A 70,448-nucleotide genomic window follows, 5' to 3' on the forward strand; every position below is an offset into this window, starting at 1 on the left:
AATATATTATTCATTAAAAAAGTAATTGGCAAATAATTACTATGATGGATGGCATCAACGAAGCTAAGTTGCATATAAAAAAGATGATATGCACAAAATGTTACTTAGATACAATTAGTGAATTAGTTTGTTATAAAAAAAAATAACTTGCACATAAAGAAAGACGGACATCAGAAAAGAAAATAAATGCACAAAGACAATATTTGACATAAGAAAGATGATTGTATACAATAGAAATTTTTCTTAGATATCATTTAGCAATTAATTTCTCAATGAGATATTTATTCGCAGTTTTCCTTTTTAAAAAAGCCTTTGAATTAATGTTATAAGTTATTGGAGGAGGCATATTCCAATTCTTTTTATCTTAAAAATGTATTTTTCCAATTATGAGATTTAGCTTTGTGGATACTGAAATTATATACGATGTTAAACATGTAATAATATTTTTGTCATATTGATTACATTATAATTCATTTAAGATAGTAGCCCTACTAAGAAGTATTATTGCCCATTCAATTTTACTTCCAAGACGGTAATGGTCATGTAGCTTAATGACATGTAATTTCTTTTTGTAAGTGGGACGTCCAATCCCATTTGCAATTTCACGTCTTTAACACCTACCCTTTAATTTTTTTTTAAAAAAAAGAGATTTTGGTCATGACCCCGAAAGGAGAAAATTGCTCTGCTACTAAAGTAATTACGTAATAACTAAATTACTAAAAAAAACGCTGTTTGATACGAATGTTACGACTTCTTCTTTTTTTTGGTCAAAAGAGTTCATATCAATTTTATTTACAAATTCTTATAATATAACTAAATTATATATAATTCTTAAAATATAATTAAAAATATATATGTTTTTCTTGCATAAACATGCAATATCAATACTTTTGAATATACAGCTTTGTTTTTATGGAAATGATATGACATCTCTTCTTAATTATTTCTTGATATAATATTAAATGTTAAAATTAAATTAAAGCGAATATAAGGTTTTATAAGACATTAGTTTAAATTAAATAAATTAAAACGCTTTTTATTTCTTCAACTTAAAAAATAATAAACAAGTAATTATAGATATAATAAGTATATCTGTGTTTTTGTCCCTCATTCTTTGAATAGGTTAGTGCCTACATTCATTTAAAATAGAATCTATCTAATAAATTACTCTAGGGTGTAGATTTACTATGGGCTTCATAGGGCTCTGTATTTTTAAAATTTTAACTCTTTCAAGATATATATGTGTGTGTGTGTGTGTATATATATTGTATAGACATTTAGATCATATGCACCAATACAAATAATATACTGTTTATACATGTAAAAAAATGATTTAAATTACTTCAGGCAAAACGAATTTACATTAACATATGTTACTTGATAGGAAATTCTTGCTCTTTTTCATGATTATTCTTATAATAAATATGTTATTTCTAAAAACTAATTCTTTGATTTTAACATGCTTTCCATTGGATTTTGCTTCATTTTAGTATCATCTTGTCTTTGACTAAAAAAAAAAACTATTCAATAACTATTATTCCACCGATTCTTAATGTAAGACCTATTTAACTAATTTGAATAGATTAAAGATGTTAGTTAAATTAGTTAATGTTATATATTTTTACTAAAACATCATAAACATCTTTTTTACTTCTCTCCCTCAATTTCTTATTTGATTATTGTTGGGAGAATATTAATAAGGTTAATTTAGAAAAAACAATAAACATGTTAAATAGGTCTTGCGTATAGTTTTAATATTAACTTTCTAATTAGATTTTGTATTAAGGATTGAAAGAGTATTTCCTTACTAAAATTGTTGAACTCGTGATAAAATTTTTTAGTTATTATTCAAATTATATTGATTTCAAAAATTAAGATCTTATGTACTGGAATTTAAAGAAAAAGCTAGTGCTAACACAATATACACACATAATGTAAATAATAGTTCCATGCAAATTTAATTTTACATTCTATATTAGACTAAAGTTCTGAAATGATACATGTTTAAAATATCTAGCTTCAATTATCTACACAGCTATATAGTCATAGAGGGAAAGGTAATCAGCAAATAATTAACTAGTCTTTAGAAATATCCATTTTATATTACACATAACAAAATTTTCATAATTTTTCTTTCAAAGATAAGGTGCTTTGACCGAGTCAATTGTTATCCTCTTCTGAAACTGTTATTGTTACACATCACCAAAATAAAAAGAAAAAGAAATTGTTATTGTTTACATCAATGAGCTTGCAATTGACTAGTCTGAATTAAATAAGCATTATCATAATATTTCTTTTCCTTTTTTTAGTCACTTTATTTTTCTGTCAAATTTGAAGTATCTTTTCTGATGTCGTTACATTAGTTACAAGTTAATTTATGTCATGAAAGTAATACGATGAATTTAAAAAAATAAAAAAAATCCATGAGCAATGCTAGCTAGCTGCTTTGGTGAATATTATATTTTTGACAGTGATTAATATTATTTATTTTTTGCGTTGCTTTGAAAATTCATGAGGATAAGAGTGAATACGTATGCATGAAAAGAGATAGCTACATAAATTACCGAAGCTACATTATCATTAAGAAACACGAAAGCTCTAATGGACACATCATATATTGATTAAGTAGGAAAAAATTGCTGCTTATATATATATATATATATTTTCGTGGGTTAGCCAAAAAAAAAAAGTTTCGTGAAAATATGTACATAATGATATTATTAATTAGGTTACATTAAGCAAAATTAAACCAACAAAATGACATTTGAAGAATGTTATTTATTTCTTTAGAATCCTTTTGCTCAAAACACTTCACATTTATACTGGGAGAAATATAGCAAGGAAAAAATGATTATAGTGTGACTATGATACATACATATGTATAATTAATATATGTATAGATCCTTAAATATTATTATATTATATTCTTTCATATCAACTTTTGAAATGCATAAATGGGAAAGATTCAATTTATTTTATTTAATCACTTAATCTTAATTCAATATTTATTTAAAGAAAGAAGGGTTCGAATACTTAAGACAGAAATGAAAATATTCCAAAAGCCGAAACAGAATACAAACCCTAAAAGTTGAAGAAACCAAAATTCTTAATTAGCTTTAGGATGGGGAAGGGGTTGAGTAAAAGAAATAGAAATTAAAATTGGAAACATTCAAAACTCTATTTATAAAATAAAGAAAAGAAATAGTCGCACGCATTGCTTTTAAAACGGTCAATATCCATCATTTCTATAATTCGTAAGACTGCCATGGGAACTCTCATTAGTAATTATGTCATATTTTTATTATTTAAACTTTCTTGATTGAACGATTAAGACTTGGATCGACATATTAATTTAGATATAAAATATCTTAAAGTTTAAAATTATTTTAAAGAACCCAATAATCTCTTTTTTTTTTCTGGTGGTGGGATAAAAGTGTCTTCAATTTGTATTTAAAACTTTGAAAATAAATATCTTATCTATCCATTTTTGAAGAACTCGTATTCAAGATTGACTAGCTGATAGATGTGAGAACACACACACAGACATATATTATATTGCGCCGTTTTATTCATATTAAATATTTTCACTGAAGGTATCTTCAAACTTTTATTATATCTGAGTTGTTCTCTGTTTTTTTTTTTTTGCTTATACTACTTTTGGTTCTTAACATAAGACCTCGTTTGACTTTTATTTTGGTCCTAAATATAAAATCCTAATCCGCTTTTTCTATCATATTTATGTATTTTTCTTTCAAGATAGTCCTTCTAACAATAATAGTTTTAGCCAATACACTTGATTAGTAATGATATTTTAGGAAAGACAACACCTATTTATTACAAATAACTAACTTAACTTTTTTTTAATCTCCTCAAATTAGTCAACTAGTTCTTATAAATAGGACCGGAGATAGTATATATAGAATTTAAGTTATAAAATATGTATGTTTAAAAATAACAGTTGACAGAGTGACTCCTTATTCAATAAATGTTTGAGAAATGCAAAATTGATTTTAAATACATCAGTGATAAAATATTTAATATCCACACTGATCTACTTTATAAATATTTTCAAAAAACAAAAAACATAATCTGTTTTTTTTGGGTTTAATATCTGGGAGGAAGCTGGAGTTAAAGTTCAAAAATTATAAAGTCGCATTTGATAATGAGAGCACACGTCGTTAATCAAGTTAGGTTCATATGGGCGGACGTAGCCACATGTTCTTTTGTGATAAGTGAGGCCAATCCGCTCCGCATTTCTTGCGATCTGTCCCGCGCCACTTATAGCCGTCCATTCTTCTTCTTATTATTCTTCTTGTGTTTCTTTTTCTTTTTTTGGTTTTTAAAATTTAATTATTTATTCTAATTATACAAAATAATGAGAAAAAGTAGAACACGATGATAGGTCGTAATGTTCCCATTTTTTAAGTTTGTATAAATGCATGAAACTTGTCTTGATTCATATTAATAATTTAATACGCTCTCCCTCCAATCCTCTCCTTGGTATGAGAAGTTTGTATTTCAATATAACATATTTTATTTAAAGTATTAGTTTTTTCACTTAATTTCTCTAATTTTTTAATTAATTAAAGGGTTAATATAATTTTTATCTCTCAAGTTTGTTTTTATTTTAATTTTAGTTTCTCAAATTTCACATCATAAGTTTTGATCTTTTGGGACAAAATAGTTTATGTTTTATTGAATTATAGAGATTAATATTTTAAATGAAAAGAAACTTGAAGGATCAAAACATGTGATTTAAAACTTGAGAGATCAAAATCAAACTGAGAACAAACTTAAAGGATGAAAAATTAAAAATATAAAAAATTCTAACACATAAGAGGATGACCTAAGACCATATAATAATAATAGTAGTAGTAGTATAAAATAAAAAATTAAGACCAAAGGTCTTTTAATTTCTGAGTACATTCCATGATTATTGGAATGATGAGTATGGGGTGCTCATCACAATTTGAACTAACCAGATTGATTTTAGATGGTCCAAGATTGAATTTAAAATTTTTATATATTTTAATTAATTTTTTATTTTAAACATACAGAATTTAAAATAAATATAATCTTATAATTAACATTTTTTTAAAAATGAACTTATCATTAAAGAAAATTGTATATTAAAAATTTTAAATATAAACTATGCATATCAGATTTTAGATGGTTTAGATTATATTATAGCGATAAGTATCATGGTGCTCGTCCCTACGATGAGCATTAAATGAGGATAGAACAAATTTAATTTACTAAAATTACTTATTACTTGTCGTGAAAAGGTAATTTATACTAAAAAAATATTCCCTATTTGTTTTTATAAGGACGACGAGTATAATAACCTTAAAAACAAACCGAGAACTTTCCAGCATTAAGATCCAAGTTAATTGGTTAATATATTAATAAAATTCAATTATTGTTTCTGACCGGAATATTTTTAAAAAAATTGAATTCATATATTCAAACAGTGACGGAGGACTAAATTACAGGGAGAATTGTGAAGGAAAAAAAATCTTTCGTCGAGAATTTAATTAGTAAATAATACCTAAGTATTTTGTGCAATTTAATTTTTTCTGAGTATAACTTAACTTTTTTTATATTAAATCTTTTTTTTGTGTAACTGAACTTTTTTGTATGTCTTTAATTTTTTTCCTGTGTATAAATTAGTTTTTTGTATCCAAATAATATCTTGTACATCTATCTTTCCATATGAAACTCAACTTCTTTTATATATAACTTTCTTTTTTGTGCAACTCAGATACTACTCTTCTGGTCTTTAATATAAGACTCATTTAACTAATTTGATTAGATTAAAAAAGTTAGGCGAGTTAGTTAATTATAAGAAATGTGACACATTTTTTCTAAAATACCACAATCATCTTTCTTAACACTTCATCTTTTTCTTCTACTTGATTATGGTTGAGGGAGTATTTATTGGGATAATTTAAAAAAAATTGATAAATATGAAAAATAAGTCTTATATTGAAAACCGAAACCAACTCAATAACTGAGTCCTATATTATTTTATTTGCTAACTGAATTTCCAATCGGGGATCCACCCAGTTGTCCCTAAATTACAAATCAAAGCTTGGCCGTGTCCACGATGACTGTGCAGCTTCGTTGCTCATATAAAATCGTCATCTCATAGCGTGGTCCTCTGCTCTCAGCCTCCCCCGCTTTCCCTGTCCCTCTTTGATTACCTTTCTCCTGACTCACTAATCCACCCCTCACAACTCATTACTCTAACTCTCTACTCTCCCTCCCAAACCCCACTTTCTTTCTTATCTCTTTTGATGCATTCCTTTCCCTCCTCCTTCGTATCACTAATCAATCAGCACGCCCCAGTTCCTAGAGTTTCCTTCTCTGTTCTTTTTTATTCCCGTAGAATTCTTGCTTCTTTGTTTCATTCCTCATCCCAGACTTTTTGATTCTGGGTATCGCTGTGCTCGTCTCACGTCTCACCCTCCCTAAGCAGAAAATAATTAGTTCTGGTTTAGTTGTCTTGTTCTCCAAAGATGGATCTTTTTCGACACCCATCAAAGGTTGCTTCGATTGTGTTCATGTCCATGGGGTTTATATCCATTCTGGTTTTGTTGAAAGTGGCTATAATCCCTTGTGTTTTTGATCTCCTTCTATCAACTTTTCCAAGTCTTTTGGTTTCTGCAAAAACCTCCCTTTCCCCTGTTTTCGTGTTCCTCATCGTCAACCTCCTGCTCCTCCTCATCATCAAAACTGTCCCTTTTTACGATCCCCCACCCGCCGATCCTAAGCACACAACGACCGTCTCCGCCGCCGACGATGTCATGACTGAATCTGATTATGTCGTTCCAGACTTGATCCCAGACCACCCACCCGAGCCTGAAAGCCAGAGCAATGACCCCGAGGAAGAAGAAAAAACAGTACTTGACGACCCTGCTTCCTCCTGCCGCAAATCCTGCGCCGACCCACCACCGGAAAAATGTGCCAACGACTATGCGACGCCGGACGCCGATGACACGCTAGATGCCACGTGGAAGGCTATCATGAAGGGGCAGGAGAAGACGAAGGTGCCGCAGCTGAAGAAGAGCGACATTTGCGGTGCGAGGATTGAGAAAGCAGAGCCGTTTCGGGACAATGAAGATGGAGAAGACGACCCAGTGGCTTGGGCTCGCAAAGAAGTGACAAAATCTGAAACTTTCAACGACGCGGCGTCGCTTCGGAGGGACATATCCATGACTTCCGAAGAGGTTAATGTGCGAGCCGAAGCTTTTATTCAAAACTTCCTCAACCAGATGAGACTACAGAGGCTGGAATCGGATCAGCGTTCCCTGGGAATTGGTCAATCGCCGGTGCTTAAACATCGCTTTCACCAACCCCTGAAATATTTGAGCTGAATGAGAATCTTCACTCTTAGCAAGCACGTTAAGGTATAAATTCTCAGTTTAACTTGGCCAAAAATTTAAACTCTATCTCCTTTTAACTTGAAGAAATTTCTCAGCATTCAGTTAGGTAATGTTTAGAACTAGTTCATAGGCTGCTTAGTGCTGCAGCCAGCCATGATTGTGGAGTGGTTTTGCTTTCTGCCATGTGTATTCCCCTTTCCACCAAAGTTTATTTGAAATAAGAACAGCTCACTATTGCCAAGACTAATTTAAAACCGGTAGTTAAACTGGCCGGGAAAAAAAATAAATAAATCACTAACTTGTGGAATCTTTCAATTAAACATTGTTTATCATTTCTGTTGACTTTTTTTAATCCCTTTTTTGAGTTTATGACCTCAGAAATGATGCTGTACTTGTTCATCTAATATGCACTTACTCAAGTTTAAAAGAAACGATACGGTTTTTTTATTATGGTCCGTGACATCTTCTATTCTTGAAGCATTAAGCCACCAACACCTGGACAATTATAGATTAGTTTGTACTAACATTCAATGCACCTAACTTTAATCATGCGGTTCAACATCAACCCCATAAATGATACGCTTTTTTGATTTAAGTTAAATAATCTAAGCTAGAATTAGTGTGTGTGTGTGTGGGTATATATATCTCTAATCTATCTCTCTGTTGACTCCTTTGTTTCTTTCACTTTGGCAGATTGGAATGTACAAAAAATACAATGGAGTATCAGAAATAGTAGTGCAGTTTCTTTTCCTTGTGAAGCTTTTTTTCCTGTAAGATAGTGGGAATAAGTTGGCTTCTCATTAGTCTTTTTGTGGATATGTTTGTTGTAGATGTTGCTTTATTGGCAGCTATTCAGTCTCTAGTATGGTGTGTTTGGTGTTATATATATGGGATGTTGTGGTTTGAATAAAGCAGCAATGGATGGAAGAAGATTGCTTGTAATGTGCAATTAAGCAATCAGAGCTTGTCATGATGTGATTTGGCCATTTGGGGTTCTAAAAATTTGACAGTGGTTTGAGTTCTTGGACAAGTTCATGTGGTTTAGGTGATTAGGACAATAAATTCTTAAATACATGTGATGGAAAAAAATTAATTTTAACAAATTGATGTGACCTTCACACGCATAAAATAAATCCTATAAGTAAATGTAAAGGTAAGTTACACATTTTATTGATTTTTTTCTTAATTTATATATTTCTATTAATTTCTACGACATGTATACAAAATGTGTGTGTTTTTATAAATACGTAATTTTCTCATGACTTTTATTGAAATTAATCATATGTTATTTTTCAGTTATTTTCAGAACATATCATTTTTTCACGTTTAAATGAAGTTCTTCTATTTTTAAATTTTACATAAATTTCACTCTATTTTGATTAAAATTATATGGGTATTTTCCCCTCATTTTCAACATACATATTTATTTTTAAATTTTACTAAAATTACAATTCTTTCATCTTTTAAAAATAGTAAGATATTATTTCAAAATAACCATAAAAAGGTCATGTATACAAGTATTGTATAATTAGCTTTCCATCTTCTAAAATTAAGCATATTTTGGAAACATAGAAAACATGTTATATATTGCTCTTAAACATCTATGACATGCATCGTCTTGTGCACAAGACTGCCTCTTTATTTTCTTAATATGAAATTATGATATGCAAATCCGGTTCTTATTATAAGATACTTTATGAAAATAAATGGTGATCCTTACTATACGTCACTAAATAAGGCGCTATATATATTCATATTCAAAATCACCCTTACGTAAAATTTGATATAATTTTCATTTTTTGCTTTGTAAGATTACAATTCATAGTTTTAAATAAGGGTAAATTTGATTTTTTTATTTTAAACAAAATTAACAATTTAACCATCTCTTCTTAACTTGGGTAAAATAGTTAGGGGTAACTTATAATAAGAATAGGTGTGGTATGAGGTTAACAAGTAGAGGGAGAAAGTAGCGTGGAGGGTGAAGAATGATGTGAGGAAGTAACACAGAGTTGTCTTTTTTAGAGAGAACAGGAGAAGCAGAGGAAGGAGACCAAAGGGGTTAAAGTGAAAGCCCCACACATTTGCTTGAAAGTAACGTGCACTTGACTTGTCCCTTTTAATGCTTCCTTCTCTCTTCTCCTTCTATGTTTAGTTTTACATTATGTTGAAACTTCACTCTCTCTTGCTCATACGTGCTTCTTTGTTGGCCTCACCATCTTGCTCCTCCAATCACCATCATCAAACTAAGCCCCTCTAAATTTATTAATTCAATTTTTTTTTCCTGACGAAACTACTTATCCTTAACATAAAAGCTAATTAACTGATTAAAGTAGATTAAAAAAATTAGTTAAGTTAGTTATTTGTAATAAATATGTGTCGTTCTCTCTAGAGTACTCTTACTAATCATGTACATTAGGTAGAACTACTATTTGACGGAACTTTTAACATGTATAACTACTATAAGAGTTATTTAAAAAAAATATGAATAAATATAAGAGATAAATTATATTGAAATCTTATATTTAAGATTAAATTAAAAATAAAACTAACTCTTATATTAAAAACCGATAATAATATTATTATTAGTTTTAGGTTAAAAAAAGAAAAAAGGCAGAAGCTAAAATGAATCAGCACTCATAATTCATAATGGCGTGTGTAGATTATTGTTCATAGATTTATAGGTATTGCTGTTTCTTCAAGCATAGATAGCAATTATCACCCCACCTAGTAGGAGCGTCGGAAAGCAAGTTTCCACTTTCTAGTGCCATTATGTCTAAGTAATTTTTTTAATAATAAATTATTCATCATTCAATTATAGTAATTAACTTACATTTGTGTTGCTGCGGCCGAACCTTTAAAACAAAACAATAATATTTACATTTATATAAATCAACATTGATTTACTCCCTCCATTCCCGTGGTGAGAATCAATTTTTGGGAGTGCTTGTGTGCTTAATTATAAATCACATTATAAGCTTTTAGAAATGATTAAAATTTTTTTTATATCTCTTATGAATGATTTAAATTACCCATACTCTTCCTTAACAGAGGTGTGTTTACTTAAAGCTAAAAAAATACCATAGCATTCTATACATATAAAAAAAAAGAGGTTAAGATGGTCTGTTTTTATTTATGAGCTGTATTTTTATATATCTATTGTTTTTAACCAATAGGTCATTTGGTTATTTGTAGATGGGGGCTAACATTTAGTTAAGGGTAAAATTAAAAAATACAAATAAAATTTTAAGATATAAAATAAATTTAATCACTGTGTTAATATTTATGTTGAAATATAAATTAGACTATATATTTAATTTTGTTTTGTTTTATCTTCGACCTCACCAAAAAAAAAAAGAAAAAGGTATTCCCGACCAAATAGTAACAAATGCTACCAACTTGTCTTGTTCTTCATCGCAATCATCAACATCATCCTTGGTTTCTGAATTGAATGACTTGGGATACGACGAGTGAACCTTGTAAAAATATGTGGGACCCTTTCTCCGTCAGATTCGTGATGATGAAACCATCAAACCAGACCTTTTGATGTCCCACAAACCACATTCATTCACGGATCTTCCGAACAATGAACGTGCTGTTTAAACTGTTTAAATTTATATTATTGAAATTTTTAATTAATTATCTTTAAAAAATTTTAATTTCATGTTCGTTCATTTTAGAGTTATAAATATATTAACATTACAAGAGAAATTAACTCTCTAAATATGATTTAAATAATCTAAACTAAAAAGGATGTCTCGTGCATTACATAATTTCCTAATTTCCCAATATATAAATGTGACGTTTAAATGAAATGCCCTATAAGAAAAAGCTTCAGGTTTGCATATACCTTCACAAATCATATTATATATATATATATATATATATATATAAATATTCATGTGAATGTTATACTTTTTGTGGGTGGGTGTGCCACAAGAAGTAGGGCCCACGTTACTTAAGATTACGGGGGTCCAAGCGCATATAATTAAATTGCGATCTTAGACTGACAAACGGGTCAAGGGAAAGAGGAAGCTCGTGGAAGTAAAGAAGTGCAATCAAAATAGGGCGATCCGAATCATGTGATTTTCTATTGTTGCTGCGAACGATGAACTTGTAGCTTGTCTGTAGCATATTTAATGTAGCTTTGGATTTCTTTGGTCCTCATTTTTTTCCCCTGGGAGGATCGGATAGAAATTTAAATTTGAATGCAAAGACAACGAGAAGGTTGGAACAGTCATCGTCAAACTGAGCCAATTGAAGAAGAAGAGTGGATGTGAGCAGCAGATAGCTAAGGAGAAGGACCAAAGACAGAGACGGGAATGAGCAATAATTATGGAGAATGGTCCTTTTCCAGTTAACCACTAATGGAATTAACCCATCAAAACCCACCAAAGACAGAGACGGAAATGAGCAATAATTATGGAGAATGGTCCTCTTTCCTCGGAGGTATTTAAATAGAAATTAAATCATGGTTTTAAAAATACTGTTACGGTATATAAAGTAAATATATGGATGAGTTTGTTTTATTTTACAGAACTTTTCGGTGTTCTCAAAGGCCCCCTACCTTCCTCTACTTTTGATGGCTCTGTCTCTCTCTCTGTATATAGAGTCAATACAATTTTTAATCCTCAAACATTAATATTATTTTGATTTTAGTCTTTAAAATTTGAAACCAAAAGTTTAAAAGATTGAAAACACTCTCGAAAACAAAAAATCTTTTAATGAACGAAAATGAAATCAAATTTTAAAAATTAAAACCATTAGTTTTAAATTTCAAAGATGGAACGCAGTCAAATTTTAGAACTACAAATGGTATTAACTCATATACAAACATATTATGACCTAATCAACACTGAAATTAGGTATCAGAAATTGAGAATTATTTCACTCAAGTTGGTTACTTGGTTTCTTCATTTGGTTGAAGCAACAATAGTTCAAGAAATATAAAAGCTGAAACAGCATTCAAATTACCCTTGAAAAGAGAGGTGAAAACATCTCAAGCAAATGGTACTCCCACTAGTTTCTTTATAAAATACTACTTCCAGTTCTAATTATAAGAGTTAGTTGACTAATTTGAGGAGATTAAAAAAGTAAGTTGAGTTAGTTATTTGTCCTAAATAGGTGTTGTCTTTCCTAAAATATCTTTACTAATCAAGTTTATTAACTAGAACTATCATTATTAGAAGGGTTACTTTGGAAAAAAAATATAAATATGAGAGACAAAAATGAATTGGGGTATTATATTTAGGACCAAAATAAAAATCAAACAGGATTTTATATTAAAAACCGGAGGTAGTGTATAATCAATGATCTAATCATCCAATAGTCAATTTGATCTAACAATAGTAATCACTGCTTCAAAAAGCCCAACCAACTAAAAATTTTAGTCGTTGAATTTTACTCTTCCATCTTTCTTTCCCTTCCGTCTGTCATTTAGTTTTCTGCTAATTCTATCGTGTTTACTTCATCTTATTAAAAGGACTGCTTAACAAAAATGGTCGTTTTGAACCATGGCTACTGCAAAACTCATGAATATGTGATTTATCTTGTAAGATTTAGTTTACCCATAATCTTGGTTGATCAGCTTTTGGCATTTACTGATTCTCGGACCTCACGTTTCCCAATTCCTTTTTGAGGCTTTGTGATCATTAGGGCTGTGCAAAAACCCGGTGGTCCGGTATGGTCCGGTCCAATCCAAGCAAACCCGGTCTAGTCTGGTCCAGAAAAAATTAGCTCAAAACAAGACTGGACCAGACTGGACCGGACTAGTCTCATCGGGCTGGACTGGACTAAGGACTGGCCCCTCAGACTAGTTAATCTAATCCAGTCTAACCTGATTGTTTTTAAATTATTATTTATATAATTTTAATTTGGTTTAATTTTTTTATATAAGTTTTTTGTCTATTCAAATAATCAATATTTATTTATTAACTTCCTAAGTAATGAGCATGCGTATATATTTTCTACAATATAAGATCTATATTAATGAGGATTAATTAATAAAACCTAACATTATTGGGAAATTGAAAGAGAATGATTAAATTTGATAAACTTTGAATTAAAATATGTACAAAATTTTATATAGTAAGTTACAATCTTGTCTCCTATTGAAAGAAAAATTTTTTTAAAAAAATTAAATTTAGGTCTTAGACTGCTTGGACTGGTCCAGGAAGTCCAGAGGACCAAGTCCAGTCCAACCCGACCTTGGGTTGGTACTAGATTGGACCAGACCTTAGGCTGTCTTTTTCAGCCTGAGGTCATTATTGGACCAGACTTCGGGTTGATAACAAACCCGGTCCAGTCTGGTCTATGCACACCCCTAGTGATCATGGCCTTTCACTAATTCCCCCCCCCCCAAAGAAAAGGGTCAAAAATTGGAATTGGATGTGCTTGAAACGCCTGAAATATTGCAAGAGAACATCAAGTTATTATAAAGTACTATTCTTATCTAGACAAACAACAAACACTTGGAGCTACAATGCAAATCAAACCATTTCATGGACCATAACTGTATCTCTCAAAAATAAGCCCCAAAATAATATAGAAATGTGTGTTTGATGTTTCCTATTTTATATTCTGACGTCTCACTTGCCCTTGGGCATGTTCATCCAAATCCAGTCATCAAACCTGTAAGAACATCCAATATTGTCAAATTCCTTTTTTTTTATTAAGATATAAGAAATGCAGATAAGCTGCAAATAATCTTATGAACTAAAGATTAATCCAAGGAGAAATTATATCAGACTACTCAGTTCATTTCGACAGTTTGAATATCAGTGCATTTGGGCCGCATTTAGGGTATCCAGATCAGATGAAAAGTCAGAATTTGCTCAAAATAATGTCATTTCGCCGTCCAAGATTGGGAGGATTCTTAGGCCTTCTCTTTTAAAAACGGTCAGATTTAAGGGTCGTCTAAAGATTCAAGGGTGAACAGAAGTAAGCACTGTCCAAACATACACTGTTATTCACCCAATGCCCTCTGCAACTATAATATGGCGACATCTACACCAAGGGCTAAGCTGAACAGTCTGTAAGCTTGCAGTGTTGACACAACTCCTGCAACCATAGATATCTGACTCAGTAATTCAGAAAAGCAAAAATTGGGACAGTAACTGTAGTCTTGAGGCAGTCAAATAGAAGTGAATGACATGAGAGCAATTCTATCTTGTTCTTCATTATGAATAAAACAAGGATCAGTAAGGATGAAACAAGAAAGAATCTGCTCATGTAACAAACAGCCTCAATACTCGATATCAAAAAACTTCGACAACTCGTTTAAATGAGCTGAGAAGGAAAATATAAGCGAGATGATAAAGGACGATGTATGATGTTAGGTATCATTGTCTTACAGTCAAATGTTGTCCAGCTAGGAGGAGGTACGGTTGCAGAGTCCTTCTTATCGCCATGGACGCCAAACATGCTGAAAAAGTCAGCATTGCCACTGTTTACAGGGGACTTATCAAAATCAACTGATGGGCACTGCCTCCTTACCGGAGGGGTGGTGCTTTTTGGAATGTCAAGAGAACCCTGAATTAAAAAGTGAAGCTTTAATAATGTATTCGGGTTTTCCACGAAGTGCAGTAAATACTGGTGGAAGACAAGCAAAAGTTGTCTGGGCGCCCATAATAGAAAGAAAACCATTATCTTACACAAAAAGGGAGGGGAAAAAATAAAATAAAGAAATCATAACAATGAAGCGGTGACCTGATACTTGAAATTATGTCTAATCACAAATTAGACATCTCTGGGTAGAGAAACTTTAATAGGTTGTAGTGTTGTACTGACATATAGCTAGAATGGCTAGAAACTTCTCATTAGATGGCACTCCACACTTCAAAATAAAGCCAATAGATCCAAAAACAAATCCTTCCAAAGTGAAAAAGAAAAGAAATACAGAAAGATTCCAAGAAATAACGAAATAGTCCACAGGCTTCCCATGGACACCATGCAACAAAAAGGCACTTACTAAACAATTGTACAAGCTACCTACAGGTTCATTATATAAAGGGATAATTAATCCATAGCTCCTTATAGTTTCAACTAATTTTGAATCAGGTCCTTATAGTTTTTTTTCTTTTTATCGGGTCCTTATACTTTCACCTGTTTTTAATTAGGTCTTTGTATTTATTTTTCTTTTTATCAAGTCCTTATAAATTCGCCTTATTTTTAATTACGTCCATGAATTTTTTATTCTTTATTTTATAAATTCTAATAGTACTATTATATAAACATAAAATAGTACTCCTCCGGTCCTTATTATAAGACCCAATTTGACTTTTTATTTGGTCCTAATTATAAGACCCAATCCATTTTGTCTCTTATATTTATGCATTTTTTTTCAAGATAATCCTTCTAATAATGATAGTTTTAGCCAATATACTTAATTAGCAAGGATATTTTAGGAATGACAACACTTATTTATTATAAATAACCAACTTAACTTACTTCTTTAATTTCCTCAAATAAGTCAATTGGGTCTTATAATTAGGACCGGAGGAGTATATATTATTTAATATTAGTTTATAAACAATAATATTCTAAAGATATTGAATTATTATAATGATTTTAATTTTTTCAGAAAAAAATTAATTGTTCTAAAAAGTTTTCCTGAATTAATTAATTCTATTACTTTTTTATTACATAATTATTAATTTAATTTAATTATTAATATTTTATATTTCAGTATTAATCTATTTAATTAAGCTTATATTTAATTAATAAATAAAAATTAAAACCACATGGACCTGATTAAAAATTTAATGAAATTATAAGGACTCAATTAAAAGAAAAATAAATACAAGGACCTAATTAAAAAAAGTAAAAGTATAAGGACCTGATAAAAAGAAAAAAAACTATAAGGACCTAATTCAAAATTCGTTAAAACTATAAGGACTTGCAGATTAATTAACCCTTATATAAATAGCACATCCCCTCAACATGTATTTGTGCAGTTAAAAACCAAAGAGGTCATTTGTTATCAAGGATTGAGTAGACTTTATGAAAAATTGTTACCCCACGATGTCTTGTCAGTGGAGGCAGGATCTGTTCCATGTGTCTTGTAAGAATGCTTTCCTCAAGAGAAAGTCTCCTAGTGGCCCTTGAAAAGCCACCCTTGGGACCAGCTGGAGGCACATTCAGATCCAGGTTACACACTATTTCACCTGCTTTTGAAGCTGGATTTACTCCATCAATTTTAGCCCACCTTTTCTCCACATACCTAAAAGATCCTAACCAATTTGAGAACAGAAGAAAATCAAAAGGTAGATGAAAATTTAATCTTGTGGTTTCAAGTAATATCTTTGTTGAAAAAATATATTAAAAGCTTACTTGGAACGAATAAACTTCTCCAGTCCAAAGCCGATTCTATCAAAATTTGGTGGCAGTTCTGCCTCCCAATACTCATTCGACTTCTCATTACCCATGACTGCGTGAAACATGCAAATTAAGAAAACATGCTCAGTCACCACTGTGTGAATAACCAAGGTGTCATGTAAATCTAGTAGGGAACTAGTATGAGAAAAATAAACAACTAAGTTGCTGTTGTTTTACGAGTAATCAATGAACATGATCTTATAGAAAAGGCAGAGCTGCATACCAATCTACATACATATGAACTTGACCCAACCACATGTACATTTTAGCACTGATACTATTTGAAAGACTTACATCCAGTGTTCTAATGAAAATATATTCTAAACCATAAATTCGACATAAAAGAAAGAAAGAAGCAGTGCATATAGTTCCTTACATTGCATGAAAGAGACTTGCTCTGGCAACCATGTATCCAAAGTTGTAGACCGTACCTAGTCGTAAAATCAGAAGGCTCAGTCATAATCAATGTGCATGCAGACAGAAAAGGAAACATGCATGAGAAGAATCATGGGAAATGGCAATAAATAAATTTTCAAAACACATACTTTTCTTTCTTCTTTTGAAGTGCTGGCAGCAGCATGGATTATTATAAATATAACTCTAAGAAACCAGTAAATGCCAAAGGTAGATTCTGAAGTGTCTTGTAAGTCTGAACTTTGGCAACAAGCCGACTAAGGAAAACAGACAATTAAATTTAAAGATAACATGGCAAGTTAACCGAAAGTGATAAAACCTTTGATATATGCACTCCAAGACTTCGGTGAATTCCTGAACATTGCATGCATATGAAAATTCCCAGATTCACACTTGCCCATCGTGGTGCCCTGAAAATGAAGATACATGTTCCATAAACCATGAATAAACTTCACTATGTTCTATTCACCTGTATATAAAATAAAAACTGAGCTTCACAAGTAAAGAAGCCCACTAATATGGTTAAATGATTAAAAAAAAGTGATTATGCACAAAAAAAGGGACAAGTGAACTCATCATCCTGCATCTATTGGCACAAGCTAAAGACCAACATTTTGGATGGACCTGACTTTAAACGAAAATTTAAAATCATTTATGGTTTTATTTGGTACAAAATTCTATTGGGTACCATTCCAGCAAGAAATGTGCTTGTTCATTTGCTTCACAAGGCACATCTCCTCATATTGTACTATCTTTTGGATCCTAAGTTAATCATCCATATTGAAACAGCAATTGCTATAGTAAATTTTCTCATGATATTAGCTCTTTAAAGATAACAACAGATGGGAACATCTGAAAGTAAATAAACTGTGGTAGAGCCAAAAATCTGATTAGAACGACTACGAAGTAGCCAGATCTGCAATAAACACACATTTATTACCTACACTCAAATATGAGTAATGGAACCAGAAGGTCTAGTTCAAAAAGAGCAAAAAGCGTACATATGGTGGGACGAAAAAATGTCCATGAGGATGAAACGTAAGAATTTAGATATACAACAATAATAACAAGTTTTATCCCACTAGGTGGGATTGGCTACATGAATTGCACAACATTGTTGTACTCTATCAATAGTAAGAGTTTAGATATATAAAAGAAAAATAACTGGAAATGATCTAGTGCATTAGAAATGTTGTGAATATGAACACAAATGATTTCCTTAACAAAAAATGAGTTTGGATTGTCATACTTGTTTCGGCAGTCAGCACATTTCTTGTTTTCAGGCAGCTTAAGGAGGCCCTCTAAGATCTGCATATGGTAAGAAACAAGGAGAACAAAATATTTCAAAATGGAAGTTACCAAACCTACAATGAAAATGAAGTTATGTTGATGCCCAATCAACCACAAATACCAGCCTAACAAAAAATTCCAAATTCTAACTAATGTCTTGAATGCTATTCACCAGCAACATAATTGACGAGACTCCACAAATTTCTAACTTAAAGCAGCAACACTGAGAAAGATAATCATGTTTCTTGAAGGGAAAAAATCTGTTCTAATCAGACTATATGTTAATATTATCAACTAATAATCCCCTGGCCTTAAAATAAAGGTTAAAATTACTATTTTAGTCCCTATAATTTATTTCAAGTTTTGATTGGTTCATGCTTAATGCTCGCTGCCCCCACAGGGCACACCTTAGAATCAATTAATAGCAGCATCACTAAAAGTCTGCCTTAAATTAAGTTCGCATTTTTAATTGATATTCCCATCTCACAAAACTGGGGCCACATTAGTAATCAAATCTCCTTGGCAGCAAGTAAAATCACAGACTACATTGCATATTATGAAACAAATAGGAGCAACCCATTCAAGCACCAACCTAAACCTTACTAGAATAATGATATAGCAAATTTATTTTCCGGTTTATTTCCCATTTTCTTCCACGGCAGCTACGTCGTGATTAATAATATATATACTCATCGCAAGTGCATAATATTAACTCCCACATTCAAACTAAAAGCACTAGATATTAATTAACAGGACATTAGCTTCATGAATATGGTGCCCTGCTTTGGGGATAGATATCTCTTTCTCTACAAGACATCTAATCCTAAGTATTCAAAACAAAAGTCATCAGAATGCCGTGATGGATTTGATTGAAAACAAAACCCAAACCCAGGTTCAGCTGTTCAATGGCAGAACAATGGAAGGAAAATTTTAAAATTCAAGAGGGGGGGGGAGAGGGACCTTGGTGAACTTGTCATTGAGCTCCTTAGAGACGGTGGCTTTGTGGTTCATGTTTGGCAATCCTTCACTGCTTCTGAGAAACACAGAACTCCGCAGCGAAGGAGAAGGCGAAAGCAAAAGGATATGAATGAAGAGAAAGAACAGGGTTTTCTGAGAGAGAAAGAGAGAGGCGCTCAACAAATTGAAAGGAGAACCGGAGGAGAAGAAGAGGAAACGGTTGGGAAATGGAAGCGAAAGAGAAGGGATTAAATGAGCGATGGGCGGGACCTCCAACAAACATTTGGACATATCACATATCTCCCAAAAACACAAATCATGGCTTCCTCAATCGTTCACGTTTACACTTCAACTTGGTTGTCAAAAGTATTCCAAATTTCAGCTTTACAAGCCAAAAGGAAACGACAAATCTGACAATCCGAATTTCCAATTATATATCATACCTTCAGCAGGCCAAATCCGGCATTAAGTGGACTACACTCCATCGTTGCCGTTTTAATTTTGTTTGCCTGATTAGAACCATTTTTATCAGTCTCTTTGGTTTTTTGCAAACCTGACACAGAAAGTTCCGTTAAATAAATTTCCCCAAAGCTTATATATAAACTGTAATTGCATCAAATACTTGTACTAATACGTATTGCAATCGTTTGGGTATTTTATCTTAATGAAGTTAATTCTATACGCTAAATATTCTCTCTAAAAATAAAGGTAATTAATCTTATAATATTTTAAAAAATGTTACTTAGCATCGAGAATAAGTTATACATTTTACACACACACTTAAGCAAAGGTTGATAAGATTAAATTATATTATTAATATAATACATGGACCTTTAATCAGATGAAAGCTGCAAAGCTTCATCATTTCTCAAAAGTCCAGGTGCCAATAACGATGTGATCTGGATCATTAGTATATAACCTTTTAAGACTAACGACAGGCTTCTTTGCGCCAGCACTGGATTTCATGCCGTTTACCCTCTTTCTTCTGGCATGTCCACACGAGGCAGTGAATGAAAGCTAAATTTCTACGTAAAAGCATCCGGAATAAAAAGTAAAAATTTATTATATTTGGAAAAAAAATTATAATAAAATCTAAAAAATCCCAATAATAACTTAAATAGTCTATAATGACAAGTTTTAGAGTAAAAAATAACAACTTATAAGACTTATTTTATAATTTTTTTTAAGAATCTCATTATAATTCTCCTTTAAAAAAACTCACTTAGAAAGTAATTAATATAAAAAAAAATTACTTATCACTTAGAATTAGGTAAACCTATGCCTGTAAGATTGAGAAATATCATGAGAGGAGATAATATTTTTCAATCATATTTATAAGAATTAACTCAATCCCAACTAATAAACAATCCCACATACTAAACATGTTTTAATAAATTTTTTTAATCTCAATCCCAATTCTCATCTCTTATTTTCAACACTTACTTTATACAAACCGGACCTAAAGTTCTAACATTCACTAATTCTTTTTTTAGGTAGAACTTAAAGTCACACGCACAAAAGGTGTTAATATTGTACGTATCAATGAGGCTTGTTAATTTATCATCATTCCCTGCCACAATTATTTTTAAAAAAAAAAAATTTTACAGCAGACAAACTGGATTTCATTGTTACAATCCGCGAAAAAAGGATGTGCTCAAAAAAGGAGTTGTATAAATTTCTATGTTCGTATCATATGGTGAGTATTTAAAATGAAGGGTAATGAACATCAGACTAGCAAGTGACAAAACTGACAGCTATAGATAGAAGACCTTATGCTCTCCCGTGAGTTATTATTCAACTATGGCACTCAATTTTCTCTCTCTCTCTCTCTCTCTCTTTTTTTTTTTGGGACTAGGGTAAACCACATTTACATAAAATCATAATCATCCAGAGCACTATATGGATCAGAAACCAAATCCTCATCAGGTTTGTCAAGAAGCAGCTGCTTTTTCTTCGCTCCTGTTAACACAGTTTAACATTAGCCATGAGATTTCTGTTTTTTCCCCTTTTCCGAGAGAGAAGATAAATATAGCAGTCATAGATAGTAAACCTATCCAAAGTGCCTTACCTGTCTTCTTTTTACCAGTATTTGCTTCTTTTTCTGCTTTTATCTTCTCATTTGCAATAGCAGTGATAGATGAGGCAATCTCTTTTGCTTCTGATCCTTTTAAAGAAGTCATTGATAATCTCATCACTCTCTTTAATAGATTCATGTAATGATCGTTTTTCTGCGTTCAATGGAAAAAATTAAAATTAGGCTTGTTAGCAAACACAAATGAATAGATAAAATTAGGATGTCCTTTAAAAAACTACTTAACCGGTAAACGAATATCTTGTTTACCTCAAAAGGACGAAGCTTGTGTGAGATAAGCTCTGCATATTCTAAAAACTCACTCTCAGATTTGGGAATAAAATTATCGAGGTTCTTTTCATCACTTCTACTGCCAAATAATTCTTTAGTTGTCTTGTAATCTGCCTCTTCAACCAGCCTGCCATCAATAATCAATAAATTAAATAGTAAGATGCCAGAGGCTTCTTCTTGTTGCTATAGTATTATCTAATCTTCTGTTTGCAACCTTGAATGACTTCTCCTGTCTATGGTAATGGTATGACCCACTCCTACCCTAATTGCTCTTATCCTTCCAACAACTTAAGCTATTCCTGCAGTGACTTTTATAATGTTACCAAAAATAGAGGATCTTTTTCAAGCTACTTCGATGCTGAGAGATTCTACCATCCTTATAATTTCGCTTAAAATGTGAATTCGCCAAATTATTCTCCTTCTTCAACGTCTTGTTACCTCCCTTTTTATTTTAAGACATTAATATTACCTCCCTAAGTTTTTGACCTTTTCTTTCACAATTATCACGTGCTATGATGCCAAGCGATGGAAACCAAGTAATCAAATGTAAGAATGACACAAATGACTTTTCCACTGTACAATCTAAGCAGAAGAAGAATACACTAACAAGAAAAAAAAAACCAGAAAACACAGCTTCGGTTTTTGAGACCAAAGACTCCCACACATCACGCACTAGTTGCTTGTCTCTCACCGACCCCATCACCCACAATATATTCCTTGACCCCTTACTCTGTCTCATAGAGAGAGGCACAAATACACACCCCTCACAGCCCAACCATTTTGGCCCATCAGTTATGGGCCTATCATATAAATGAGATTGCCATCAGTGCCTCTCACCAGTATCTATAATGATCTATGTTATTTGTTCCCAAAACAGAATATGAATAAAAGAACTAGAAAGGTACAAATAATTGATGGAATCTTCGATACCTTTGTTGACGAAGTTTTTCAGCCAATGGATCCAATGGCTCTTCCTTTTCTATTGCAACTTTCTTCCCCTTCTTGTTAATAACTTTCTCAGAAGATATTTGTGGAGCCTTTTCAGTAGGTTTTACTGAAGGTGGTGGAGGTGCCTGACATGATTGAGCGAAGCAAGGAAAGAACTATCAATGCAACTGACCCACTCAAAGTATCAATATTTGTACAAATAGTCGATTCCATTTGGAACATAAATCCATGAAGATTATTTATAAATTTTATTTCCCAAAAAAATATCAAGCAAACTTAATCAAGCTTCACGTACAATTATAAATCACCTTTGTTTTATTCCACTTCTTAAAGGATGGTATCTTTGTCGCATTATCAGAGTTCAAGTAGGCCAATCGTTTTAATAATGAAGGAAGAACATCATGATACTACTGGCCCAAGGAAGCTATTTGCTTTTTAGCCCCATGGTTATTAACAGCTAAAGCAATGATGTATAAAATAGCACATTCAAAATATTGTCATTTCAACAATTTGCAAACAAATAAATACTGCTAAAACAATTACAATAGCACAGGCATCATGATACTAAGCAAGTACACGAATGAGCCAGAAGAGAAATATGAGTTAAGTATAAAAATATTTAAAAAAAACAAAAAACCATTATGCCACTTCCATGACAGTAATATTTTGTGATCGATCATGCCGAAGCAGGTTCATCTTCATCCTCCCATGATTCCTTCACAACATTTTCATCCACGTCTTCATCATCCCATTTACTTTTTGGTTGCTCTTTCAAATTAAGAGGCGGAATATGCTCATCCTCTAGAACAAATATGCAGGCCTTTGTCAAATTAGCAAGAAAGCAAAACCAACAGAAGAACAGGATATACTTCAAATATAAAGCGTAAAAAAATTCTACCTATAATAGTTTGATCTTTTCCTAGTGGAAAGTTACTAAATATCAATATCCTAACGCTTTTATGTTCTAAAGAGTCAAAATCAAAGATAATATGTTAAAAGAGAAGGTAAAGCATTGAACATAGTTCTTGAGCACCCAAAAACAGAACAAAGAAAGACAAAAATGCTAACAGAAATGGACTGTTCCTCCACATTCTCAATTGAACTTCAAAAAAAAGATCATTAATGAAAAGATAATTGAAGAGAACTAGGGGAAAAAAATTAATAGAATGTGACGTAGAATCATTACCCCATTCCTCCATCTCGTAGTTATTTTGCCAATAGAAGAGGATAACAGAATATTATAAATTAACTGCAACATGGAAAAAATAAAATACTCAAATAACAGAACCAACGAATTTACAGAGATAATACAAAATGGAACATCTCATCAACCGCTCACAAACACACATAGGGTTTCCAGTATCATCTAACATATTTAATTTTCTTTATCTTTCTTTCCTTCTTGTCATCTTCTACACGTCCCAATGTAAAGTCACTTTCAAAAAAGTCCAAAGAAAAGATAGAATATGTAGTAATGATGTTTTGGCTTCTGAGTTAACCGTCTTCATTCCTTAAAGAAGTCGGTACTTTTTTTTATTATTATCTTTTGTCACCATAATATATAGACAACTGACTATTTGATCCCACAAAATAATGCCTCTGAAAAAATAAGACTCATATCGCAATTCAAGCCTTAAGCTAGGAAACGTAATTGCAGTGAAAAGCAGCCTAATTTAGTGGCACATGCAACAAAGACGAAAGAAATAATCCAAGATTACTGAGATGCACAGCCAGAAAATAACTAGCGCAACATAATCAATCAATATACTACAATCAACTAACCGCCAAAATCCTTTGATTATATCTTCAGAAATCGCACCCTGTCTGTAATTGACACAGTTAAAGATCTGAGCTCCAATATAGGAACAATGAGGAGCTGGCGTCCGCAGGAAGAAGGGGAAGGCGCCAGTGTCGAGAGTCAAAGTACAAGAAAACAGATTTTACCGGGTTCGCAAGACAACCTAGGCATTGAAAAGGAAAAAAAAAATCGTTTCAGAAATCAAACACCGCGAAGCATAGACCCCAAGATTCTCCATAACGAAAATAATCTACGAATTTGACAAGAGCCCAAATTATCACCACACCAATTTAGTCTACCAGCTGCCAGCACTGACACAAGGGAATGGTCCAGAAACTATCCCAAGATACTCTGTGGAGCGTTTACGCCAAAGCCCAAGAACCTTTGAAAGATTATTAGAGAGAAGGAAGTACCTGAAGATTACGCCGACGACGAACTTGAAAAGAAGGCAAGGTTTGGCCGTGATTAGTGATTACTCAATAGGGCGTTTCTGCCTTAATGGGTTGAAACTAGGAAACTAATAACGAGAAAGGCTTCTCACCTGTGCTTCCGCTGCCTAGCTTATTTATTAAAGGAAAATTAAGAGCTGTCGTCGGTAAATTCAGAAAAAATTGCAAAAAAAAAAAAAAATCACCAAAAAAATAAAAAAAAAAAAAAACACAATTATAAGTAATAATAAATATATTTTATATAAATTAAGACAAAATTTTTCTTACATACTTATATCATATTTTATAAATCACGATTGACAAGTTTATTAGGAGAAAAACTTTCATGGTAATTTTGATTATCATTATTAATAAAATAGTAATTGTAATAAGTAACAACCCAATAAATAAAGAAAAAATTTTGACCAAGAAAAAAAATAAAGAAAAAATAGGAGTGGATTTAAATTATAATAGAGGAAAAAATAATAAAAAATTCATAATAATAGAAATTATTTTATCTTATACGAAATAAATCTCCTTTACCTTGTGGGGAAAAATCAATAATTGAACTTAAGTTAAATTTTATATAAATTTTAAATTCAATTTTTGTTATCGCTTTAAACGTATTTAATTCCTAAATTAATTCCTAAATCAAGCATGCATAATCCTATATCATTCTTTCAATTCTTACACATCTTCCCTATAACAGCCTTACCGTTGACATCAACATACTTCAGCATATTGTGTGTGTGTGTGTGTTAATTTTTTTCTAGAATATTGAATGGGTTTTAAATAATTAGATTTTTACTGTGCTCATTCTTTTCGAAAGCTAACAACTCAAATTTAATACCAAAACTAATCACTTTATTTCATGAAGCAACATGCATCATGTTTAACCCCCATAAAAATTTAATAATAATAAATTTAGATGTATAGAGATTATGATTTAATTATTTTTCTTAGTCATAATATCATATACAAGTGGCTACACTAACTCACTAAGTGATCAGCTTACAACAAATTTTGGTCAAGGACTTGTATTAAGAAGCGTTAGTGTTGGCAATAAAAAACCACCTTGGCAAGTAGGACAATCGAAGCATCATAACACACATACAAGTTCATTCTTACTGGCATCATCACTAAATTGTTACTTCATGCAGTAACTGGGAATAAACAGCACAACATTGGAAACTACACAACACCATGCAAAGTCAAGTGAATCTACTAAAACAACCAAAGCCATCCCACTCCCAAGATAGCATAAGAAACACTGATCAACTGTTACATGCATAGAACAAAAAACCCAACCAAACTAGCTCATAGTCCAGCTCAGTTTAGGCGTTAAACCGCTCAAAGTTAAAGCAGTATCGAACCGACCAAATTGGTGTTAACCAATAAAAATCAGTACAGTTTAAATGATCATGTTGCTATTAGTCTTATTTTTTCTCATTTAGCTCTTAATATCTCAATCACTACATATTTAAATGAATTTTAGTGATAATTTTGATATCAATAATTATTAATTTTTGTTATTAATAAATTGTAAAGATCAAAATTTTTAATGTTGTTATACTTTGTTGTTATTACAATTCAACTATTATTATATTATCTTGTATTTTGTTATTAGTGATTATTAATGTTGTTGCATTTTGTTATTTTTAATTAAATTATTTTATTTTAATATGACTGCCTAACCTTTTAACCACTATTTCAACCAGTTTAGTATCCTATCTGATTTTTTGTTTCTTGGTTACATGTAAGAAACACTGTCAGTTAACAGCCTCAGGATTTTTTGGATATCGTTTCAGCAACCAAAAATCATGGTGGTCATCTAGAATCACTTGGGACATTAGTAGGAAACATCATGACGAAATTAAGATGTACAAGATTGCAAGGAAAGATACGTCGAGAGGGACGTTGCTACTCAGACCACGAAGGTACATTCTCAAGTGAGCCAAGTCAATAAGGGCAGAAGAAAAGGGAAAAAAAAAAAAAACACATTAGGACCCTCTGATTGAGAACTACATGCCTTTATAAAAAAGATGATCCTGGCCTCAAGCTCTAAGATAGTGTATATATTGTTTTAGATAGAAAAGATAGAGCCAAGAAGCTCAAAGAGCTACTAAAAAGAGCTTGGTCAAACAATTTAGAAACTCTGGGCCAGACAAGGTCATCAAGTTTAAAGAAGAAATAAAAAGGTAGAATAAGATTCTGTGCAATGTAAAACGAGTGAAGGAAGGACAATGAGCCCAAAAAGGGGGGTAAGAGTCATTGGAAGTCATGCTAAGATAAAAGAGCAAACATATCCCATAATTCAACTAAGTCAAAGATGACAACTTCATAGGGTTCAAGAACTCCTTGGGTACAAATGAAATCTATAAGGCAAACCCTTTGAAGAGGAACAAACCTGTAACACTAGAACAAATAGAAAGGTTGATCTTGTCCATCATCTCCAAGACTTCATTGTACAAATGGACCAAGCCCAACCATCTATCAAGTACAAGTGCAGGTTGCCCCTTGCAACCTGAAAGATGGGGCATGGATTTGGCTCAACAACCTCCCCAAAACTCACTGGTAAGCTTAGTTCACAAAAATAATCCAGTCCCTGGAAGAATTTTCTCTCCAAGGGCTGCATCAAAAGAGAACATGGAACTCGGGATAGTTGCACAAAACATTCCAGTGAAAGATTGCACATCATTAGAAACCTGCACGAGGGAACACTCTTCAGTACCATGACTACAAGATTGAAGACAAGAAAATTGAAACTCACACTGGTGAAGAAGCAACTTGAAACCATTTCTAAACTTACCAAAAAGGTATTGCAACATACTTAAGAAAAAAACTGCATCAAGGAAGAAGAAGAAGAGAAGAAGCCTATTGACCATGAGAGGAATAACAAGTGACTTTGGCAGTCAGTTCAACATAGGCTAGAAGGGGAAATCAACTTAAGAAACTATGAGTACTGTAATACCCGGTTCAACTACTATACTTATTTAACAATCTCCCTGGTAGTGAAGTATTGATGAATGTAGAAAAAGAAAGATCTTGGGAGAAGTCCCACCAATTAGAACATCAAAGGGAAGATCATCAGCAATGCAGATACTGACATTATCATTGGGGTGTCAGCAATGACATATAATATTGCAGAGGCCTCAACGATAACATACAAGACTTAATGCAGACAGAGCTGTTTTCTCATTCAAAATGACATAAAAAAGAGAAACATTTCGTGGACACTGCAGAGGATAAGAGGAGGAAGCTGCTCAAGGAGGGCTATAGGAACAACCCCAGAATCTAGTAAAGCACCAAACTTGACCACACTAGTTGAATTTGTTAATGTTATATCAGCTCAACATCACAAAAAACCAATGGACGCAGGGAAGTTCTCAAGCAAGGAGATGGCAAGTAATGATAGCACTTGAACCCCTTCCTAGCATCAATCGGAAGCGATCCTGTTCTACAAAGAATAATACTTTCAAAGTGCAAGAGTCATGGTAACAAATACACATCCAATCTTAGAAACTAGATGACGTACAAAAGAGAGTATGCCATGAACTAAACAGGTCCCCTTCATCTATATGCTTCTTTTCTGCCCGAGAAAGGGGCAGAGGGAAAAATATATTCTTAAATATATGCAGATGAAAAAATAAAGAATAAGAAGCCTGGCAAAACCTCCTCAGTTGTCCCTTCAGCTCCACACACAGGAAAAGTTTCAGAAATTGGAACGATATAATTGGAAAGTTTCTTAACAGATCATCATTGGAGCAGTAGTCCAGGCTCATGCATATCAATGAAAATCTACAAACCCGTTGCATCTGACATTTTAGCTCAGCAGCAGAAATGATGTGGACTACCAACCTATGAAAATTGTTTGGGACAAAATACCAGTGCTACTTATCATCGATGCGTGCACAATAAATTTGATATTAAAAAAAATGCAGAAAATAGCTTTTCAATATGCAAACTGAAATTTTAAGATGCGCGCGTCGAGATAGACGAAGGCAGCTTCACTATACGGACACTCATCTCCACCATCATTGTAGTCTCATGTTTTTATTGTCGCAAATATTCCAACAAAACAACAAATTGGGGGGGGGGGGGGGGGGGAACAGTTATCATGAGATGCTTGTTGCACACTAGGGCATCTGAGTTAGCAAATAGGATAGTGGAGAAACAGAGTCAAAAGATAACAGATACGAATGCTTACTGCCAAGAGAGTAAGGAGATAATATAGGATATTTCAGGGGCATCTTTTTTTGTGATGATTGAGATTGTGTACAAAGCATGCGGTCTCAATTTCAAGATGCATGCGTTGCGCTTGGCGTTAGGATTTTTGGAAAACGCAGGAGGCGAAGGGCCGGAGGGATGTCTTGTTGGCATTAGGGTTTTTCGAAAAGCGGAGGCGGCAAAGGGACCAGAAAGGAGATAAAAAAGCAAAAAAGCGAAATATTGCGGTGAGCATGAACACGCGACCTTCAATTTCTTGACGCTCTCCCAACTGAGCTATCCCCGCAAGTTGTCAACGCCCTTTTCTTTAGTATTCTTACAGTATAAATGAGGAGGAGGCACATCAACTCTCCATAATCTTCCTTCATTTTTTTAACTTCAATATTTTCTATTTTTTGTGATAAAAAAATCAAATAAAGACAAGTAAGCCACTATCAATGTAAGATCTAATGACAAAACTATGCATGTATAACATGGTTTTAAAAGAAAACAGTATTGTTGAAACTATGCATCTCACTCACTCTTTAGAAAAATAGAATGGAAAAAAATAATGTTGTTAAGACGCAGTTTATATCATTGTATTATTGTTGCTTGATCCCTCTCTCCTACTTATTATTGTACAATAGGGATAATTTAAGAAAAGTATGATAAATATGTAAAATAGTCTTATATTTAGAACCAAATCAATTCTTCAATAAAGTCCTGTATTAAGAACTGGAGGGATATTTTATAAAATTATTATAATAAATAAATAAATTTAAATGTTAAAACTTGACCTGCACGATTCATAACTGTAGTATAGAAAAAAATAAAAAAAAGGTTTTATTATAAAATATTGGATTAATGTGTAATTTTGACCTTGGTCTTATTTTTGAATGCAATTTTACCCCTTATTTTTTAGCAGTGCCATTTTGATCTTCATCTTTTTTTTTTTGGGGTGCAATTTTGACCCTTTTGCACCTAAAGATTAGGAACAATATTGCATCTAAAAAAAAGATGAAAGGTAAAATTGCATTTGAAAAATAAGATCAGGGATAAAATTGCACCATTAAAAGATCAAGGGCAAAATTGTAGCTTAGAAGTAAGATCATGGTCAAAATTACATCTTAACTTTTTAATATTATAATTGTACTTTTACAAAAAAAATAAATTTGAACTGTCTTTTATTTTTTTTATTTGAGCATGAAGATGAGATTATAAAAAGAAAATGCAAAAAAAAAGAGGACAGAATGTGATTCTAATCCATTTCTTGTATATTAAGAATGATTTTTTATACCAAAAAAATCATTTTATGCCCGACCTAGCATTTGGTTTTTTCTGAAAGTGCTTTTTAAAAACACTTTTATGTAAATCAAGATAAAATTCTTTTTAAATAATTATTTCATAATTATAATAAATACTTTTAAAATCATAATTTGGTTTTCAGCCAAACACTTCACTAATCTTCATTAAAACTGTAATCTAATCAGTTAATGTATTTATTATCATACTCAAATGCTTTTGAAAATAAGATCGCAGTGCTTTTTTTTTTATAATAGTTAACAAAGACAGATTGACCAGAGAATATATTGAGAGAAAAGTATGGAGGCAATTGATTTTATTAACTTTGGTTTCTTCTAATGTCTTAATAGTATTCTCCGTCGCTGGTAAATAATAATAATAATAATAATAATAATAATAATAATATTCTCCGCCTCCCTTTAGATTTGATTGATTTCCAAGAAACCACATGCCTACCCCTTGCACCTTCCAGCCATCCATGGATGGTTGAATTGTAACCTTTATTTTAAAAAAATATTATGTTGATATTGGATCCAACAACCGAAACTGTTGCTTTAGTAAATTTTTCAGGTTTTTAGCTTCCTTATCTATTAATAACTGTAATTATCCTCTACTCAGTATTCAGTTGATTCATCTTGTGAAATTAGCCAAATTAGACTCCAAATACTATTTTGAAATTTTAAATCTTGTGAAATGACAATAGTGTCTTTACTCTTGACAAACTTTTATATAGCTATTGATTACTTTAATTTATTATTGACTACTTTTATTTTAAAGTTCTAGTGACTACTTATTTATAGTTATTGACTACACAATAATAGTAAATAACTAAACAAAAATTAGTCACTAAATCTCTAACAATACTTAAGGCATTTTTTGAATTTTTGAAACAAAAATAGTTAATAGTGAAACTATAGTACTCAATAGCTAAATAAGATTAGTCACCAAAATTTTAAAAATGAAAGTGGTCAATCGCAATATTAGAGTAGTCAGTAGCTAAACAAAAGTAGTCATTAGAGTTTTAAAAACAAACGTAGTTAATAGCTAAAAAAGAGTAGTTAATACATAAGAAAGAGTAGTTATTGGAGCTTCGATAACTGATCACCGGAGTTCTGGTGACATGTGTAGGAGTTCCGGTGGCTGGCCACAGAAAGGGTCGCCGGCGTCGGAGCTCTGGCAGCTGGAAGTGCTGAGATGACAATATTTAAAAAAATAGTAAAAAACAATAAAGGGTGTTTGTTTAATTTTACAAAATTTAAAAATTTCAAAATAGTACCTGGGGTCTGTTTGAGGGTATTTTATTATCTTTTTTCTTTTTTTTTTTATACAAGAGTTATATCAATTCTAATCATAAGGCATGATGCAAACCTCTTCTTTTAAAAATAACATATATTTATATATTAACCCAATTGATTAATTGGAAAGATTAAAGAAACTAAATAAGTTAGTTTAAAGTATTTATTTTATCATCCTCCTCCAAACTAATTTGCTAAACTTATAAACTAATATATAATCTAATTATACATATAAATATTTTTACATAAGAAAGAGTAGTTATTGGAGCTCCGATAACTGGTCACCGGAGTTCCGGTGACATGTGTAGGAGCTCCGGTGGCTGGCCACAGAAAGGGTCGCCGGCGTCGGAGCTCTGGCAGTCGGAAGTGCTGAGATGACAATATTTTAAAAAATAGTATTTCAAAATAGTACCTGGGGTCTGTTTGAGGGTATTTTAATTATCTTTTTCTCTTTTTTTTTTAATACAAGAGTTATATCAATTCTAATCATAAGGCATGATGCAAACCTCTTCTTTTAAAAATAACATATATTTATATATTAAACCCAATTGATTAATTTGGAAAGATTAAAGAAACTAAATAAGTTAGTTTAAAGTATTATATTTATCATCCTCCTCCCAACTAATTTGCTAAACTTATAAACTATATATAATAATCTATTATACATATAAATATTTTAGAAGGTTATTAACATATGCTATAATTAAGTAATTTATTTAGTTTTTTTAATCTCTCAAATTAGTTAATCAAGTCTATATTAAAGACCAGAAATAGTATCAAATATTAAAAAGGTCAAGTAATATTTCTCAAAGAACGAAGTATTACATAGGATCTAAACAATTTAAAAAATAATATATATTTTTGATCTATATTATTTTTTGAAATCTATACCCTGTTGGACGCTTTGGCCATGTAAGTACCCGGATTTTAGTTGGAGTCCATGTCGAGATAACTGCCTCTCAATTAAACACAACAATGTTTAAATTTTAACCTAATCAAACAGTCATATAACAATAAATGAATACGACAAAGTTAATTATCATGTTAATTTTGATTGATTTATTTATTTATTTGTGCCTTTGTGCGGCTTCCACATGTGCACTTGATCATCACAGCAATCTGAATAAGTAACAGAGGACCAGGGACCCGCGACTCGGTAAGCCAAATCATGACGCGCTTTCACTGTGGAATAGTATTTCTTCAACGTGGATTCAGAGTGCAAAAGCTATATATATTCTTCACGTCAGACCAAAAGTGTGCCTTTCTTTATTGTGATGGTAAGCTTGGCGCCGTGAAACGGTCACAACCAAACAAGAAAGGGGCGAATTTCCTTTTTCTTCCATTGCCATTTCAGTGGAATCGTTCCGAAGGCTAATTTCCCCCGCGCGTCGTTCTCCCCATATTATCAATCTCCCCTTCTCGGTTTTAACATGTAGCTGTGACTTACTGTAACCTTTATAATACACATGCATGCACACCAAGACTGAAATGTTATATAATCCATATATAAACGGAGAAGAAAAATAGTGATCCAAGTAAAGGAAAAAAAACTTTTAAATATCATGCAAAATTAAAATACTTGATACTCCTCCGGTCCTAAATGTATAAGGGTCTTACATTTAGGACTAGAGGAGTATATTCGCATCAGGAGAGAATCCAAATCGATAAAAGGGAGGATATTACAAACCTTTAACATCAATTTTAAAAAACAACTTCGTCTTTCCTTCAGTCCTTTCGCACGATGGTTCAAAAACATCACATGATGAGCAGTTGGCACATCCTTCTGGGAACTTTCCCATTATGCTCTTGGATTTGGAATATTGATCTGACTCCTACACGTAAAGTGGATTGTGGCGTCTATTCACTTATATAGAGTTATCTATAAGAGGTATTCTTCCTCCCCAAGAAAATAACAATTTGTTGCTTTCCATGGATGGTTGCTTCATTTATGGTTCTGGGCTAGTCCCATATTCTCAACTATGTAAGATTATAATATTCGTTTGCATGCATGGTGGGTAGCCTATATATAATCTTAGGGTTAAGGAATCAAATGTTTGTATCACAAATAAGCTTCATGTACGTTCCGCAGCCACTATTGATTGAAAATTCGTCAATAAGATGACCTTTTTTTTTTCAGTGGAATTATTTATGAATGAAGTTTATTGATTAACGAGTCAATTTCTTGGGTCGTTCTCTTATTCGGGTCTTCCAGAAAGTCAGAGTCTAATTTTCACAAAATGATATAAATTTTTTTCCTGATAAGGTATTACACATTTAAAATGAAGTGGATTTTGATATCTAAAAGTAATCTTTCTTTGGTAATTTTATTTTTTTCCCAAAAAAAAATTAAATTTTATCATTGAATTACGTGCATTGTTTATCTCATAGTATCATCTTGACAGAAGCAGAATACGCTAAAAAGAGATACTAACTCCGGTTTTTAATATAATACATAATTGACTAATTTGAGGAGATTAAAAAGGTTAAAAAATTACTTAATTATATCATATGTTACTTTATTTTTCTCAAATATTTATATGTATCACTAAAATATATTGGAGTACTATATCAATTTATAAATTAGACAAATTAGTTTGAAGAAAAAATAATAAATATAAATACTTTAAAGTAATTTTTTTTAGTTTTTTTAATCTCTTCAAATTAGTCAAGTGAGTTTTACATTAAAGATCAGAGGACGTAGTAATAATAACAACTGTGACAGTGAGCCCAAAAAGAGGAACAAGAGGCTCTGGAAGACATGCTGAGATAAAAGAGCAAACACATCCCCCAAGTCAAAGATGCAAGCTTCATAGTGTTCAAGAACTCCTTGGTTATACAAATGAAATCTAGAAGAGGCAAAGCCTTTGAGAAGAATAAATAGAAAGGTATGTTGTTCATTATCTCCAAAACTTCAATCTATGAATAACGGGCCTATCCCAACTATCTCTATTAAGTAGAAGTGCACGTTACATCCTGAAAGATGGGGCAAGGATATGACTCAATGGCCTCCCCAAGGCTCACCTGATGCTCGGTTCACAAAAAGCATTCAGTCCCTGGAAGAATTTTCTCTCCAAGGGCTGCATCAAAATCAAAAGAGAAGATGGAACTCAAGATAGTACTGTTGGAGTTTCAGTGTATGAGTATGTAAAAAAAAATCACATATTACTTAAAATTGAGAAAACCTCAGTGTTAACTAAGATGTGAGCTTGAGCTAATAAAATAATTGAGAAGAGAAGTCTTTAAAAATGATCATTAGAGATGACTGTTAAAACATTTATGTGTCTTAATTAGTCAGTTTTATTCTTTAACCACATTCAATGGCGTTAAAATGTTTTAATTCATCTTAATTAATTGTTTAAAAACTGTCCTTTTAATTATCATTAAAACCATTTTTAATCACCATTATGGTAGCCCAAGAGTCACACATTATTTGCCTATAAAAGTGCAATACATGACGCATGGTCAGAGTGTGTCGAGTTCTATCCCTGAGCTCTCCTCTTCTCTCTCTTTTCTTAAGTTTTAAATTTTTGTTATTTTGTTACCTTACTCTATGTGGGAGGGGTTCGTTTAATCTTAGGGAGTATTGTCTTTTATTATAATCTGTCTGGCAGAATAATTCTTAAAGATAATATTCTTGGACATGACCCAAACCATATTTTTATTAATTTTGCAGGTGTTGCCAACAAGTTACATAAAACATTTCAATGAAAGATTATGCATCGTTAGAAAACTGGACAAGGGAACAATCATCAGTCCCATGACTTCAAAATTATAGTCAAAAAAATTGAAACTCAACCCAGCGAAGAAGAAACTTGAAATCAATTCTAAACTTACAAGGCAACACAATTAAGCAGAAAATTGCATCAAGGAAGAAGAAGAAAGGACGCCTATTATTGACCAAGAGAGAAATAACAATGACTTTGGCAGTCAGTTCAACATAAGCTACTATACTTATTTAACAGTCTCCCTTGTGGAATTATTGATGAATGTAGAGAAGGGAAGATTTCGGAGGAAGTCCCACCAATTAGAACGTGAGGGGAAAAGTCATCAGCAACGCAGATTCTGACATTATCATGGCATAGAATATTGCAGAGGCCTCAGAGATGACATAGAAGACTTAGTGCAGACAGAGAAACACCCATACTTTGCAGTGTCCAATAAGGTCCCGCTTGTTATGGATTGGACAGCGCAGAGGACAAGAGGAGGAAGTTTCCTAAGGAGGGGCATAGGAACAACCCCAAGATCCAATAAAGCACCAGATTTGACCACACACACTAGTTGAATTTATTAATGTTATATCAGCTCAACATCACATTACACCAATGGGAGCAAGCAAGGAGATGACTATGGACGATATCACTTGAGCCCCTCCCTAGCATCAATCGGAAGTGATCCTTTTCTTCAAAGAATAATACACTTAAAGTACAAGAGTTATGGTAACAAATACACATCCAATCTTAGAAACTAGATGATCCACGGGGGGACAAAAAACAAAAAAAAAGAGTATGCCAGGAACTAAACAGATTCCCTTCATCTGTATGCTTCTTTTCTGCCCGAGAAGGGGGCAGAGAGAAAAAGAGGTTCTCAAATATATGCAGATGAATAAATAAACAATAAGAAGCCTGGCAAAACCTACTCAGGTGTCCCTTCAGCTCCACACACATCAGGAAGAAGTTTCAGAAATTGGAACAATATAATTGGAAAGTTTCATAATAGATCATCATTGGAGCAGTAGTACAGGCTCATACGTATCAGTGAAAATCTACAAGCCCGTTGCTTAGCGGCAGAAATGATACCGGAGTTATGGACTACCAAGCTATGATAATTGTTTAGTGCAAAAGACCAGTACTAATTATCATTGACGGGTTCACTATAGAGAGGCTCATCTCCGCCATTCATTGAAGTCTCATGCTTTCATTGGAGCCAATATTCCAGCAACAAACAACCACAGTTGTTGAATCATAAGATGCTTGTTGCATAGTGGGGCATCAAAGTTCGAAAATGGGATATTGGAAAAACAGAGTCAAAGGGATCAGTAAAAGGGGTGGGGTTCGACAAAAAGTTCAAGACGTGCGGTGAGCGTGGATCGAACACGCGACCTTCAGATCTTCAGTCTGACGCTCTCCCAACTGAGCTATCCCCGCAGGCTGCTAGGCGTGGAGCGTTTTATTTAATTACCAAAATATGCATGGTTTAGAGGACCACCATAAATTTCTTGTTTGCATTTTTTGCTATTTCAGATATATCAAAAATCGTTTAACGCTTCATCTAATCTTCTTAAAAACTTCTCATTCTTGTATTCTATTTCTTTCTTAGAAAAATAACTATCATTCATAAATCATGCGCCGTCTTAGATAAATTCATATCATCAAATGAAAGAATAAAACAAAATAAGTTGAACCAAAGATAGATATATTATCTTCAAAAACATCGCAATTTAGTAAATTCGAAAGCTAAGGTGGTGGGTGAAGCACCCAATATGAAGGACATTTCCTTTTGAGAGTAGCCTTAGCAAGCTAATCAGCAACTAAGCTTGCCACGAGGACTACTCAAGGATTCCTAAATCTTGGAAATTTACTTTTTTATTTTTGAGTAAATAATATACCATATTCATCAACTTGTGGTGATAGCTCAGTTGGGAGAGCGTCGGAATGAAAATCATGTGTCTGATCCACGTTCACTGCAATTACTTTTTATTTTTGAGTGGGAAAATGTCAATTAAATTTAAGCTTAGTCGAGAGAGAATCAGGCTGAAGTTATGAAGATTGTGTGTTCGATCCACGTTTACCACAATTACTTTTCATTTTGTAGTGAGAAAACCTTAATTAAACAGGCTCACACTTTTAACTAATTATTAATCAAGTCCAAAATATTAATTAGGAATTTCTAAATGTAGTAAATTTACCTTAATACTCCTAAATGTTTACTGCCTCTTTTCCTTTCTCTTCAATAAGAAATCTCCATACCATCTTGTATCTTATTCTCAAATATGTTAGTTAAATTAAATTTCATTAAATAAAAATTGCAATAACTGCTTAAAAGTTTTTCAGGTGATTTGAAAAAGAAATTGATAGATAATATGACTAGGAAAGGTCTCAGTGGTGACGAGTGGAGTCTTGGATTTACAAACCAAAAATAATACCTTGCACTTCACGCATGCCCGGCAACAATTCGTTAAAGTTCAATGCTTGGAAGAGAATCAAGTAAAGAGGACTAATTAGGAATTTCCAAATCTTGAAAATTTACTTTAATACCTCTAAATGTTTACTAGATCCTTTCCTCTCGTTCTCCTCAATCAGAAATCTCTACACCATGCTGTACCTTATTGACAAATATGTTAATTAAATTAAATTTCACTAAATAAAAACTGCAAGCACTACCTAAAAGTTTTGCAGATAGCTTGAGAAAGAAATTGCCAGATAATGTGACTCTAAAAGATCTTTATGGCTAGGAGTGGAGTGTTAGATTGATAACCATAAAGGATACCTTACATTTCATGTATGGTCAGTAATAATTTGTTAAAGATCATTGTTTGGAAGAGAATGATAGTGCTGGTGCGGAATTTGCCTCCCTTGTGACAACAATTCCAATGGCCGGAACAAACGTCCAAACTAATACTTGTGAGGGATATGGAAATAGAAATGGAATTCATTTTCATGAAGAAGTTTGTTTGGTATGATGGAATTGGAAAATCTTCCAATTCCATTTCCATCAAATTTGATACAATTGAAATCCAGCCTATACACTAAAGATTTCAATTCCATGTGCACCAACTTCACTTTTACCCTTTTCTCCTACCTTGCTACTTAACTATAGTCGTTTTAGTCATGATTTGTGAAATTGTAGCCACAAAATTGTAGCGATTAAAACTGCTATTAGAGCAAGAAAATAACTACTCTTTTTTTTGTTTATGAAAATATGTATATTTTATTAAATAAATGCAAAGTTCAAGAATCAAAATACCAAAAAGGCCAAAGCCCAAACAATACCCTAAGTAGACTCAGAAATGGCTGGCAAAATATTAGCCAACCAAGGTGTGTGTCACTTCAACTTGCATCGCTTTTGGCTTGCTCTGCCACAGGCTAGCCTACTTTTTTTTTTAAAAAAAAAAACTTTTTCATGAAATTCCCGATATATTATATAATATAGTTGGAAAATTTTGACCCTCAAATTCCATGTGGACATTGTCTCATTCATATCATTACATATGTAATTAAGCACTTTGTATGTGTGTGTAGTTATATAAAGAGTATTGTCCATCTTTTATTTTTCATCTATTTTTTGTTACTATACACACCTTTATAAGACTAAATAAACAGGTAATGCTTATATATACACACACATATAAAATATCTACTTAATTAAGTTGGATAAAAAAACTGGTTAAATTAATTATTTATAAAAAAATATGTGTTAGTTTTTCTAAAATATCTTTTTAAATTATAAATTAATCCTCACATTATTTTATCACAAGCCACTACTCAAGTTCAAGACTCTAAGTCTAATTTCAATATTTTAAACTAAGCCCAACCCATACAAATAATAATAGCTTTTTACAACAACAAAAAAAAATTAGATGGGTTGGCAGGCTCAGGTTGGCAAAATGCGAGCCTGTACTTTAGCCTACACCACTTTCAATCCGCATTGTCACGGGCTGGCCCGTATATGCACTGCCAGTCCGCTTTACCAGCTAGCCCAAAAGACACCCCTAACACAAATCCTAGGTCAAAGCCAAACAGACCCCCACATTGCTGCCATTGTCGCTGCTAGACAAAAAGGAGAACCATCGAAAACTCTAGAAAAAAGGAGAACCATCGAAAACTATGTCTAGAATAAGGGATGGGGGTTCAAAGAACCATCCTAACAATCCCATCCCTTTTAACAAACCATATGCTATCTTGAGAGCAGATTCACCACCACGCAATTGCCATCACATCAGAAAAACCACTACTAGCAACAATGACACTGTCTTTCTCTAATGAGACTCCAACCGCTACTGCCAAAGCTTCCCTGACCTAGAGCCACTAAATCCGAGCAAAGAACCAATCTTCCATTAACAACCAAACCAGATTAGAATAGATAGATCTGAAAAACCTACCAAATTAGGGCCTTCATGAAGAGATAATGAACCTCAAATCTGAACCTTCTTCCCAAAATGCCACTGCACAAATCCAGATGACAAATGCCAAGAAAGAAGAAAAGATAACCCAAACCTATAAAATTGAGAAGCCCCTAATCAGACAACCTCCTTTTGGCCTGCACCTAAGAGAGAGGTGCGGGAAAACTCAAACGCACTTACATAGACGAGGAGTGAAGAAAAGCTCTCATATTTTATTTCGTATTCCATAAATCATGATTAAAAAACTATTTATAAACTATTCTAAATGGATCCATTATTTATTTATTGCTTGATCGTCGAAGTATGTATATTTTCTTGTCCCCATATCAGGACTTTAGTAGATAATCTACAATTACCTCTATAATCACCGTATGCAATCTGCGATGCATGTTCTGATGCATCTGTCAGAGTAATATTTTTTATTTATATACTATATTCATACATATTTATGAGATATTATGAAAGTACCAAAAAAAAAAAACTCAACATGCTATATGTAGTATATGTTTTTATAATCGTAGACTCATGTACTAGCAACAATAATGCGAATTTCACCATATATACAAATATAAGCATGAATTCTATTTACAGTTTTGGAATTAATCAAAACTCTGAGTTCGAATTTAACACAGCCTATTTGAATAGAAAATTAAAGCCGGGTTTGGATTGATTATCTGGTTCCTTTACAGCCCGATCCACAACGACATCTTCCTTATTGGGGAGCACTGGTCGGGGCGGCGGCGCTGCTGATTTAGCTCCTATCGTAATCCCCACCGTAACCACCGCCAAAGCCATCACTGCAACTTTCATGGTCCCCCAACTACTGGTCTTCACTATTCCCCAACCCGCAGAATCCCTCCAATGGCTACCTTCTCTGCCGACGACGACGTCGTTTCCTGGTTCTTTCACCTGTTTTGGCACCTGAATGGAAAGAACCCCATCGGAAAACTTGGCTCGGATCTCATTCAGATTTGAGTCTTCAGAAAGTTTGATGGTTTTGCGAAAACGGGTCCATTTAGTAGTCGTGCCACCTAATGGTCGTTCTCCATGGATTACCAGCATCCCTTTGCTCTGGTTGATTTGAACCTTTACGTGTTCAGTTTTGAAACCTGCAAAATTTTGATTTTAATTTGATCTCAAAAAAAAAAAAAATGAAGAGTAAAACAAGAATATGGGAAGAGAAAGAATACCTTTGAGATCGATATCAAGGGTTTCAAATTTGTTCCATTTGCATTGAGGTTCAAAAACCTCGTAGAAGCGATTATGGCGAAGTTCAAGAGCCATGATGGTTTGGATATATTGCATATATAATAAATAGTGTGTTATATGGAGCTTCTCTGTGTTTTGTAATTTTATTTGGTTGATTGGAGTAGTTAAAGAAAAGGAGCTATGCTTGTTGTGGATCTCCTTTTTTGGGATTTGCTTTTTAATGAAAATACAGTGATGTGAGTTCATGATGAAGTTTCATGCCTCTCTATCTCTCATGGGTTTGCTTGCCAATTTGGAAGAGAATAATTCCTTCTCGGTTTGTGGAGGCATGAAGGAATTATTGAATTGCCTTTGCTCAAGTTATCCCCCTCCCATTTGTTTTCACATTCGGTAATTCCATCTTGTGTCGCTTCTTCCTCTCTCTTCTTCACATTCATATTATCACTTCTTGTACTTGGGGATATTAAAAAAATGAGTTAAATTAGGTATTTAAAATAAACATGTATTGACTCTCTGAACTACCATATTTAATCATGTATATTGATACTATTTTTTAGCAGGAACCATTTACAATCAATAGGAATATTTTGAAAAAAAAATTATAAATTAAAAAGAAAATATGGATTAAAATATTACCATATCTGGTTCTAAATATAAGACCTAGTTTATAATACAAATTACGTTACAAACTAGATTTTATATTTACGACTTGAGGTAGTATATTTGAATTCAAATCTAGCTATCCAACTAACTCTTATATAAATGGTTTGGATGTAGTATTACACTGGACTAGGTGACAGTCTTACTTGAAAATATAATCCCCATTTTCTGTTAGATTGTCCCCATCTCTATCGCCTGTATTGTCCTCCCTTTGCTACGTTTCTGCCACTACTTTTCACAAATTACTACAACTTCCAGTTTTAAATATAAGAATTAACTTATAGTGTAATTTATACCACATATATACTAGTTTTTATACTTAGAGCTAGGGGTAGCGGCGAGTGTTTAAGATTCTTAACAAATGTTTAGCATTCTTTAACCAAAATCTAAAGGTTTAATCACGTTAGATTGTACGTGTCATTGAAATGATTGTATGGAAGTTTCTTTGAAAAAGAAAATTGGCTACATGTCCTCTCCTCTTCTAAATAAACATCTTAGAATTTAAAAGGAATCAATCACTTGAGCGCTCGAGTAAGAAGCAACCAACCTCTAACAAATGTGAAGACTAAAGAAGAAGGAAAGACAATGAAGTACGAAGGAGTTATTATCGGGTTTGGGTCCATTAATTATCGGGGTTCGTTTTTAGTCCGATCCACAGTGTTGGCCCGTTGCATTCGTCAATTCTTCAACGACGTCGTTTTCTGGCTGTTTAGGATAAAAATTTTTTTCATATATTTACTTGATATATTATAAAATCACTTTTAGTTTACTATATAATATGCATGCTGAAGTTGATATGAGCTGACTGTAATCCTTCAGAAAATTGCAGTCGTTGATTTTATGACTTTAATGTATCACTATAGCAAAATCAAATGTCCCCCCTCCCCCAAATGTAGTTTTGACATATCTGCATTTTTTTAATTTTTCCAAATTGTACATGGAGCTAAAGAAATGCATAATTTAACCAACAGGTATAATTGGTTGCAGAAAAGGGACTTTGACGGTTTAAGTATGAAGTTCAAGTATATATGAATACATAAAACAACTTTAAAAGAGTTACCCTCTACCCTAAATATATATTATTCTAGCTTTTATGTTTTTTTGGTGAAAGAATTCTAGCTTGTTTTAAAGGGAATATATACATCAATGGAAGAAACACGGAGAAAGAAGAAATACTGGTTGGTGTGCATCATCTTATATCAAGAACTTTAACTTCTTCATTATTATTTTTGTAATAAAATAATTGAAATATTAAAATGAGACGTTCATTACATCTATACAGGGACGTGATCCTTTGCAGCATCATGTGGACGTCTATAAACCTCAGCCAGTCGTGCAATGGCGACGACCAAAACCACCGCCGTGACAACCACCGCGACTTTAAAAAACCTTCCCTTATCAATCTTCACTCCCCAAATACTATACTTCTTCTTCTGTGCTTCTTCTGAGTCATCGTCATTTTCCGGAGGAGGTGGAAGAAGCTGATGAGTAGGAAGCTTTGTGGGCATTAAAATGGAAAGAAAGCCTTTGGATAACTTAGCTCTTATGTCTTTGTAATTGCAGTCTTTGGGAAGTGTGGTTTCTTTGCGGAAACGAATCCACTTAGTCGCACTCACAGGCCTTTCTCCCGATACTATCAACATCCCCTTTTCGTTGGCTTGAACTTTAAGCTGCTCCCTCTTGAATCCTGCAATTTCAATTCATTAAGTCCCATACCAGATTTGCGGACAGAAATACATACATACATACATACATATATATATATATATACAGAACTTTAGATTAAGTTATTTATATCTATTGGATCAAGTTCATAAGTAAATTTACACATAGGCAATTTGATCTAAGTTTTGTTGCAAATAAAATACCTTTAAGTTCAATCTCAAGAATCTCAGTTCCTTCATCTGATGTCTTCCATTTGCAGTAAGGTTCAAAAAACTCATAGACTCGCTTGCTGGGAGCTTCTGAAGCCTTATTTGTTTCCATGATGGTGAGATGTTAGTAACGGCTTCTGATCTTTGATGATGAAGAAATGAAGAACATAATAGGAACGGTTGGTGTGAATCTGTCATTATATAGAAGTAATACATTATTGTCGTGTGAATTTTGTGAAGAGAATTGGAACGAGGGTGCCTTTGCTTTGCCTCTTAATTGGTGCAGAATAATTTGTGTGATAGGTTAACTAAGCCCACCTGCATAAGTTATCCCTTTTTTAGTGCTTTTCTCTGTTTCACTTTAATTTCTTATCAAACTAGATTGACCTTTTCCTCCCAAGATGAAGATGAGGCATCATAATATCACTTTTAAAATTTTATTAAAAAAAATCACTTTTAAATTATTTTGGTATATTTATGTAAGCTTTTAAAATAATTTGAAGTATGGCATTTTTTGCTGATATCTCGTCACAAGTCATAGCAACTGTGACTCTTTAATATTTTAAAAACTACTATTGCTCATCGTTAATGAGGCTATCTGGAATTTCTTCTTCCTTTCTATGCTTTGCCTTTATTAAGATGTTTGAGAGTTCAGGTTCAAGCAACCCCCCCCAACACGCATGTATATATAATGCCTTTTGGTCTTTAATATAAGAGCTGAATAACTAATTTGTAAATATAAAAAATTAGTTAAGTTAGTTATTTATAATAAATAATTATTGTCTTTCCTAAAATAACCTTGTTAATCATATGTATTAGAATAAAACTCTTTTAACATTTGTAATAACTATGATGACTATTTTGAAAAAATAAATAAATACGAAAAACAAAGTAAATTAGGATATTTTATTTAGGACCATATTGAATATTGAATTAGCTCTTATATTTAGGACTTGAGGAAGTCTATAAAATGCTGGCACAGCCGCACAGTTGCTTATCACATAACGCACATTCTTTTATTGATTAGAAACAATAGAGAAAACTAAATTATTATTCTTTTGCAGCAATAGATATTATTCTCCCCCCCCCCACCCCCACCCCCACCCCCACCCCCAATTTGCAATAAAAATGAAACTTTCTCCTTTTGCTTTACATGTCATATGTTCTACACACAATGTGTGTTTATTACGGCATTTGAAGTCCGCACGCTAGGATTTTGATCTCTCTTACATCCTTTTTCTTTCTGTTCTTCTCCTCGTCTCATCTCATCTTTACCTTTGGATTAAAAACTGAATAGTTGAAATTTAATATCTTATAAAATTATATTATAATATTATATAAATCTTGTTTCTCATATTTATTCATTTTTTTCAGAGTAGCCCCCATAGTAATTACACATATTAAAAGATTTTTATTATAATACACACGATTAATAAGAATATTTTAAGAAAAATAATACTAATTTATTATAAATAACTAATATAAGTAATTTTCTTAATATTTATAAATTAGTTATATAGTTGTCTTAAGAACCGAAGGTAATATATATATATATATATATATATGGCTATTATAGCTTATAGCCAGCTCGTATATTTCTTTGCCCTGTAATCTGGTTGTGTGTTCTGTTTGATCATGATGTAGACTCTAGTTAGCTTAAAGACCAATACAGTTTCTTTTCCCTCAAAAAAGGACAATGTATCGTTTCTGGCTTGATGGCCTAAAGAAAATGGGTTGGGCCTAATTTTACTAGCATGCTTCCTTTGGGCCTTAATGGATAAGCAATCTCAATCTTACCATCTAAATTTCTGCTCTTATTAAAGGTATTTTTTTCCTCTAACTAGCCAGAACATACTAAGAATAAATAGTAAATCAAATTGTGTCCTGTTAGAATTCCCTTTTGTTTTGTATTGGGCTTAAGTTATTGTTATTGGGCTTATTCTCAAAGCCCATTTTCTGTATCTATTATAGGGTCTATATAGGTAGACCGTGTGGCTTGTAAAGTTTTTGGAATGTGTAAGAGTTTTTAGATGAATAAAACAGATGTTTTGTTCTCTCAATTTTCCTGGGCTTTGTTTAACATGGTATCATGAGCAAGGTTCTCCAACCCAAGAACATTAGCTCTAGAAGGAGTTTCAGGGTCTAAGGCATACGAGTGGTTCGACCATATTGGCAGAGTTGAACGCTCTGCAAAATTTCAGAAACCATTCCCTTTTGTCTCGTTGTAGAGGACATGACGGAAAGTAAGCCGAGTGAATCGCCAGCTGCCAATTTGAGCTTCACCCACCCACTGTATCTTCATCCGTCAGATACATAGGGTGCAGCTATTATCCCTCAAATACTCACCGGCAGTGAGAATTACAATGTCTGGAGCTAGGCTATGCAAATCGCGCTCAGAGGGAAGCAAAAATTGGGATTTATCGACGGCACCTGTCTCAAAGAATCGCAAGAACTAGAATTTCAGGATTAATGGGAGCGATGTAATGCGGTAGTGCTCTCATGGATCTTGAATTCACTCTCTAGGGAGCTTGCCAATGGAGTCGTTTTTTACCACAGTGCTCATCTTGTTTGGACTAACCTTAAAGAACGGTATGATAAGATTACCGGATCAAGAATCTTCTCCATCTACCGCGAAATCAATTCACTACATCAAGGAGGTATGTCAGTCTCAGTTTATTACTCCAAATTAAAAGAACTATAGGAAGAGCAATCAGCGTTGATGGCGGCACCGTCCTGTACTTGTTGCAAGTGTGGGTCTTCATAAAAACAGAGTGATATCAATCAGCAATAAAAATTGCTTCAATTCCTTATGGGGCTGAATGATTCGTACGTGGGAGCCAGAAGTCAGATTCTTTTGATGAGTCCCTTACTCACAATCAATCAAGCATTTGCTATGGTTGCTAAAGATGAACCACAAAGGAGTATAGTGCAGTCATCCAGAAATTCCCCAGTAGAAGGAATTGCCATGGCGGCTAGAGGAAGAGGCCGAGGCAGGGGGAGGGGAAGAGGTCCCCCTTCGGAGTGTGGCCACTGTCACAAGAAGGGCCATACGAGAGAGAACTGTTTCCAACTAATTGGATATCCTTCGGATCTCAAGGGCTCAAAAGGAAAGGGAAATTAGGAAGGCACTGCGAAATAGACAAGCCCAGAGTCTGAAATTGAGTCCCATACGGCTAATACCATCACACCTTCCTTCACCAAAGACCAGTATGAGAAGCTCCTTGAACTCCTAAAGAAAGATGTGAAAGAAACCATTCATGCTCTTACCGGTACAGGTTTGGCTAATTCCCCCTCTTATACACATCCACACACTAACTGGGTAGTAGATTAGGGTGCCACCACCCATTTAGTAAGCGATCTGTCTTTGTTAGATGGTTATGAGATATGCATTGGATTCATTAAAATAGTCAAACTACCTAATGGTGATAGGGTTTTTGTAACTCATGTGGGATCAGTAACTTTTTCAAACGGGATTAAATTGACTAATGTGTTGTATGCTTCTAGGTTAAAATTCAATCTAATTTCTGTATCTAGGCTCACCAAGGAACATAACTGTGTTGTAGCCTTCTTTCCTAATATCTGTATCATGTAGGGCCTTCAGGTTGGCAAATTGAGGGCGACTGGTAGATTAGTAGATGGACTTTACATATTGTAGACTACGAATCAGGAATTTGTTAGTTTTGTTGATGATGTAGGAAAGAATCTTAAGAACATTGATGTTTCCTTGTTGCATAAAAGACTTGGTCATGCCCCTGTATCTGTTCTAAGGCATTTGAATATTGTTTCTGATAAACAAATCAATAGCAATAAAGTTTGTGAAGTTTGCATACCATCCAAGCAAACAAAGTTACCCTTTTCTTCTAGTCGCATTAAAACTCTTGCTTGCTTTGAATTGCTTTACTTAGACATATGGGGGCCTTATCGAACCCCAACACATAATAGGTATCAATATTTCTTGACTGTTGTTGATGATTTTTCTAGAAGTACCTGGATTTTTCTGATGAGATATAAATCTGAGGCTGTGTTGCATGTTCAAGAATTTATAGCATATGTTTTGAACCAGTTCTCTGTTCATGTTAAAAGGATTCGTACAGACAATGGTTTAGAATTTTCACAGCATGATTTGCAGCAATTTCTCAAAAATAGAGGAATTATACATGAAAAATCTTGTGCCTAAACTCCAGAACAAAATGGTATAGTAGAACGAAAGCACAGAACTCTAATGCAAATTTCTAGGAGCTTAATGATACAATCTAATATGCCGATCAAATATTGGGGAGAATGTGTAAGAATGGCCACTTACTTGGTTAATAGAATTCCTTCCAAGATATTGTCTTATAAAACTCCTTATGAAATAGTTTATCACAAGCTCCCTGATTATGATCTCATTAGAACTTTCGGTTGTTTAGCTTATGCTTCTGATTTAACTGTCACTGATAAACTCAAGCCTAGGTCAGTGCCTTGTGTTTTCCTTGGTTACCCTAACAATCAAAAGGGCTTTGTCTTGCTTGACATTTTCAACAAATGGCTTTTTACAAGTAGACATGTTAAGTTCATAGAAGATAAATTTTCTTTTCATGAAGCTATAGGCACTGATCCAGGGGGAGTGTTTAAGTGTACAGATCTGTTTCTGTTTGAACCTGAGATAAATGAGGAACATATAACAAGAAGTGGTGTGTTTGAGGAATAGTCAATTGATCCTGATGCCTTTGAAGGTGATACTATTAACCAGGACATAATTGAGCAGGGTCAACTTAGGATTGTTAGAGAAAGAAGGCCACCTATTTGGGCCAAGGATTATGTTTGTAGTGTGTTGACAGGAGATAATACTACAGGACAGAATCAATCCGGTAGAAAATTATACCCCCCATTGAGAAATATATGTCTTACAAGCATGTTTCTGCTTCTCATCTTTATTTTTTATGTGCCATTGATTCTAATATTGAACCTACTACCTATGATGATGCCGTGAAGAATGCTATTTGGGTTAAGGCCATGAAAGATGAGATGAATGCTTTAGAAGATAATAAAACTTGGGTTGTAGTGCCACTTTCCAAAGGAAAAAAACCTATTGGATGTAAATGGGTATATAAAATTAAGTATAGAGCTGATGGAAGCATAGATAAATATAAGGCAAGACTTGTAGCTAAAGGATTCAACCAAAGAGAGGGAATTGACTACCATGAGACCTTTCTCTTGTGGTAAAAATGATAACAGCAAGAATTGTGCTTAAACTAGCTACTGTAAATAATTGGAGTTTGTTTCAAATGGATGTTCATAATGCATTCTTGCAGGGAGACTTGGATGAGGAAGTTTATATGTCAATTCCACAGGGTTTTGAGCATAAGGAGGAGAACATGGTTTGTAAATTGAAAAAATCTTTGTATGGACCTAAACAGGCTTCAAGGCAGTAGAACTTTAAGTTAACTACTGCTTCAAAGCTTGGTGGCTTTATTCAAAGCAAACATGATTACTCTCTGTTTATTAAGAGATTAGAGATTGATACAGAGTTTGTTCTAATTCTAGTTTATGTTGATGATTTACTTGTGACTGGCAATTCTGATGACAGAATAAGGGAAGTAAAAGACTATTTACATAAGCAGTTTAAGATTAAGGACCTTGGGGAAATAAAATATTTTTTAGGGATAGAAATCGCTAGGTCCCAAAAAGGAATTATTTTGTCACAAAGAAAGTATGTACTGGATCTAATTGCTGATGTAGGGTTAAGTAGATGCAAGCCACTGTCAGTCCCAATGGGACAGAATCTCAAGTTGCGAGCCAATGAGAAGGGAAAAGATGCCGAGAAGGATTTATTGAGGGAACCTGAGCGTTACAGGAGATTAATATATCTAACAATAACTAGGCCTGACATTAGTTTTTCTGTGCAGGTTCTCAGCCAGTTTATGCAGACTCCACCCAAAGCACATACGGCGGCAGCGTTGGGGGTAGTGAAATACCTGAAACAGAATCCTGGTTTGGGCATTCTGCTTAGCTACAATGAAGATCTGGTGATAGTTGTTTTTGTGATTCTAACTGGGGAGCCTGTGCCACTACAAGGAGATCAGTGACGGGATATTTGCTAAAAATGGGAGATTCTCTGATTACTTGGAAGATTAAGAAGCAGTCTACAATATCAAGGTCTTCAGCAGAGGCTGAGTATAGAGCTCTTGGAGCTGCTGTGTTCGAGATTGTTTGGGTCAAAGGACTTCTTGGAGATTTAAAGGTGTGCCATCCTCAGCCAGTAAGAGTCTTCTGTGACAATAAAGCTACTATACATATAGCATCAAATCTAGTATTTCGTGAGAGGACTAAGCACATCGAGATAGATTGTCACTTCGCTCGAGAGAAGTTGCAGAATGGATTAATCAGCTTGTATCATGTAAGGACTGCCAGTCAAGAGGCAGATATTTTGACTAAGGCAGTAGGACAAGAAAGTTAGTGAAGAATGTTGAGCAAGTTAGGAACTATAAATATATACAGTTCCAAACTTGAGGGGGAGTGTTAGAATTCCCTTTTGTTCTATATTGGGCTTATTTTCAAAGCTCATTTTCTATATCTGTTATAGGGTCTATATATGTAGACCTTGTGGCTTGTAAAGTTTTTGGAATGTGTATGAGTTTTCAGATGAATACAACAGATTTTTTGTTCTCTCAATTTTCCTGGGCTTCGTTTAACATGTCCCTAATATGATCTCCACGAATAATGTAACTTTGTTTTTTTTTTTTTTGACCGGAAATAATGTAACTTTGTTTCGGTGTTTACAGAAGTTGAGTTATTTACAATCAAGCAATCAACTGGTCGCATAGTTTGTGGCTGAAATAGACATACTGTTCATGCAAGCAAAAGCCTTGTTTTTGGTTGGCCCTTACATTTTTGCCACTTTAACAAAACAAGAAGTCTTTTAACTCATCGCAAGGGACAAAAAAAAAGTTTCGTTGTTTTGCGAGGGGAAAAAAAAAACACATTGAAGTTTTATTCTCTTAAGGCCAATGCTGCCAATTGGCTACCTTACAGAACTGGTCAGAAATTGTTTGTAAAGCTTGATTTTTTTGACCAGCAGTTTGTAAAGCTTGATGTTGATGGTTTTCATGTAGTCTCACTTTATTAATGGATTTGATCCTCACTTTTCATATGGCAATTAGGCATATTTGACTGTCATGATTCTGTAAAATACTTTTCAATCGTACATATTTTAATAGCATGAAGTCGTATGGATTATTTTGTTGTTCTATCCTCCACACCAAGGTTCATAATCTAGCAAGATTCTTTTATTGTTTTGGAATCTTAATTGGGCTTATAAATTTGTTTTATGTTGTCACAGTTTGCTTTGTAATTGTCTACTGTTATTATTGTTGTCACGAGTAGTGAATTAATATTTGATTTTTTTTTTATACAAAAAAGTGCTTGCTACCTTATCACACTTGGAACAATATTAACTTTAATAGAAAAATACCAATGTGCAACCAATAAGCTATTGGTTGAGGTAGTAGTGATCTTATTCCCATAAGAAAGAGAATATAAGCTTAAATCTCAGGAAGTGTGCTTATTGGGAGGACTGTTCTTTAACTGCTCCCACCTAGGAAAAAATTAGTCTCAAGAAAAAATATACCAATACGTAATCCAATAAGAGAAAGTGACATAGGAATAGATGGAAGTGGTTTCGTTAGTCATTTATAACGATAAGCACCAAAATATGTATCGTCTAGATCTAATATGAATTGTTTATATTTTTAAAATTTTTTTTAATGTGTACCTACTTAAAAATAAAAATTTATGTTTGTTTTTAATTTAGATGAAATCATGAAAATTTCAAATTTAGACCATTAAAATTATATTCAAATAGTGAAAATCTCACCATAATAATAACTTATTATAAGCCTAAATCCTAAATTCTAAACTGCAATGATCGTTGCTTTGAAAGGGGTTCCGAAATAGATGGACCCTTGGGAGGAACCTATCCAGCTCATATTTTACTCTTTCATCTTGTTCATCGAGCAAGTGTTATGTACAGTAAAGAGCCAGGATCCCTTGCTTGGAGAGCTCTATCTCGGAAACATGGCGGAAAAACTGGAGTTCTTGCTTGCCACCGTTGTTTCTTGCATCAAAAAAATATGAAAAATACTATTATGCCCTTTGATCCCTTACCTGATGTAAGTTAAAAAAAAAAATCATATTATCTCTGATTTTTAATGTAAGAGTTAGTCAATTAACTCGGAGATATTAAAAAAATTAGTAAAATTAGTTATTTATCACAAATATATATTGATATTCCTAAACTATGTTTTTCAATCATGTATAGTAGATGGTCGAATTTATCTGGGAATCTCTTAAAATCAATAGGAATATTTAAAAAAAAAAAAGAGACAACGTGAATTAAAATCTTATATATAGGATCAAATCCAACTCTTCTAGTAGCTTTTATACTAATGATGGAAGATATTATTCATTAGCTTTGAAAAACAAAAAATCCTAATCCTAACTTCCGTCAAGTCTGTTTATTTATAGTTCCAATTTAAAGTTGGCAGGCAACTGAAACTAGATACAGAATCCTACATTTGGTTATTGCCCATTCGCTTAGTGAGATTTTTTTCAAATTATTTGTCAACTTTTACTTATTATCTTAGAGAGAAAGGTCAAGTTACGTTCCTAACATTGTGCCGCATATCACTAAAGGATTTTTAATTAGGCTATAAGTAAGATTCTGCATAAATATCTGCTTTGATTTCCATGATTCCATCTTATATGATATTTATATAAAATACGGTCCAAAACTATAATTAAGAAAAATGTAAAATAAAGTCATTAAGTTGATGACAAAGTTTAAATACTCAATCAATGAGAAAACACTCCCTCAATTATAAATATAAAACCTAGTTGTGAGATTTATTTTAGTGTTAATGTATATGAGGCCTCACATTTAATAGTAATACCCTCATTAAAAGATTAGTATTTTAGAGAAGGTGATACATAATTTTTTTTTTCACATAATAATGACAAATAATTTAAATTAGCTAGTTTTTAAATTTTCATAAATTATTTAATTAAGTCATCTATATATATGTATAAAGATAAGATATAAAAGGAAGTAAAGTAAGACTATTTATAATAATTTTTTTTAATGAGAAGCTTTAGGAATTGAGGGGCTTATTTTATTACTGACACGGTCAAAAGAATATACTTTTTGATTGGCCATATATGCAATATATATTCGCAGAAATATAAAATAAAAATGTCTGGTATAAAATATATTGCCGATGCCATAAACATCGGAAAGGAATGGTTACCATCAAAAGTGGTCCCTAAGCTTTCCGTTAATTTGGCTATGGCGCTTTCTGTCGGTGGCCTCTTGCTTCCCCTCCAAAAATGTGAAACTAATTAATGGATTTATGAGCTTTAAATTTTATCGTTTAAAATTGTACTTAGAGTATATATTAGTACGATTTCACACTATCTTTCAAAATTATTCTAACTAACTGGCCTAAAAATTTATTATAGGCTAAAATATACACTTGGTCCTTTAATTTTGCATAAGATTTCAATTTGGTCCTTTAACTTAAAAATATATATTTTTAATCCTTTCGCTCTTATTTTTTTTAAAAATGATGAGATTAATATCTTAAATATTAATAAAATATTTTTAAATACTAATATATTAAGTTTAATTTTCAAAACATCTATGATCATTACAAAAAAATATCATTGAAGCCTAATAATTTTAAGATTAAATGATCAAATGTATGCTTTTTAAAGTTAAGGAACTAAATTAGAACTTTCTACAAAGTTAAATGGCTAAATATATACCTTAGTCTTTATTGTATCTAGGCACATTTAAAATCATTTTAAGAACAAAGGATATTAGAATTATATAAATATTCTTATTCTTGAAATATATACCTTACGGAAATAAATAATGTTTTTGTAATTTACTGAAGATGTGCATTGCTTATAATGCCGTTGTTTTAGATAGTTATGCTCAGCCCAAAAAATAAAAGTTTTAAATAGTAAATTAATTTATAAATTTTTATTAATATTTAAAAAACTGATACACTTGTTTTAATGTTAAATTTTGTGTAATTTAAAAATATTTTAAATCTCTATACCTTTTTAAAAAAGTAGTAATAATTTTTTAATTTTAAATGTCTACTAGTATATGTTTGTGCAGGGAAGAGAAGAGACACTACGGCAGTCGTTATTATTGTTATGGTAATAAATTAATAATAATAATATAAAAAGTGGAGCTAATGATGTTGATTCCTAAAGTAATGCGACCTCGTCTGGCGATGAATCTGCCTTCTTACTCGTGCTCGATGCCATCATTTAATTAATTTATTTATTCTTATTTAATTAAACTATGGAGAATCAGATGGAACCTATTGAGATAATAATTTAAGAATCAATCGGTATCAGCTCAGTTATAATTCAAATAATATAATTTAATTAAAACATACAAAAAATATTCATAAATAATATTAAAAAATCTAAACAAAAAAATAATCCTAAAGTTAATAGAACATCAACGATATGTAACTTAACAAAACAGAATTATCGGCAAAAACAAAACACAAATATAATTTTCTGCTATTTTTCTAAAACTCAAAATTCATTTCAGATTTAAAAATATAATTAAAAAAGAAATATAAAATTTTCATTGAAAACTTTTAATTAGACTAGCTATGGATTGGTTCACAGTTTGCACCAGTTGAGTTTTAATACTATGCACTTCACTAATACAATTCAATTCAAAATAAATCACATTATTTGAGACTTCATTAATACAAACTTTCTTTTTTTTGGTGAACTAATACAAACTTTTACATATTTTCTTCAAATATTTCGATTTTTTTTGCCCAGATACAAATATGTCGATTTATTGTCTTTAAGAGACATTTTAATTTTGAAAAAAAGGAAGCATAAAACCTATTTTTAACAATTTAATTTTCTTTGAAAAATTTTAACAGTTTAATGTACCAGAAAGAAAAAGAAAAAAAGAAGAAGAAAACTTCTCAAATCAGGTTCGTTAATATTATTCGGAGGAAAAAAGGATTTTCATCAACCCAAAAAAAATAATTGAAAAGTAAAAATACCTTCAAGCTATATTTTGCAACCTATTTTGTAATTGTATTAATTAATTATAATTAATTAAGCATGGAAAAAACTTGAAACTTTATATAGGCAGGCAGAGGCTGTGTATTCAGTGTGGCGGAAATGAGTCAAAATCCTTGAGAAGAGAAACTTAAAGGAGGCAATTCTCTTTACCAAACCACCACCACCACCACCACCGGTGCCACCGTTTCATCTCTTTATTCTTTTCTCCAATTTCTCCGATTTTCTCTCCTTCTCCTTTCCTCAAGTCAAAATTTTCTCTGCTCAATTCCACTACTGGGGGAATTTTCCCCTCCAGCTTTGTTACCCTTTCATTTCCCCAGCTGGTCACTATTTATCTGTATGTGTGTTTGTGTCTCTGAACTTTCCTTTCCGAGATCGTAGATCTTGGTGTCGGTGGTGGTCGATCGGAGTTCATGTCTCCGTCGAATGGTTTGCAGAACGGAGGGGTGGGAGGTGGTGGACTCAATTATATAGAGCATCGGGTTTCCAAATTGGACACTCTCGCCGGTGTGGCCATCAAGTATGGTGTTGAGGTACTATTGTTCATTTCCAAATTTATTGGGCACTTTTCTTGTGATTTTGAAGAGTCTTGTAAATTTCCGGGGTTTTTATTGACGTGTGTATGGGTAATTGCTCCACCAAAATATGCAATTAGTGAAGTGTTTTGTTATTTTCAGTCGCTGACGACAAAGATAAAGATTCCATGCGCATTTTGCTAAATTGTTTAAAGTTGATCTGGATTTTTGGAAGGATGCTGTTTAATTGGTGTTTTCATTGCTAAGCTGATACAATGAAACACTTGAATCTTCGTCCAGAAGAAGGAAAAATAATCTGAAACGATTCAACTAGCAATTTCTCATTAATTATGCAGATGTGAGTGCAAGGTTTTTTAACAAGTTGAAGACGAAGATAAAAATGAGATTTTTCGCACTTCGTAAAATTTCTTAAAATGGTCTAATTTTTCCGTTTTACCGGAAGGATGATGGTTAATTTATACTTTTATGACTAAGCTGCGGTGAAAGAGTCGCTTGAAACAATTCAATTAGCGACTTGTCTTTATTCTTCTGTTTTCGCTTCTCTGGTACGTTGGGCTATCAGCGGAATTAAAGTGTTTGGAGTACTGGATAATAAGGAAGGGAACAAAAGAGGAGTTATTGTGGAAGGAAAAGTGACGAAAAGAGTCTATTCTTTAAATTCACTCCCAAATATCTTGTTCTTTGAAATGGTTAAATTTTTATGCTTTGCACTAGATGAATGAGTTATTGATTGCTAAAGTAATAACGTACCCTAGTTGATGAAAATTTCTTGCCATGATTTAGGTAGCTGACATTAAAAAGATGAATGGGTTAGCCACAGATCTTCAAATGTTTGCAATGAAGGCACTGAGGATTCCACTACCAGGGCGACATCCGCCATCATCCAGTCAGCCTAATGGATCTTCCAAATCGAGGTATAGATATGCTTTCGTTTCTTAGTTCTAGCAATAATTAAAATCTTCCCGTCTTGAAAGCTTTTGCATTGCCCGCTTCCCATTATATATTTAACGTAGAATTTTTCTTATTGCTAATTCACCAACATGCTAAGTGGTCAAACAATCCACTTCTTTTAGAGTTTGAAGGCATATCCTGTTTCTTTTTATTTGATTGTGTTTAGTTTCTTCCCCATGAGTTTTGAAGAGAAATTATAAAGATAAAATTTTCAGTTCTGGAGCTAATTTATCATATGATTCATCATTGGCTTCGCAACAGAACAAAGATTTCCCTTTGATGGACCATGCAAGTGCTTGAACTATTTCTTAGCGGGCAAAATTTGATATTGCTGGAGCACTAGTCATTGTTTCCTCTGTTTCTTTCTTTGTTCTCTTTTTTCTGGTCTTCTCCTCAAGGATACTGTTGCTATAGCTTTCATCATCGTCTGCATTTTTATGGATTGTCTTTTCACAGAAAACATTTTGTCCCCGCTTATATCTGCTGATAATCCTGACTGTGTTTCTACCCTTTTTGAAATTTGTAACGTTACCACTTGGGAACTTCTTAGCCTTTCTGTCGGTTTGCATTCTTATCTGGACTGCATATAGTTATTGCCTATTGGTTTTATTCTGGAGTCTATTGCATGCTCCAATGCTTTAACATGTTGTCACTTTGTCATTTAATTGAATACCGCCATGCTTAATTTTTTGTTGAATTGTATGAATTTAATATGCTTGTTCGGAAATTTTCTTCCTTTTTGTTTTTGAATAAATGAACTCAATTAATTTCACGTGGACATACATTGCTTAAAGTTTACTTTATTTCTTTATCACATAACTTCACTTACCAGTTTACTGAATTTGAAAACTTTAAGGAATTTAAAAATTCATTTTTACTAATTTTGCAGGGATAATAGCCCAGACAGGCGACCTCCTCGTATAGGTCAATCTGGCATGCAGGAACCTTTGCAGTCTTTAAGACTGAAAGCTCCCCGGCAGAGCACGTCACCAGCAATGACTACCTTACAGGAATACTATGGGCTCAAATCTTTAAATCCCAGGGGTACATCTGAAGGAACGGAAATGGCAGTATATTCATCTGCTGGTTCAAATTATTTCAGAGAGGAATGGCTTCCCAAAGCCTCACCAATGTCAGATGTGCCACCCGATTTACTAACAGGGAACAGTGCAGTACCTGAGTATGTGCCTCTTGTAGAAACTTGGAATGGAGGAGGTGACAAGTCAGAAGAGAAATCTGTCCGCAGGCGACAGAAATCTGAAGTTGATAGTGGAGCTGGTACCCCAGAAAAGCTATTGAAAGAAGAAAACACTGGTGGGGCCAGTGGTTTCTCTCCTTCAACAGGGAAACGTTTGGCCATGAGGCCAAAATCAGCTAGCAGAACTCTGCTACATTCTGATTCTGAGTCAGGACCTTTGGATTCAATTCCTGTAGGCCTCGGAGAATCTATAATGATTGATGGACTTTCTACTGTGCATAAATCTTCAAGTACATCAAGCCTCAAAGAGCAGGAGAAGAATAGCTCAGCAACAGTCTGGCCAACTGGATGGAGTTTGAAACCAGACTTGCAAGCTCTTTCAACTGCTGCTATCGCCAAACCCATATTTGATGGCTTACCTATCCCAATAACCGGTCGTAGGAGCAAAACTGCCCTTGATTAGGGTAATTCATTCCCATTCTTTGAGCCAATTTATTTTTTGACACTGTATGAACATGAGGCCAAAAAGAAAAAAAAAGAAAAGAAAAAGAAAAACCAAGATGTGCATTTCTTTCGGTTGAGCAAACTTGTGGAAAGAAAAGGAAATCAAAATACTGGGTTAGGATATTTATTTCAGGCATAGAATAACAAGAGATGGATGTTCTCCCTGGAAAGGAAAAGGATGGTGGCGGAGGTGCAGCTGGGGAAACACTTCCGTGATAAAGGGCTGCAACTAGTTTCTGGCAAGTGTACCAATAATATGACTGCAGTCCTTCCTTTATTCGTAGTTCGGTTAGATATCAAAGTGGAAAATGAATTTTTAAATAGATGGAATCAAGTTAAATGTCATTTTGTCCAGTTCATCATTCATTCTTATCCGAATATGTATCTATCATGATTTATTGTTGAGACCCTTTATATTTGCAACCATGTGGCCTCGGTTTCCATTTTTCTTTTTATGATTGCTACTAGGGAATCTGGTCTATGTATTTCACTATTCAGATTGCAATCTATTTTTAAAGCGGGGGAGTTCATCTGCCATTCTGCCTTATAAGGCAGTGCCCTATATAGGTGCCCATTTTGGTAATTTCCTTGAGATGCGTGCTCTTTTAATTGAAGGCATTGCGTTACCTGGAACGGGATTTGATTTTACTTTATACTATTGTATTCTTATGCACTTCTCTTTTCCCCACAAAACCTAGAATAGAAAATGGAGAATCATCAGTTTTAATTTGATAATTAGAGCAAATTTGATTTCTTTTTCATATTTATGAAAATGGATGTATATAATGTATTCAAATAAAGATAGTGATAGATGAGATGGGAAAAAAATACAACGAAAGAAATGTTGATTTTACACAGTTGCAGTTTGTTGTCTTTTGTTGCATACCTGCTTATCTCTTAAATCAACTCAAATAGTAGATTAGAAGTTTCCAGGGTGTTTGGCGGATTTCAGTAACATTGGATTTGATTTGTCACCTAACATGTGTCATGGTAGTTTCATTGCTATTGTACTACTTGCCTTACCCACCACTAATACTGCCAAATGATTATTTATTGGTCGGGTGATCTTTATTTGAAGCTTTTTATCTTCCATTAATATGCAGACGTTTACACATGGGAATGTTATTGACATGTAACTATCAAATGGCACTAAGCATTAATTTCATTCAGCCTTTTGAAACTATTTTGTTTACTGCTGCATATACAGTGAATGCATAAAATTTTAATATAAACAATATTACACACACGCGCGCGCATATATGACGCGTTATTCACTTGGGCACGAGCCTTTTGTAAAAGAAAACAATTCCTAATGGGAATGAATCCCCTGGTTGCTGGTGTTCTCAGATTTCTTTCTTTTCTTTTCTTTTTGGCTTTTTCAGTAGAGGTGTTTTCAGCTTTCAATACAACATTTGGAGGACGGTTCAGCTTTTAGTTATTATTTTTATTTAATGGTTCCATTTAATTATGTTTTTTCTTTCAACAAAAAAAAACTCAGCTTGTATTCATGTTGCGCGATCTAGTTGTCTTTTATCCATGTATTTAAGATTTGGAATTTGATTTATCACATGATTGAATTCGTGAAGACGTTATAGAAATGCATTGATAAATAGAGAAGGATTGAAAGAATCATAGGTGGCACAATAAATCCTTGTCACTGATAATTAAAGGTCGCCATTTTCTTTTTTTAAAAGCATTTAGCATTTATATTATATTATACTTGTTTTCTGAAGGGTTAAGCAACACAAATGAACCCTTCATCTTGAAGGTTTTGAGATCTCACAGTTTTTAAAATTTTTAATCCTCAATTTGTTTCTTTTTTATATGCTCAAGGAAGCAAAAATAAATGAGCATAGATAATCGTTTAATTTTAATTTTTCTATCAGAAAAACCGTTCCATTTGGTCTTCATCATGTTTTGTAATTTGCTTCCTTCCCAAATGATCAAATGCCTGGTTGGGATCCCTATCCAACGGGTGGAATGTGACATAAGAGGTCCAATTGTATAATGAACCACCAAACAATGCATTGTGTAAGTTCCTTTGACTACGAATCGACGGCATATCAAAGAAGTGCTTGCAGAAGTATTTCTGAACTGAATTCTAGGCATGCTCACTTCAAAAATTAGTCTACATTGAATCTATGACAAAACCAGCAGTCTTTGAGCTGTTGAGTTTTTTCACTACAATACGGTAACTTCCCACAGGAGGAAAAAAAATTCTCTCTCTCTCTCTCTCTCACACACGCACACCCCCCTCCTATGGAGGAGGGGTCAAGAGTTAAAATTACCACCTATTTTTAGGTGGTTTTACTTTATAAATACGAACTATCCAATTCTGTGTGGTGAATGCCTCTTCCAAGTACTCAAGTTTGATGTCTTTGTTTCCAATTTCAACTCCTCTAGCTCGGTCATACCTGCCATTTCAAAATGAGTATGTACACACACACACACACATTTGCATCAGTTGAACATAATATTTTCAAGCAGCCACAACAACACAAATTACTCCCTCTTGGTTTCAAAACTAATTCAAGCTGAAAATTGTCCCTAGACAAAAGTTGTTACTAGCTCACTGGCACATTCATAAACAAAGCATGCTACCTTTGATAAAAGACCGAGGTTTTAATTCCAGAAGATTAGGGACAACCGGATTAGAGCCCAGACAAACGTACTCAGTATGCCTGTTTTAAAAGAATTAAACAGAAGGATAGAGGGCCCTCCCCCCCCCGGCCCCGGGGGGTGTGGGGCGGAAGAAAGGATGTGATATTCAATATGAGCACCTCAGTCTCTACTTAGACATGAACAACCTCTTGAACTTTTATTCCAGCTTTTTCTCAAGTTATTCGCTAACCCTTAGTTACTCATTAAAACAATATTGCACCAGAAAGTAGAGTCATGACTGAGTTTATGCAACAAGTTCAAATACCTTTGTTGATCAGAAAGAACTTCCAGTACTGACCTCAAGGCTGAGGTAAAAACAGCCAAGGAAAAGATGTACATGGCCTCAAAACTTTACATCATGACTTATCCCATGTCCTTGGTTCTAACATTGATCCTAAATGATTTACAGTTCACACAAATGTAAACAAGGAACAGCACTCAAACTTACGAACCAAGGACGCACTTAAATATGAAGAATCTATATTCACTAGTTACATCATTGAAGGACAAACCAATACCATTGATGATACTAGTTTTATTGCGTCAACAAAGTTCATGTGAATACTAGCATAGATGAGGATCCTATTAGAGAATACCTGAATCTTATGTGGAATAATAGTATGATGGGCCCTATTCTAATTGCTAGGACTAACAAAACAAAAAGAGAATGCAAGGGAAAAGAACAAAGAGCTGTCCCTCGAGGTGTGCCCAAGAGTAATTAGTGTGTGAAAGTAGCGCGTGAGTTTGGTGAGAGGAGCGGTGGTAGCAGAAGCTTTTAGAGGCTTCTTGTGATGGAAAAAGGTAGAAAAAGTCGGGGGATAGGAAAGCCTCGAGGCCCTCAAGTTAGAAAACCTATTGTTTCTTGTGCTCTTTCTTTCATATTATGACTTTGCAATTTGAATACCTCATCTTTGTATTTGGAGCACTCAGACCTCTGAATATCAGTAAAACAACGAAGGATCGTAACGTCAAATCTAAAAAGCATAAAACTTACCCAGGTGGCTTTCCATATTCTGTTGTCATCTCGCCAAACCGATAGTAACAGAGTTTATACCTAACAAAAAAGATGAAAAAATAATATTAACTCACTGCGTATCAGGAAGTCACACCACATAGCACGTATCAAATTATGTCTCTGTACATATAATTATATTAAAATATCTGTAGAAGTACATTTCCCTCAACATTTTAAAACCCCTCTTTTTTAACAACTTGACACCTTGATCCAGGTTGCTGAAGTATTAAAATGCCAAGTAAACATATATACCAAGCCTTAGACCTAGACCAAAGGGGAGTTTATGTATTCCAAGTCCAACTAAGGCCTTTCCAAGGTGAAGCAGAAATTCTGAGCAAACTTGAAAATTCCTGAGAGCATAGTCCAACTTCAGCCTTTTCGAGTTTAGATCATACTTTAAAAATCGACCGGAATGTATGTTGTTGCAAAATGAAAATCCTTGACTTCAAAGACATCTAATTCAACCGGCTTTACCAGCCTTGCCCAATTATTATTATCCCTTCATTTCCTTGTCTTCCCATTCCCTTTCTGTCAGTTTAGGGTTTGAGAGGAGAAAACGAAGATTGCTATTTGTTTGACACACTGTTACATCAATCTTAATCATTGGCAAGAGACCAACACTTTTGATTTCATCTGATTCACTTAGCTAACAGAACACAGCCACTTACACTCAATATTATCTCGCGTACTTACTTTACCCGGATATTTACCGAATATGTGCTTCAATGTTGATAGACACATTAATAAAATAATATGTGCAAGTTTTGATATGATATTATTAATTAATATCTGTGTTATTTAATTTATATGTCATTAGAAAAATAAAGAATGCCAACAATGTAACACAGATTTTAAATTTGCTACGATAACTAACCAGGTTCGGGTGCTGACAAATACTAGAAGAATAAACTACAAAATTTATGGACCCACGGTAATTCTAATAAAATCAAAACAAAATTCTAGTACACATAGAATGACTCGAATTAAAATGACAATTTAAAAGTCCAAGCCCAACAAGCAGTCTAAGAAACTCACATGAGACAGTTCAGCATCTTGGGGGCTGCACCTTTATCTACCCGATATTCTCCATTAACAAGGTAATCAGGCTCCTTTATTACAGGAAAAACTCCACCACCAATTCTTACCATCCACAGAAATCTACACAAAATTAAGAATACCGTGTAAAAAATGTAAGAAGCATTATAGAAGGGAAGATAACAAAATACTATCAGTGACAAGTAGGTGCATACAACGTCCAATCTATCAGTGCAACAAGGGAACCCATTGTGAAACCCTAAGATATTTGTCCAAACCCCAAAATGCAAACTGCTGATGAAGGGCCATGAAAACATAACCCCGCTCTCCTAGGGTCTTGCCATTACATTTTAAAACACACAACACACACACACACACACACACACAGAGCCCAAAATAAATGCATCAACATGGTTATAGAAGGTCAAAACAATCTTCTATTTTAAGGATAGTGTGAAGATAACAAAAGATAGCGCAGATCATAAACCACTAAAGATGAAAATGCTCAATACCAAAAACAAAATTGCTACATGCATAAAGTAATATTTAAAATATATTGGAGATCAAAATATAAAATTTATCAGATAGCCTTACTTGTTAATATCATCAGAAGAATACCCAGTAACACCACCGAAGACAACTAACACATAATCCGCGTTGAGCGATCTCATAATCTCATAAGCCTCATCCTCATAAGAAGACATTGCACGCCCAACAGTTGCTATGTGTGTATTGTTCCATGTGTTATTGTCAACAATAACAGTTCTATTTCCCATGGCAGTAATCTGGTAACCATAATCCCACCATGACATCACCTTAGCATCTGGTGGAGTATTCTGGCGCAGCCAAAAGTAAGCTTCACGATAATCATCGAAGATGACCCTATTGCCACGAGCCCCCTTGCAGCCAAGACAATTGATGGAGATGAATAAGCCTCTGATGTGACCCAGGTACAGTGAGTGGCATATCTACTGAGTAGATAGAAAGCACCAAGAAGTAACACAATAGCACCATTTCTTTGGAAAGGCTGGGAATGATCAACTACACCCTGTTGATGAATAATAATAAGCTATTTGATTTAATCGCATCACCACAATAACAGCAGGAAAGTGGCTTATTGCTCAAATTGAGAGATGAAACACCACCTTAACTATATAACAACCACAAAGATTCTAGTTGAAATTAGATCAACTAATGAAGTCCAAAATGAACTGCTGATTGCAATGAAAGAACATGGCAATAACTAAATTACCATATGTATTACCCATTTGAGTAACATTTGAATAACATCAAGATTCAATGTGCAACCATATTAGTTTAGAGACAACTGATTGTGTATATAATTCATGCACAACATTTAACACCACGCCATAAAGATTCACTAGTGGGCTGGAAGCTTAGAAAAGCTGAAAAAGGTATGATGCAACTCATTAGAAGAACCCCTTCTACACAAGTTCCTCTAAAAAATCTCACCTTGGATGAACCTTTAGTAGCACTAGTTCCTTTGGTAGAACCACCTTGGAAAGTTTTGTTTTTGCCCCTCACCAGCTGAGTCAAGTTTTTTACAGTGGCTGACACTGCAATAGCACTAATGACGCATACTGCAGGCGTAGCAACAAGAATCAATCGGACCATAACACCAGCAAAATACATGCTAGTAAGACCATACATAACTATAAATATTGTGGCATCTGACAACCTCTTGAAGCAAAAATAGAGCCCAGCAGGGAATAGAAATAGCAAGATATGGAAATCAAACATGAAAGATGACCACGCAGTTGGCTGATGCTCAGAGACTGATGCAATGATTGGAATATGGTCCTTAGCATATGTTGGATCAAGCAACGAGTAGAACCTGCCTGTCCATGGAGAAATATAACCAGATGCAGTGCCTATTCCCAAAGCAATAGCACCAACACTAACTGCACAAGCTACAGTGATCCTCAAGAAAGCTTGAAACAATTTTGTGTCACTAAGCAAATATCTTACCCAATCCAAAAAGTAAAATACCTGCAAAGATAATGCAAGTTAGCAATAAGAGAAAATTAATTTTATCAAGGAAATCTGAACCACCGATATGATCACAGATGCTAATTACTGGGAAGGTTACGCATGAAATCAAAGCTAGTCAACCAGCGGTAAATCAAATAAGAATAAAATAATTTAGAAGGATGTATTCATTCGTTCTGAATCTGGCCAGCTTTTTTTTTTTTTTTTTTTTTTTTTGGTGGGATAACCAGATTCACCCTTTACACATCATTTTTCGAGGAGAGAATTCATTTATCGCTAGCCAAAAAAAAAAAAAAAAGTAATTTAGGAGGGAAAAGAATGACAAACAAACAAAAACCCAATGTGAAAGGAGTAACTAGGCAAAACAACTGGAAAAGTGCTTTCTTCACGTAATTAAATCCCACTCTTAAGAAGAAGAAAATCCCATTATTGCAAAGAGTAGATACAGGTTCATAGGAACTACTAAAAGCATCATTAGGCAATACAGCAAGTACGCAACTAGGTACAAGCTTCTTTGCCATACTACATGCAACTCGATGAGGTGATAAAGAGAAATGAATCAAATGACAAGAAGAAACCTGCAGCAAGAAGAACACGCCCATGGCAGCCATATGTTCTCCTGACTGCACGTGCTGAAATCCCACAAATCGGATCTGCATTGCAAGCAGCATTCCCAACACATACATGCAATTATAGGCGATATACAGCCTCATCGAATACCTTCCCGTGATCAAAAGAGCCATCACATAAAGTGGGATCAAGTTAATTATAAACACATAACCACCCCAAGCCGATACCATGTAGAAGTAACCAAAAGCCGAAGCCAAAGACCATGCAAGAGACCCAGTGTTCACAGCCTTCACGAACAGGTAAAATGTTAACAACAAGGCGAAAATCGCAACACCCTCATTATCATATGATCCAGCCACGGACCTTGAAATATAACCAGGACAAATGGCAATCAATGCCGCAGCAACGAGACCAGCACCTGAATCCCAAATCTCTTTACCAAAGAAATAAGCGACCAATGTAGTATTCGATGCGAAAAATGGAGCTGTCAACACACAGACCTCTCGGATGTGAACAGCAAACCTCAAAAACCGCAAAACCCAGTAAATTATAGCGGCCGTAACCATGAGACCAGGGTAGAGAGTGCCTCCGATGATCCGTCCAAGTGGATACCAACTCTCAGAGTCAAACCAGTTCCAGAATTCATAAAAACCTTTCTGTGTCAAGAAGAGAGTAGTCCGGTAATTGAAGTACGGATCAAATTCATGGATCATAGACTCGTAACGCAGAACACTGAAAAGGCGAGTGATGAAAGCCAAGACATAGACGAGGCATAGAATCGTAACCCGAATCAGCAGCTCCTGCTGCTTGGTCTTGAGCTTAAAGCTCTTGAAAGAGATATTGTTCAACAGACTGGACTGTAAGGTGGTCGCCGAAGCCTGCATTGCCTCCGAACTGCTCTGGTTTTACCCAGATTACACCCACTTCTATTCAAGGGATCAACCCTCCCAACAATATCGGGACGAAATTAACTAAAGGGAATCAGCATCTTCAATTTCCCATAAGAAACCTCCGAGGAAAGTGACGAGTGAGTGGTTCAGAAACTACAGTGTTGATTGTGATTGGTATCCAATCTGAAGCTACAGTGTGGTACTTGGGGAAAAGGATGTTCAAGGATCTAGAAATGGGGGAACAGAGGATGATTCCGGCTTTCCCAGATATCACAATTGGCAATAGGAGAAGAATTTTCAGAAAGCGAAAGGCAGCCCAGAGATGCATAGGAGGATCCTACCAACCCAGTTACTATGGTGCCAAAACAAAAATAATACAAAACAAAACAAAACAAAACAAAAATTTAATCTTTATTTAAGAACGCCGAGGCTTTCGGTTTTTTTTTTTGGTACGAGAGGCTTTCGGTTTTGGAGCCAAGTGTTTACTAAGCACGTGCAACAACTCCTTGAAATGGGCCAGCCGGCTCTCTTTTGGGCCTATGGGAAAACCAGAACTGAAACAAATATATAAGGGCTCTTGTACCAGATTCTATGTATATGGGTTCAGGACACAAAAAAATTTGACCTCAGAATGAGTATTCAAATTGTTAGGCCTGGCCCAAAAAAAAAATTGAACTACTCTTCAGGTCCTTAATATAAAACCCATTTAACTAATTTGATTAGACTAAAAAATTTAAGTAAGTTAATTAATTATAAGAAATATGACACTTTTTTTTTTTTAAAATATCATAATCATCTTTCTAATACCTCTCTTTTTTTTTACTTGATTATGGTTGAAAGAGTATCCACAGGAATAATTTAGAGAAAATTAATAAATATGAGAAATTAGTCTTATATTTAAACTAAAACCAACTCAATAATTGGTCTTATATTAAGGACTGGAGGAGTATTTAATTAGATTTAGTGAAAAGAATTAGTTCCTCATGTCTTGACAGACTAAGATATTACTTCTAATATAATGATAGTCATAACACACCAAGATATTGCCTCCCGTGCCTCTCAAAATAAAAATAAAAATATTTGAAGTTTGAAGAATGTGTTGTGCAGTTCATGATTTAAGCTTGCTTTTGCTTTTAAATCGTTTTTGACGAATGTCCCAACAAAGGCATTCCTTACAATCTGTTTCAATACATGCGTCACCCCTCCTTGAACTCTTCACAGTTGCTCGTAGTAATGCTTCTTTCAGTGGTAAACATTTAGCCACGAACATAGCCCAGTTTCATTCTTTCCTATGCCTTTAGCGAATTTGCCCACATGATCCGTGTAAGAAATACCGACATTCAAGCTCCTCAATAATACAGAAGGACCATCACTGTTGGTTTTAACTGATCTGTTCCCAGAATTCACCCATCTGATGTTCATGAAAACTGGTGCCATACCACTCCCAGCCTTTCTTACTTCTTCAAGTCGCTAGAAGTCACCCACGATTCCCAACGCTTCTCATTTACCCGCCTTAGGTTTTACACTCTTCTGTTATGGCCGGCAACGGTTCTCCTGTTTAAGCGTTTGCCTACCAGGGGAGCCATGCCAATTAATATAACTGTTATGTCATTCTACTAGTCCATGGCTTAGAGAGAAAAACATGCCTGTGAATGATACATGCACCTTCAAAGCATCATAAATGAATTGGCTTGATAACAGAAGTGCAATGACAGAGATCGCCATAACTTACTCAGACGCACAGAATTACAAAGCAAACAACCTTGCAGAAACAGCAAGTTGAAGTCATTTAAAATTCATCACTAAGGGTGTGAAGGGCGTACAATCCATCACCAGGGAAACTGGAGATGACTGGGTGTGGTAAAAAAATTTTTTTAGTAGCCTCGAGGTCCTAAAATATCTTTTATTTTAACTTATCTCTCCTTGCTCAAAAGGGCAAAAAAAAAGAAGGAAAAGAGCCAATATAATCCACAAGAATCAAGTGTTTGCAACTTGTAGAAAAACCAAAGGCTTTGATGAAACTAAATGAAGTCAGATGTCCAAAACTCAAACTACTCAGCTAGGCCCCTCTGCTTGAAAACGTCTAGCATGGCAGCTCCAATTTTTGCAGGGGACTCCACCACTGTGACCCCAGCTTCCCTGAGAGTCTTGATTTTGTCTTGTGCAGTACCCTTACCACCTGATACAATAGCTGCAAAAGCAAAGGCAAGCAAATTGTTGAAGTGCAGTTACTATCAAACAGAATACAGCATAATGAAGAACTAACTAATTAAATACAGCATAATGAAGAACTAACTAACTAACTTTGAACTGATAACTCGTCTATTACTCTTAAGCATACAGAAAAAACTTAGTCATATATCTAGAACAAGAATTTATTAATTTTTCCCCCAAAAAGGGCATTTTGCTAATAGCCCTAGAGAAAAACAACTTGTGTGAAACACATATTAGACCAACACATTTGCACAAATAAATTGATAGGATCCAAGGAGGATAGAAAACCTACCCTTGAGAATGTGCAGTCAAGGAGGGAGACATACTCTTTCTTAAATACCAAATCAAGCAAATCGCACTACTCGGATGTTAAAACATATACTATCCAGTCCCTATCATCCAATAGACCTTAATGATACCAAATGGTAGAACTAAGGCATCTCATGTTACTTGATATGAGACTTAAGCATCCCATGCTACCCAGCCCCTATCATAAATCTAGCTTTCAGTTCAGCCAAACTGAGTTTTCCAACTTGATAGTGGTTAGGCTCTACCCAGAATATTAATACAGTGTCAATTTTTCAAACTAATAGAAGTTGCCTACATGAATTCTGTTTGCCATGGTAAGTCTTGAGCTTACAATTTTCTACACGACCCTAACTCCTATAAATCATATGACCATACCAGGCGAAGTTCAATCACTAATTCATTGACAATTGTAGAATGTTACCCAGGTTTGACAATTGATGGATATTACCTGACTCCAGGTACAAATTTTGATCTTCATCAACCAGAGGTAACCAAAAAGTAAAAGGGAGATTTAAATGAAAATAATGTAAAAATGGTTGGCAAAAGCAACAAAAAGTAGCATGTTATGCAAACAAGGTTGCCTCATCTAAGAACAACAAAAGGTATTGATTATCATAAGGACAGTCAATTAGACCGAATCTCTTCTTACAGATAAAAAAGAAAAATTCAACAAATTTAATTATTTATCATAGCGGACATCATGCATTAAATATATTTGCTATCAAATGCCAAGAGAAACAAAACTTCACAAGAGGATTTACCTCCAGCGTGACCCATACGACGACCAGGTGGAGCAGTTAATCCAGCAATGAATGCAACAACAGGCTTTTCAGTACCGCTTTCCTGTATTGTCACAAACAAAATCAATTTAAGAATTCATGTGCCGATATATTAACTAGTTAACTAAAATATAATAATAAATATGAGCACCTATGTTTCTCTTTTACTATAGAATAAATAGTAGAGCCATGTATATCATCAATTAAACCATCAACATAAAGAAGATTTAAATTGTCTTCACCAAATAAAAAAAATGACATATACGAAACCATGTTTACAAGCTTTCCCAACAAAATTACAACTACATCTCCCTCCAGAAATATAATAGATGACTTATTTTCCTTTAACACAAGAAAACCACCATATTGATGTTATGCATAAAGAACAAAATTTTATGCACCAATGTCATAAAATCAAACCTTAATTAATGCAGCAGCATCTTCTTCTGCCGTCCCTCCTATCTCTCCTATAAGAATGATACCTGAATTTTTTTTTTTTTTGGGGGGGGGGGAGGGAAGGTTAATGAGTAATTTTTTTTAAAAAAAAAAATTAAAGTATAAACGGTAATGCTTAAGCCAAAAGGGAAAAAAAAGAGATATAAACAACAACCAAACAAACAAACAAAAACAGGTGATAATATGATAATTCAACCTAACAAGCAAAAGACATAGGGTCAAAGGTTGAGCTCATTATGTCATACGACCTAATCCAGTTACATACAAAAAAAAAAAAATACTTTTCAAACATACTCATGTGCTTGAAAAGCATTATTACCTAACCTTATGCCATATATAAGAAATTTCAATGTGATAATAGGGCAAGTTGCCAGGAAAATATGATTTATGTCCTTTCCTTCTCTTTACCTATTTCCCAAAAGACAGAATATTCTATGCCAGATAAAAGATTTACTTCCAATGTAGTCTTCAACAAGAAGTTATCCAGAGTGGATGAAATTAGATATTTGGTAGTTCATAATGGCTTAATACGAGTGGATAGCTGTCCTTATACATCTGCCATGGTTTTTGCAAGCAAGCATTAAACAGACTACCA

The 70,448-nt window shown here is 33.6% G+C and overlaps 7 protein-coding genes, 1 long non-coding RNA gene, 1 other non-coding gene and 1 pseudogene across 13 annotated transcripts; 2 read left to right on the plus strand and 8 right to left on the minus strand.

The window, feature by feature from the left end:
- The first annotated feature begins 6,180 nt into the window (after positions 1 to 6,180).
- Positions 6,181 to 8,315, plus strand: LOC114760474 (uncharacterized). Its single transcript, XM_028949731.1, has 2 exons — positions 6,181 to 7,409; positions 8,079 to 8,315. Exon 1 carries the CDS (start codon positions 6,519 to 6,521, stop codon positions 7,374 to 7,376), a length of 858 nt encoding a protein of 285 aa, XP_028805564.1. The 5' UTR covers positions 6,181 to 6,518; the 3' UTR covers positions 7,377 to 7,409; positions 8,079 to 8,315.
- A 5,604-nt stretch (positions 8,316 to 13,919) lies between these two features.
- Positions 13,920 to 19,622, minus strand: LOC114760467 (probable ADP-ribosylation factor GTPase-activating protein AGD15). 2 transcript variants are annotated; one of them, XR_003742060.1, is made up of 9 exons: positions 19,422 to 19,622; positions 18,421 to 18,479; positions 17,491 to 17,581; positions 17,134 to 17,188; positions 16,713 to 16,809; positions 16,398 to 16,602; positions 14,735 to 14,912; positions 14,343 to 14,441; positions 13,920 to 14,012 (listed from the first exon to the last, which is right to left on the minus strand). XR_003742060.1 is itself a non-coding variant. In XM_028949724.1 (8 exons), coding segments are annotated over exons 1-8 (738 nt in total). In that variant the 5' UTR covers positions 19,473 to 19,529; the 3' UTR covers positions 14,174 to 14,439. The 2 variants fall into 2 exon arrangements, 1 of the variants encoding a protein (XP_028805557.1); XM_028949724.1 differs by lacking the exon at positions 13,920 to 14,012 and having other exon boundaries at positions 14,174 to 14,441; positions 19,422 to 19,529.
- A 1,445-nt stretch (positions 19,623 to 21,067) lies between these two features.
- On the minus strand, positions 21,068 to 29,330 carry LOC114760471 (eukaryotic translation initiation factor 3 subunit J). 4 transcript variants are annotated; one of them, XM_028949729.1, is made up of 9 exons: positions 29,162 to 29,328; positions 24,940 to 25,082; positions 24,548 to 24,689; positions 23,915 to 23,977; positions 23,411 to 23,529; positions 22,711 to 22,853; positions 21,760 to 21,907; positions 21,487 to 21,646; positions 21,068 to 21,377 (listed from the first exon to the last, which is right to left on the minus strand). In XM_028949729.1, exons 4-9 carry the CDS (start codon positions 23,925 to 23,927, stop codon positions 21,286 to 21,288), a joined length of 675 nt encoding a protein of 224 aa, XP_028805562.1. In that variant the 5' UTR covers positions 23,928 to 23,977; positions 24,548 to 24,689; positions 24,940 to 25,082; positions 29,162 to 29,328; the 3' UTR covers positions 21,068 to 21,285. The 4 variants fall into 4 exon arrangements, with proteins under 4 accessions (XP_028805562.1, XP_028805561.1, XP_028805563.1 ...); XM_028949728.1 differs by having other exon boundaries at positions 24,511 to 24,689; XM_028949730.1 differs by lacking the exons at positions 24,940 to 25,082; positions 29,162 to 29,328 and having other exon boundaries at positions 24,511 to 24,690.
- Positions 29,331 to 32,779: 3,449 nt separating this feature from the next.
- On the minus strand, positions 32,780 to 33,553 carry LOC114760473 (uncharacterized). The gene is made up of 2 exons (XR_003742061.1): positions 33,445 to 33,553; positions 32,780 to 33,210 (listed from the first exon to the last, which is right to left on the minus strand). It is a non-coding gene; the product is annotated as an uncharacterized LOC114760473 (long non-coding RNA).
- A 3,275-nt stretch (positions 33,554 to 36,828) lies between these two features.
- On the minus strand, positions 36,829 to 36,901 carry TRNAF-GAA (transfer RNA phenylalanine (anticodon GAA)). The gene has a single exon. It is a non-coding gene; the product is annotated as a tRNA-Phe (tRNA).
- A 3,608-nt stretch (positions 36,902 to 40,509) lies between these two features.
- Positions 40,510 to 41,209, minus strand: LOC114760470 (uncharacterized). Its single transcript, XM_028949726.1, has 2 exons — positions 41,067 to 41,209; positions 40,510 to 40,985 (listed from the first exon to the last, which is right to left on the minus strand). Exons 1-2 carry the CDS (start codon positions 41,179 to 41,181, stop codon positions 40,510 to 40,512), a joined length of 591 nt encoding a protein of 196 aa, XP_028805559.1. The 5' UTR covers positions 41,182 to 41,209.
- A 1,753-nt stretch (positions 41,210 to 42,962) lies between these two features.
- On the minus strand, positions 42,963 to 43,751 carry LOC114760475 (inactive protein RESTRICTED TEV MOVEMENT 2-like). The gene is made up of 2 exons (XM_028949732.1): positions 43,614 to 43,751; positions 42,963 to 43,432 (listed from the first exon to the last, which is right to left on the minus strand). The coding sequence occupies exons 1-2, from the start codon at positions 43,729 to 43,731 to the stop codon at positions 43,020 to 43,022; spliced, it is 531 nt and encodes a 176-aa protein (XP_028805565.1). The 5' UTR covers positions 43,732 to 43,751; the 3' UTR covers positions 42,963 to 43,019.
- Positions 43,752 to 54,829: 11,078 nt separating this feature from the next.
- LOC114760468 (uncharacterized) lies at positions 54,830 to 58,476 on the plus strand. The gene is made up of 3 exons (XM_028949725.1): positions 54,830 to 55,258; positions 56,045 to 56,175; positions 57,102 to 58,476. Exons 1-3 carry the CDS (start codon positions 55,139 to 55,141, stop codon positions 57,871 to 57,873), a joined length of 1,023 nt encoding a protein of 340 aa, XP_028805558.1. The 5' UTR covers positions 54,830 to 55,138; the 3' UTR covers positions 57,874 to 58,476.
- A 1,510-nt stretch (positions 58,477 to 59,986) lies between these two features.
- Positions 59,987 to 66,284, minus strand: LOC114760469 (dolichyl-diphosphooligosaccharide--protein glycosyltransferase subunit STT3B-like; annotated as a pseudogene).
- A 1,464-nt stretch (positions 66,285 to 67,748) lies between these two features.
- Positions 67,749 to 69,879, minus strand: LOC114760476 (succinate--CoA ligase [ADP-forming] subunit alpha-2, mitochondrial; the record flags this gene model as incomplete). Its single annotated transcript, XM_028949734.1, is given in 3 exon segments — positions 67,749 to 68,286; positions 69,380 to 69,461; positions 69,818 to 69,879. Coding segments are annotated over 3 exon segments (284 nt in total), but the record flags the coding sequence as incomplete, so codon positions are not given.
- Between the last annotated feature and the right edge of the window lie 569 nt (positions 69,880 to 70,448).

The sequence above is a fragment of the Neltuma alba genome, unplaced genomic scaffold (genome assembly GCF_004799145.2).
Source record: "Neltuma alba isolate B1F8T4 unplaced genomic scaffold, ASM479914v2 tig00010981_pilon, whole genome shotgun sequence".
NCBI classification, from domain to species: domain Eukaryota; kingdom Viridiplantae; phylum Streptophyta; class Magnoliopsida; order Fabales; family Fabaceae; genus Neltuma; species Neltuma alba.

Excerpts from the sequence above, each read along its gene's own strand:
- LOC114760474 (XM_028949731.1), top strand. The coding sequence starts at position 6,519 with ATGGATCTTTTTCGACACCCATCAAAGGTTGCTTCGATTGTGTTCATG.
- LOC114760467 (XM_028949724.1), bottom strand. The coding sequence starts at position 19,472 with ATGAACCACAAAGCCACCGTCTCTAAGGAGCTCAATGACAAGTTCACC. Across the intron at positions 18,480-19,421 it reads TCAATGACAAGTTCACCAAG|ATCTTAGAGGGCCTCCTTAA; the intron begins GTCCCTCTCCCC and ends TACCATATGCAG. Across the intron at positions 14,913-16,397 it reads CACTGACAAGACATCGTGGG|GGTTCTCTTGACATTCCAAA; the intron begins GTAACAATTTTT and ends TTTTTAATTCAG.
- LOC114760471 (XM_028949727.1), bottom strand. The coding sequence starts at position 29,240 with ATGCTTTGTACACAATCTCAATCATCACAAAAAAAGATGCCCCTGAAA. Across the intron at positions 22,854-23,410 it reads ATGAAGATGAACCTGCTTCG|GCACCTCCACCACCTTCAGT; the intron begins GCATGATCGATC and ends CAATCATGTCAG. Across the intron at positions 21,647-21,759 it reads ACAAGCTTCGTCCTTTTGAG|AAAAACGATCATTACATGAA; the intron begins GTAAACAAGATA and ends CATTGAACGCAG.
- LOC114760470 (XM_028949726.1), bottom strand. The coding sequence starts at position 41,181 with ATGCAATATATCCAAACCATCATGGCTCTTGAACTTCGCCATAATCGC. Across the intron at positions 40,986-41,066 it reads CCTTGATATCGATCTCAAAG|GTTTCAAAACTGAACACGTA; the intron begins GTATTCTTTCTC and ends AAAATTTTGCAG.
- LOC114760475 (XM_028949732.1), bottom strand. The coding sequence starts at position 43,731 with ATGGAAACAAATAAGGCTTCAGAAGCTCCCAGCAAGCGAGTCTATGAG. Across the intron at positions 43,433-43,613 it reads TCTTGAGATTGAACTTAAAG|GATTCAAGAGGGAGCAGCTT; the intron begins GTATTTTATTTG and ends TTGAAATTGCAG.
- LOC114760468 (XM_028949725.1), top strand. The coding sequence starts at position 55,139 with ATGTCTCCGTCGAATGGTTTGCAGAACGGAGGGGTGGGAGGTGGTGGA. Across the intron at positions 55,259-56,044 it reads CCATCAAGTATGGTGTTGAG|GTAGCTGACATTAAAAAGAT; the intron begins GTACTATTGTTC and ends GCCATGATTTAG. Across the intron at positions 56,176-57,101 it reads AATGGATCTTCCAAATCGAG|GGATAATAGCCCAGACAGGC; the intron begins GTATAGATATGC and ends CTAATTTTGCAG.